Genomic DNA, 70102 nt, shown 5'->3' on the forward strand with positions numbered 1-70102 from the left:
TCATGGGAAGAAAGGAGGTGCCTTTTATATCAGTTTAACACATTCATTTAATATACATTCAGAAAATCATAGTTGTCGAGGCATTGATACAATATAATAATCACTTAGATGCATGAATATTTGAAGTAGCAAAGGACTGTATGTTACAATTCCTGCATTTTACAGATTTGCTTTTTTTACAAGAATGAATTCTTCGTCAGTTTCTTGACAGATCAACTCTGTGAATCCTTTGATTCTCAGATCTTCTCAGGAGACTCACAGATCTTCATGTCAAGATGATTCAGGAATGACGACTCCATACTCTAGAAGTATCCCTCAGAACATTGCATTATATTACCCAGTTTAACACTAAATCATGTGGCTAATATCCTCAGTGAAGAATAAAAGCTCATGGCAAAGACAGACTAGAGGTTTGCCAGTCTGGCACTTGATAATCAATGGCTAAAAGGTGATGAGTGTTCACTTAGGTTCACCTAAGTCAACGTACAGTTTTGGAAGGCTCTGAAGGTGACATTTCATGAAGCAATGTTTCCTCTGGAGCAGTAAATCTCTGTTGACCAGGCAGTTGTCAGTCATGCAGAGAAAAGTCCTTGCTGTCCTTGGAATGGGTTGATCATTGCTGAGCTGCCATCTTCCAACCACCTGTTTTTTCTCTCAGGGTTTTACACCATTTCATATCAGTGTTTTTCCTTTTGAATCCTTGAACTGCTAGCTAGCCACATCTCAACATTACCTGCTGCGATGTTGCCTTTCTTATCTGGCACAGCTCTGTGTACTTTCTCACAGTTCTTTCTCACAACTTAGCAATTTTTTTCAGACATTTCTCAGAGCTGGTGCTATCAGAACAAGGTCTTGGACTGCAGGCAGCTGAAACCCATAGAAGGGCTACCCCTGCTACATTGGACAGTCCTAATGAGGGGCTACAGCCCCTTTCAACAGGGCAAACCTGCAAAATTCTCTCTTTGGATATTTCCCAGATTTGAAGGTTTGGGATCCACTTTAAGGAACCTAGATAAAGTGTTCTCTGTTATTAATTTTCCTTACAGTTAAGGCAGCTAGGCAACACGGGATTGCACAGATATCTGAGGGTGTATTATGCCAGGGAGGAGCAGGTGGGAGCATACAGGGCACACAGGCAGATCTGTCACCACCCAGGCTCCTCTGGCATGTGTCAGAGATGAAGGGTGATGCGAAGAAAATGGAAATCTAAAAGTATCTCCTTAAAGAAATTTTGTCATCTATTAGTACTATTATGAAATATTTAATAAATTATGACCATTAGTTTCACTGTCAGTTAAATGCTGAACTTCCTCCAGAAATCATGTTAAGTATTCCAGATTAGAAGATGTCAGATGATATCAACACTTGTGCTTTTTTTTAAATCAGAGTTAAATGGGTCGATGGGGCCAAATTCTGCCCATTTTCATAAGCTGGGCCACTGAGACTGTTTGGGTAGGTAAAGGAGGCAGGACTGGGCTCCCTGAGTGTACGTGAAACTGTATATGATGAAACACCTCCAGTGTATAAAAATAACCATACTAGAATGGTTTGATTTCAGATATTGGCAGAATCATAAAATATGTTGGCATCTTCAAAAGAAAACTGTTACAGAATCTCGTGAAATCATACTAGTGAACAAATGTTCACGATCCTGCATGTGATAACTGACAGTTTGATGAAAGGGAAGTGATATTCCATTACATGTCATCTTGCAATGCAGTGTCTTGGAAATTCTGTAAGAGAGGACTCAGAGGTGCCTAACCCACTGGTGAGAGCAGCAACACCAGTTATCAAAGAGTGGTTACAAGCATGGGCAGCGAATGTGGTGAGATTGACCTTGGAAACTGCAAACTAGCATATCTTAGAGAAAACTAGTATGTAGTGGCAGGAAGAAACCTGCCAAACACTGAGTCTGAAGGATATGTGGGTGATAGCTGAGATCTAATTAGGCAGTGCTTCGCAATACTACTTGGCACAGAAAAGCAGTCTGCTTAAAGCAGAGATTTTCCTTTTTATTGCAAGATTAGGTGCTTAGGACTTTTATCATAACAGTATAAGAAGAGGGAGTAACTTCAAAAACAGAAAGGGGGGGAAAAAAGCACTATCAGCTTACAGTTAATCACAAAATACTTCTTTTGATGTTTGAGAATTCTCATTTGAAAATCAGAATTGTTGTGGAAAATGTGTTCCCTTTTTATAGGACTCTCTCAAGTTCATAAATCATGAAAAGCTCTGAAGACATCCTGCTTGAACTGAACTGCAGATTTACATATTTCAAGACAACTGTATTTTCTCTGCAAAAATAATACTCTTGTTTATCCCAGCACTTCTCTAATCATGTTCTATGTAGTTTTCTTCTTGATCCCCCACCTTAGGAGAGAGAATCAGAATTCTTCTAAAGATGAAAGTATAAATTTCCTTTGAGTGCTGAAGATTGCTCGTAGGAAAATTAGATTTGAAATTACATGGGTGGCTGCTACTTTGAGCTTAATAAAGGGATGAAAGTATCAATTCCTGATCTTAGATTCTGAAAACTCCTCTCCCTGTTGCAGTCTGGGTTTGGATGGTGTTTCATTTTCCCAGCTGTGTGATTTTCTGTATGAGTTCTTTGTGGTTGCAGTAACAACCTGTATCCAGCTCTCCCCTCTGTCAGCGGGCCCACAAAACCAGCTCTTTTTCCTCCTGCCATGCTCAGCAGGTCTGCTTCTCTAGGTCTTCTCAAGGGCACGCTGGTTTAGCAACTAATGCAAAGCAGAGGGGGAAGGAAGTGTGTCCTTTCCCCACCCTTTGTTGTCTTGCAGGAATTTAATGTTGTGAGCACCTACCTGGAAAAGGGAGCCTTGAGCTCAAGTTCTTTTGCTACTGGAAGGAAGTGAAATAACGCTTTCTGAGGGAAATAACCACACAGTGTGATGTTCTGGTTGCTGTTTGCTTAGTCTGTCTAGCTGAAGCTGTTCTTTGGACCTGAGAAGCTGTAATCCAGGTTGTTCCAGTTCTGATTTCCCAAATGCTAGCTTCTTATGTTAAGCAATTTGTAGGGGAGGAGACTTGCTTTGTTAAAGGGGAGATCAGGTGCCAGAAGGGCCTTGCGGCAGCTCTGATGATGATACCCCTGAGATATTCAACCTCTTTCCAGTACTTGTAGATTCTCAGAAGAAAGGCAGTGTTCACAGCTCTGCTTTCCTTAGATAACTGAATGAGATTTTCACGTCACCACTCAAAGAGAGGTACTTTAGCTGCCAAAGTAGCTGCATTTTGGGGAAAACTAAACTCCTGTGATGCCATCGTAGTGTCCTGCTGATGTTATACCAGCATGCTGTTGATGCTGCATTATGGGTATTTTCTTGTCCTGTGGCATGCTTAAAAGCTCTTTAAATACAGGACAAAAAGACTTTTTTGTTGTTAAAACTGATTTTGTGATGTTGGGTAATGTCTTACACCATAAACTCCATTGAATTCAATAGGAAAAGTACCTTATTCAGTGTGAGGACAGTTATCAGAGTCAAGCTGAAATGTTTTGTAAGTAAAACCAAACGATATCTTTATTCTAAATCGAACCAAGTTGGACAGAAGTCATAGTTTTGCACTTTCCCAGTGAGTGTTGTGCAGCATGGATCTGGTGCAAGCCCAGGCTGGATGGGGAAAGAAGATGAACCAGGACGAAGAGAGAATTTTCCCTCGATCTTCCCATTAACACTGGGAAGGGAATGTGTTAACTTTCCATAACACAACTCTTCTCCAACTGTGAGTCCTTAGAAGGTTATGAAACACCACATACACCTGGCACCTTCACAAACCCTTGATCCAAGAGGAAATATTGGATCAACTGCTTCTGTTTTGTCAGTGGGACTATGTGATACGCAGCCTGAGCAGACCGGAATCAGCACGGTGTAATTCCAACTAGCTGGCATAACTGAACAAGAAATGTCTTAGCCCGCAGCAAGTGTGATCCTGAGGCAGAAGCCAGCCTGCTGTTTCTTGTAGTGTACTGTACAAAAAAAAAAAAAAACAGTCATAGCAGGAGTGGTATGTTCTTTTGCAGTGAGCTTATTTTAGAAACTAAGGTATACAATCTCTATTACAGATCAGCTACTTTGCTATTAATAGCAAGGATCAGAGGTCCCTTGAACTAATGATTAACATCTAATGTGTTTTTTAACCTTAAAATAGAACACAAGATTTAATTTTAGCTGTAGCTTCACAGGAGTTCCAAAGAATAACATGACCCATGCCTTGAGCAAATCTCTCAAGGAAAATTCAATGCACTTTCCACTTAGCCCACAGAAAACCATGTTTATGTGCTGAAAATCGGATATGCTTCAACACTAGTGTATCCAAATAGCGTGCAGGATAGATGGGTGGAAAAGACTGACAAAGTACCATGTCAGAGGAATGAAAAAAAAAGCAGGTCTTTGGTCTTCTCATTTTAGGGAGCAATAGGAAGCCAAAGCAATTTTAAACATTGCCAAATTTTATGCCTGATCTTAAAAACCTAATTACTGATTCTCAATTTCCCCTTGTTGCGTTAGGTGCTGAGGTCATGAAGTGTTTCATGTACTGGGATTTATGTAATGTGTATGTTGAAAGCAGTTAGGTGTACTTGGCAGGTCATCATTCATATAATATTTACCTACACTTACATATGTACTTTCCTATATATGGATTTTTTTTATGGATTATATAGGTAATACTTACCTATATATGGATTTTCATGTAAGGGAGATTTCCAAGATCTTTAGCAGCAAAAATCTATTCCACTTTTCACTTGATTGGTCTAATTTTGTACCACCTTTGCTGGCTTTGAAAATGAACGACCTCGCTTCATTAAAACCTCTTTTCCCATCTTATCTTAAACAATCATCATTATACTAATTATGGACTAGCAAACACAAACCAAAATAAATTAGGGTAAATGAGGAAGTCATGTAGCATACACAACCACCTCCATGTCTGCTTTTAGCACAACTTTCTCTCTGCAAGGTTTCCAGACTCTGACAGATAATGCCATCTCAGGAGAGGGCAAGGTGACCACACACTCTGTTCAGAGGTTGAAGAACGCCATGGGGCACAGACTGTTATCTTGGGGCCACTGAAACCTGTGTCCTTGCTGAGGTGAACAGTGATGGAATTTCTATAATGCAGCAACATTAGAGAACCAGAGGATTTTCCAAGCCTTGGGGTCCAGATCCATGGATTTTTACAGCTTCCTTGTATTGCTCACGTGGAGCATGCTGTCCTCAAGCAAACATCACTCTTGCCTGTTGTAAAGGTCATGGAAAGCCTTGTTTAAAGGAAACAGTCTGCATGCAAACAACACATCACATGGCGATCATTGCCTTTAACAGGGCATAATTTGTCAGCCTGCCTGCGACCTCTGATACTCTCAGAAAAGAAGAATCTTGTTCAGCTCTCCTATGGTGGTAAAATCTTAAACATTGTTGCTATGATTTTCCTTCAAAAATGTGTGTTGCACTATTCATGCAATGATATATCTTACCCATATGCATAAAGCATTTATCGGCATAATAAAAAACATGAGGATTACAGGAAGTTTTCTTGGAGTTTCCTATAGGAAGGACTGCTGAGTACTTTACGCTTTTCAAGACAATTTTCGCCCTTTTTTTTTTTTTTAAAGGTCATTGGTCTTTAACTACCCTGGGTTAAAATTTTCCATTGCAGATTGAAAATTTCTAAGTCTGAGGTATGTATACATATATACATTATATATATACACATATATACAATGTATATAATAATATATATAATATATATAATATATATAATATATATATAATATATAATATATATAATATATAATATATATAATATATAAACATACATACATATATACTATATATATGTATGTTTGTGTATATATATAATATACATTATATTATAGGATATTATATATAATATTATATATATATATATATATATATATATATATATATATATATATATATATATATATATAAGCTTCCAGCAACAATGGTTGTACACAAACTCTTTTAAAATGGTTTAGGGTTAAAGCACTATTTTTCTTCCTTAAAAACAGTATTTCAGTATCTCCTTATAGCAATTCCAGGTTTTGGACTAGAGACCTGAAAGCTGGGAAAGGATAAGAAGGATATTTGCTCTAATTTTCACATAGAACTGGTTAAATTTGGCCAACTATAAACCTCTTCTACTTTACTTCACAGTCTTCAATCAACGTGCTACATTTTCTTTGAAACTGTTGAAGATATCCCCTGTATTGAGCACAGTTCAAGGTTTGCCCTGAAATCTGTGCTCTTTGCTACTCTCATCCCCTTTGGCCATGTACTGGAACTGTATTTTTCCTGTGCTCTCTATGTTCCTGCTGACAGTACCCAAGCAGGAGGAAAAAACTATTGCAAATGCAATGACAAAAGTTTGTCCAAAGGACAAAGTTCATCTTGGTAAAAGGGGTGACATGGTAGTACAGTGGGAGAAGGACCTGGAAAATGGAAATATATGCTATTTGAATATACTAGTAGAAGTAAATTATGTTGGAGAGGACTTGGATTTGGAAATCAAAAGACAAATGAGGTGGAGATAGTCGCAGCCTTCCCATTCAGACTGTCCTTTCTGGTCAAGAAGACAGCAGTAGAAGCTGATTTTTGAACGTTTGTTTTTTATTTACAGTCTAAATTTTGAATACTCTGACCAAAAACAAAAATAAATTTAAATCAAAAAACAAACCTTAAATGTCTGAGATGGGTTACCTGAAATTAGAGCACAGTTCCTTGTTTTGAAATTTCATGTCATCTCCTTTGACAGGGTATAATGCAGATAAATTAATCCAGGTTGGTAAAACAACCTGTAACTAATAAAAGGAAAGAGAAAATTAGAATATCTAACACTGGGAAAAAAAAAAAAAAAAAAAAAAAAGTTATTTTACATAACTAATTACATTTTTGTTGTGAAACTTAACCATGCACAATTATTTCTTCACACTTGATGAGGAATGAGGAATGTTGCAGTCAACTCAGGGATGGCTAATTGCTGTCTAAAATAAAAACACAATTACCCATCTTTAATCTTAAAGATTCAAAAGGCCCTTTTATCTCAGAGCTAAAGGAAGATTTATGTTACAGAACTATATTTGAATTCTTCCTAAGGAAGTAGATACAGCAGAATGTACCCCTAGGCATATACCACTTGATTCGTCCCTGTGTGAAATAGTCACTCATTCAAAGTGAGACCAAATCTGTGTGCAGTAAGTAGTGGGATAAAGCAAAGACAGAGTAAGCACAGGAATCAAGACTTATAAACTGTGACAGAAACGTTAACTTACCTTTCATCATCCTTCAAATCACCTAGATGCTATAGTCACCTACCACATCTCTAATTTGCTGTCTTTAACTGTTCTCTGACTGCTTTGTTAACAAGTTGTCTCATTAAAAGACAACCTGGGAATCCAACATCCTCATCTTCTTGAAATCATAGAATCATAGAATATACTGAGTTGGGAGAGACTCACGAGGACCACTGAATTCAACTCCTGGCTCCACACAGGACCACCCAAAAATCAGACCCTATGTCTGAGAGCACTGTCCAAATGCTTCTTGAGCTCCATCAGACTCAGTGCCATGCCCACTGCCCTGAAGAGCCTGTCCCAGTTCCCGACCACCTTGTGGGTGCAGAACCTTTCCCTAACCCCCAGCCTGACCCTCCCCTGTCCCAGCTCCATGCCGTTCCCTCGGGTCCTGTCGCTGTCCCCAGAGAGCAGAGCTCAGCGCCTGCCCCTCCGCTCCCCTCGTGAGGGAGCTGCAGGCCGCCATGAGGCCTCCCCTCAGCCTGCTCTGCTCTGGGCTGAGAAAACCCAGGGGCCTCAGCTGCTCCTCATACGTCTTGCCCTCTAGGCCCTTCACCACCTTTGTAGTGCTGCTTTGGATGCTCAGTTACTCAAAGTACTTAGGAAAAAATTCAGATTTAGCTAGTAGATCACTGCTCTCTGTAATGCAGTTCTGGTCATTATTACCATCCCTAGGGTGTTTGCTTGTGAAGAACTTCATTTTTTATATGGAATTTCCACTTCTGTGAAAATAATTTCCTAATTTAAATCGGGTTTAGTGAAATTTGCAATTATTTGTAAATATTGTATCACAAACTTTGCGTTGTAATGGCAGCTTTGAGATGTATCAACAGGACATTCCTCATGCCAAGTAAAGCTCTTGACACTGGCATTTACTATCTGTGGGTCTGCAAAGTTCTCTTCCTTACTGTGTCTGGTGTACTTCTTTCACAGCTGAGTAGTAGTAGTATTTCACAGTCTTATGCTTATTGTTATTAGTTCCTAGATTCTCATCGGCAATGAACGGACAGATTACAAAGGTGCTCCTAGGCCACTGCCACACCAGGCAGGATGGGTTTCCATAAGCCCTCACAAGTTCAGCAGGGGCAGTAACCTTGAAGTGAAGGGTGATAACCTTTTAAACCACTGTACCAGTAACCTTCTTGGAGATACTCAAAAACTATCTGGACTTGGTCCTGGGTAACCTGCTGCAGATGGCCCTGCTGGAGCTGGGAGGGTTGCACCAGAGGGTTCTTCCAAACTCAACTGTTCTGTGATCCTCTGCACCACAAGCCCTAAAGAAGGGTAGAAGGGAAGAAGGGAAGCTGTCCATTGTGGTCACGTGGTAACTTTCACCTCATTGTTTCCCTAACGGAGCCCTTTTCAAACTTATTTCCTTTGTACATTCTCTGCCTCCTCAGAAGACATTTGGCTTAAAGTGAAATTGTCGTGTCAAGATCATAAGCACGGTCAAGGTCCGCCTACTCCACACCTTCAGCTTATGCTCAACAAAACAAGAAGCATATCTCTTCCTTGATAATGTCTCCTTCCTTCTCTTCATTCTTATCTTAGGTGTAAGTCCCAGGATTTTCTGTACAAAATTTGAACAAGTTTAATTTCACAGGCACAGGAACAGACATTTTGACTCCAATCCATGGCAAATAACTAGATATCCTGATAGATGTAACTTTGTATTTTAGGTTCTGATTCTGCATTATCCAACTATTCCTGCTATTGAAACATATACACAAACACAATGTAACATCAAGGCAGGCTAATGATTTTAGTAGCAACTTTTTTTATAGGAGAAAGGGACTAATGGCACTATGAAGGGGACTTTCAGAAGTTAACCACTTTCCCCATCTAGTCTATGAAGGGAAAAGCAGATGGGATTTGTGAATCAGATAATCATGTGTCAAGCTTGATTATTTTTTGCAATCAAATGACACTGTTTAGGAAAATAAAAAGTTAACAGTATTGATGCTCTCCAGTCTTAAATCACTTGCAGTCTCAGAGTTGATGAGCAGACAAGTTGATAACAGCCCTTTGACTCTCTGATGTTAATCCCCTGTAGGAATATTGTGCGTGGGGAAGCCACTGCACCACCTACTCCAAGCTAACTTACTGTTTACTTTGAACATTCCCTTGGGGTGAGCGGAAAGCAGGCAGCACCTGCCCTTTCACTCCCCAGCTCAATTTGCTGCAGGACAAGCTGTCAGTCTTCAAACACATTGCAAAGTTGGTAGTGCACTGATGAGGAAGAAATAATTTAATTGAAAAGTCCCATTGCTACATCGGTCTTTTCACTGCAGCTTTAAATTAAGGTTCTGGACCCATCCTTTTAATCCTTGTCTACACATCTCATATTGACACCAGCAGTGATTTTCAGTGGTTCACAGCTCTGCTTTTATCTTTAACCTGTTTATTTATTGAGAGTGATTACACCAAAATGTTCTCATAAGGTCATGTGGCTTTCAAATGTAAGTCAGAATAGTGTGCACTAAGGATTGTAAATTGGCTTTAACCCAAACTTTTCTGCTTTGTGACTCCAATCCAGACTGTTATAATTTGAAAACAACCTTGGGTTGTTGTTTTGTTGTTGAAAACAACACTGGATTTAATTGTTTCTGTGTAGGAACAAGACCATCTACAACAGCTTGTTGTTTTAGTATATAACATTGTCTCTCCTTGTCTTCTAAAGCCTGCTGGCATTATGTTCTGATAGGGGACTTCTGGATACCTTCAGTGAACTGAAATATTAACTGGTGTGATCCTAGCCTCCTCACAGGGGCACATCTCTAGCTTGCCTGCTTTCCTAGCCTTTCCTGTGAAGAAGCAGAAGATCTGATTTGCCTCCTGGGCAATCATTCTCCCAGTTTGCAGTGTCAGTCCCTGGACAAGGGAAGCCCAGAGCATCTCTCACGTCTGCCTGGCTGTCACAGCAACATGGTGTTGCTCATTTCTCCTGCCTCACAGCCTCCCCCACAAATGATCCTGGAAATGGCCCTGTGCTGACAGAGCTAACAGCTTCTTTTACCCAAACCGTGTTACTTACAGCTACTTGGAGCGTCAATACACTGTGTTGTGTAGGTCTGCTGTGAATGTAATGGGGATGGGGAGAGGAATAGGAAGATTCAGAGGAGGACCAAGGGGGCTGCAGCCCTTCCTCCCCCTCTGCCATCAGTAATGCTCAATTTCACATGGACCCAGCAGGCTGCATGGCTGCCTGCATCAGGCTTAAGCAACAAAGCCTCACAGCAATCAGCTTCCCCCAGTCTCACTTCACAGCAGCAACTTGTGAAGGACCAGCCCCAAGTTGTCAAGTCTGGAGAAGGCCAAGCCAACCCAGCGTGCGGCGTGGCTCTTTCGATTTCCCAAACCAATTTTCCTGGAGCCAGTTCCAGCTACGTTCAAGGAGCAACATAAATCTACACCGTGCTACTGTGCTTAGGGGACGAAGTATACTAGAGCTGGCCTGCGGATGCCTTTTCTGAACGCTAACACAGCGGGGACATCCCCCAGTTATAGAGCCCAGGGACCCGTGGCTGCTGACTCCCGCGGGCCGCCAGAGGCCGCCACAGCCCCGCGGCTCCGCGGCGGGCCCGGGGCTGAGGCGAGGCGGGCTGAGGCCGGGGCAGCACCGCTGCTACCGCCCCCCTCGCCACCATCCCCGCAGGACGGGACCCTGCCGGTCCTCCCCGGGCCTCCTCGGCTCCTTGCACCGCCGGGCTCGCCTTTCCAGCGCGGTGCACGCCCGCCCTGCTCCCGGAGCCTTCTCCTCAGCGCGGAGGCGGCGCGGTGCCCCCGCCTGGTGGCCCGCCATGGGTGTCCCAGCCCCCAGTTATACTTAAAAATGTCACAGCGTGGTGGTTGTTGTAGGGGAAGGGGTGAAACCGGGGCAGCAGCAAGTGATGGAAACGTAGGGACTAGAAGGCAGAGGAAAGGAAACTTGGAGGCATTTGGAGTACTGGCAACAAGCGTGGTGGTGTGGGAAGGATGGAAGAGGGGACGCGACATAGACACGGACGGACATACACGACGCAAAGTCATGACACACACACAAAAAAAAGTGAAGGCGAGAGTTATATTCTCTTCAGAAACCTCTGCTTTGTCAGTCACAGGCTAGCAAAACTGCCAGACAAACTCTCTAGCCATCACAGATGACAGGAGAATCAGTGAGAAAAACAATAACTTTTCTTATCAAACAATTATTTATAAGATCTTGTCTTTTAAAATTCACAGAGTAACCCCTGAAATGAGGCAGACAACTGAAAAGCAAATATGGCACATAGATCCTGAAGCCAGCTCCAAGCGTGGTTAACAGGTAGCAGGCAGCACCCCAAACCACGGTGTGTAGCACCAGCCCCAGCCCAGTGCTCGCCTCTGCTGTCTAGAGGCCACAATTCAAGGAGAATGTTAAGACTCACTGGCCTAGAGAAGCCAAATTAAGACATGAAGACACTTAAATAGGTGAAGACTGTTATAAAGACCTGGGGAATGTGTTGTCCTCACCTGCAGCAAGGACAGCAAGAGCTAGTGGGCTGGCATCCAAGCCAACACCAGTACTGGACACTTGAACAACCTTCCTAGTGCTAGGGATTTTTACTGGTAGGACTGTTTGGGGCGAATCCTTTGGTACTGCAAATTCTTACAAATCTGTTGTGAACAGGACAGGCAAACACTCACTCCCAAGCTGTGAAGTGATACCCTGCAACCTGCTCAGGGGCTGATTCAAATGTCTCAGAAGGGTTTTCTGTGAAGCAGAGGTCACTGAAGACAACAGAGCAACTTCAGCTAATGTCATAGTCGTTGCTGTCATTTCCTAAACAGAAAGAGGGAGAGAGAAATAAGAGAGGAAGGGGTGGAAGTAGAAGGGAGGTAGCAAAGCAGAGAATGAAAGAGGGAGAGAAGGGAGAAGTGCACTCAGCTCCCCATCTTGCTCCCACCCCATTTCAGAAACACCTACACCTAACAGCAGTGTCATATGCATAAGGAACCTTTCTGACTCTCCACACATTTATAAAATTACCTTGAATGTACCATGATACATTGTACCTGATAACTATTCAGTGAGGCTCACTTTCATTATAAAAAAAAAAAAAAGTGTTTTAGGTAGAATTGAAGCACTGGAGAAATCCAAGCTGTCAAGCCCTTTCTTCACTATTGGCATCCAGCCTTGGCCTCAAAATAATCCCATGATGACATTTAAAGAAGAAGATAGAAGATATAAAGTGTATCTTTGTATACTTATGTTCACAAACTTTGAAGAAACAGATTGATGTGTTGTACTAGGCCACTTAGTAGACAGTGATGCCAGCAAGTTCTGGCAAGAGGGCACCTCAAACCATCCTAGCGTGTCTGCTGGTGGCAGAGCCATGGAGCCCTGTGCCCCTGGGATCACTGGCCACAGCAGTACCAAGGCCTTTTCTGTTTGATAAACTTCCTCTCATCTCTGTGCTCCCTCTCAGCTTTTCTGTGTGCCACAGACTGGGCTGAAACAGTGCAGGCAGAGTTTCCAGTGGCGTTGCTTCATGGTAGAGATCTGCATCTTACTGTGGTCGCTGTAAGGGCACGTTCAACCAACCCAGCTCTTGCTGAGCCAGCAGGCAAAGCAGTGCCTGAAGTAATTATTAGTGAAAGCACTGATACTGTTGACATAATCAGGGTGCAGCATCATGAACTAACTAACTAAATAAATAAATAAAATAAAAGCAGGCTAACAGAGTTCATGGTATTCCCACAAGCAAAGGAATTGCCAAATCAGATCAGATCAGGTGAGATGTTTTCTGCAGGCTAAGGCAGTGCTCCCCGGCCCTAACCAAATGTAATCATTTGATCTTTGCAGGTGAAGTGTGGGAAGCCTGGGAACATGTCTGTAGTCTATTAAAGGGCTCACAAAGTTTGCACAAGACACTAGTGGTGATACAGAGGGAAGCACAGCTAAAAAAATGCTAAGCTATAATTTAAGACGCATAGCTTGAATTCAACACACTGCACTGCTGATAACTGAGGCTTGAGGGTATGCCTGGCACACTGTCTAGCTGAGCAAATCAGAATGAGGATAAAATGTGTGACTGGCTGTATAAGGGACTTATTACGGGTGTGTGACGAGATTCAGGTCGCTGAGCTTTGTCACATGCCGCTTAGTCAACGCTACACAGGGATGTAACTGCTACCTGGCACATTGCAGCCGAGTGGGGGATCCCGTGTCATGGGCAGCTTATGGCTGAGCAAAGCTGATCCCTGGAAGAGGCCGGATTATGAACTGCCTCAGAAGCAATCAGCTGAGGGTAGCGGGGAGCAGGTGCACCTGCAACTGGCAGTGCTGGGATGGGGTGCACTTGGATGCCCAGAAAATCTTAAAAATGTTATGGCACCGTCCCTGAAAGCAGTGACCAGCCTGCTCTTGTCCAGGAAAATGCCCCCGACTTTCTAGTGGCCTTCACACACCAGCTCAGAAATAAATAAATACATACATACATACATACATAAACAAATAAATAAATGAATAAATAAATAAGGTATTAGAAATTTGTGAACAGATGAAAATGCCCAAAGTGAAATTCTCTTCCCAATCTGCTTGGCACTGGATGGCTTTTTTTGTTTGTTTGTTTTCCAGAAGTTCAGGGTCGCCTATCTTATGCCTTTATTTGACTACGTGTATTTTGAAAGTCAGTGCCACCTTTCATCCAGCTTGATGTGCGCTTCTACGGCACGCTGAAACTCTTTATTACACAAAACGGAAAGTGAAATTCCCAACTGCCTCAACATGTCTGTGCTTGATCGCTCCGTGCCACGTGCTCGCGGACCTCAGCCCGCTCCTACAATCACCCTGACCGGGATGTACACGTGGAGCGAGTCTCTCCCAACCTAGAATTTCTGTGATTCTGTGATTTTGTGGCACGCACCGCGGCTCTGCTCTGGTGACCCTGTGCCAGGTGCGGTGCTCGGGCTGCCGGGGCGGTTCAGCCACACTCCCACCGCCCGTCACCCGTCAGGAGCAGGGCAGGGCAGGGCAGGAGGCAGGGCAGTGCCCGCATCAGCCTCTACCCGGGAGTCCCTTCGGGCCCATCTTTCCCGAAACCCTTCCCGGGGGCAGCCGCTCGCTGCCTGCCGCCACCGCCCACCCCCCGCCGCCTCAGGGCGCAGCCCTCAGGCAGCGCCATGGCCTGGAGCTGGGCGGGCGGCTGCCTGATGGCGGCCGGGCTGCGGGCGAGCCGCCCCTGGGAGTTGTAGTCCGCCGCCCCCACCCCTTAGCGCACAGCGGGCGCTGGCGGACTACATCTCCCAGAGTACCCCGCGGCCGCCGGCCCGCCCCCTCTGTGACTGACTGATGCCGCACGTTGAGCCCCGCGCTGCCACCGCCCCCCCCGCACCCGGCAGCGCCTCCGCCAGCGGCGGCCCCGGGCGGGCGCCACAGGTGAGGGGGGCACGGGGAACGGAGGGGGGGGGCGCTTTCTGTCGGTGTGGTGCTCCCGGGGGGTGGCGGAGGGGGCGAGCCCTGCTCGGGGCGGCCCCGCAGGGGGGAGACCCGGCTGGGTTGGGCTGGGGCTGGCGCAACTCTGCGCGAAGTTGGGAGGCGAGGGGCGGCTCTGGGAGGGCGCTGCCGCGGGGCCCCCAAATCCCTTAGGGGCCCGGGGTGGCCTCGCTGCTCCGTGTCCTGGGGGTGCCCGGCGGGATGATCCTGCTTGGGAAGCTGGCAGAGAAATGGGGAAGGAAAAAAAATAATCAGGGTTTCACGGTTTTAATTGCATAAGGGGGGTAGGCCGTAAGCGGTCAGGGGGGAATGACCACACGTTGAGGGGTCTCAAGCTGCCTGAGTGTCAGTGGAAGCACCGGGTTATGGTTGCGGCCTTTGTTCGTGCCCTGCCATTAGTGGCTGACGGCAGACTTTCGAGTTTCGAGTTGCTGGCTGGATTTGTCAGGCAGTCTCAGCAGCGTCTGGCACTCGGTCTGAGCTGTGGGCTCAGAGGCTGCTGAACTGGGTGGCAGGAGAGCTGTAGGTATGCTTCAGTGCGGTCTGGCTTCCACAAGGCAAATACAGTGAGATATTGCTGCTGCCACCACAGCTGTGTATAAAACACAGTGGTATTGGCATCTTAGTTGTGAGAGACTCATCTGAATGTGTTGTGTGTGGTTTTTTTTTAATAGTATTTTCTTCAGAAGGCATTCCTAATTTGCTACTTGGCAAAAGTGAAGAAAGAGATTTGGGGCAGTCCTAGAGAACGAAAACAAAAGAAAAAGAAAGATAGAAGGCCAGAGATAAGAGTGCTCCGGATTTAATGGGAGTGGTATGTAGCTACAGCTGTCTGGTGTGATATCCAGCACGTACTTCACCAACCAGTGCTGGTAGGAACAAGGGGCTCTGCAGTTTTCCCTGTCCTGCCAGGATAAGCCCATGCTGGCTGGAAGCACCAGTGGTCCTTCACAGAAGATTTGGTACCAGATCACACCGGTGCTCAGGTCAGGCCTTCAGTTACTGCAGGTTTGTGTGAAGGGCTGCTCAAATCTCAGGTGCTGGGAACAAGTTAGTACTGTAGTTACACGTTTGGACTTAACTCTAGAAGGAGAAGTGATTTTCCCCCCCATCTATAAAATGAGTTTGGGACGGACATCTGACTTGTTAATATTAACTGGAATCTGGATTTGTGTGAAAATGTGTGTCTTCAGTGACAAATTCTTCCTTTTCTCTTAAAATTAAATTAAAAGTCAGTGTCTGTGTTCTCTCGCCTCCATCCTTGTTCTTTTTCTCCACCTTTAGCTGATGTGCTATGCATTTTGATTGAAGTCACTGAGGGTTGCGGGCACAGCACCTCCATAAGAGCCCGAGTGTCTTGGTGACACCACACAGCAAGCTGCGGGGGCGATGGCCCTGGAGCTCCAGCAGCTCCCGCCTTCCACTCGCTGCGCCCCGCAGGCCGTGTGTGCAATAACCTTGTCTGTGCGGATAGCACGGCACTGATCTGTGCTGAGAGGCGTGTGTCTGTGCAGGAAGGGTGTACGCGCTGGAGAGAGGCCTGCGCTGGAGCTGAACAGCAGCACAAACGCTGACAAAGTTGAAAAATGGTCTCCAGTCACCTGTGTGGTATGTACGGAGACTGCATCTTAGGTAGGATTCGTAGCTGGTGTGTTGCACAACCGGGAGCCGTCCTTCGGTACATCCAGACAGTACCAGTGGGACCAAAAAAGGGCTGTGTGTCGGGAAACGGGACCGGGAATTGCTGAGGGAGGGGTTTTGTCTCTTCTGAGGGCAGCAGATAGGAGTAGAAATCACCTTTTGAGGGAAGATTTATTATTCTAATTACTGTGTGTCTGTAGGACTGAAGGGTTAGTGTCGGTGCGGGGTCCTGGCTGAAGGTGTCTTGCCTTCCTGGTGCTTTGTCTGGGGTAGGTCTGCCTTGAAACCTGACCCTGGTCCTCCAGCCCCCTGCTGTGGTCAGAGCTGAGTCTCCTGGCTTGCTGCAGGCACGTGAGCCTGCGTCGTGTAGCAATGTTTGTAGCTTTTGTGATCACCTAATCCCTTTGGAAAAGAGTTGATCACGTTGATCGCCTTGATCCCAGCTATTGTTTGGTGACCGGGATGGAAGGGGCAGGCAGAAGAGCACTGATAAATAATGTATTTGGCAGCTGGTCAAAAATTTGTCCTACAAAATCCCAATTTTACACTCATAAAGATTGGATTTAAGTGCTTGTAATAAAAGTAATGACCATGAATGTCTGCCAGTACTCTTAGGACCCAGCTCCTGAGCATGTCACCAGGTGGCCACTAACACGTAGGTGCGCTGGAATAAAAGTGTGCAGAGTTCAACAAGGCTTCTGCAGCTGTTTTGTTTTGGAGCCACCAGCTCCTTGTCTGTAGCAGAACGTCTCTACCTTCCTCCTTTCCTGGCTGCTTGTGGATAGTGAATAGAGGGGATTAACAAATTTGCTTTTCCCAGGGCTCCAGAGAAACTGAGCGTGCAGCAGCTCTGCAGTTTTCCCATTGCCCTGCTTGGGAGACCTCTGCAGAGAGTTTCCCAGAATCAAGGGTGCTGTTTGGTTGATGGGTTGTTTCGGGTGGCCTGGAGGGAGGAGATAAGCTGGCTGGGTATCTTATCCCAGTCTGCTGATCTAGGAGAGTCTAATAACATAGTTTTGGCTTCAACTCTTCCCTGAATCCAGGTGGAGTAAAACTATAGGTTAAGACAGTGGGAGTTTTGGAGTGGCTGACCAGATTTGGGCTGCATCGCTTGGGTCTTTTTGCCTCGCGTTTCTAAATGTAGCAACTCCTTTACAGCCCCTTCAGTCAGTACAGACTTGACCTGTTGTTTATGTTCTGTCCTGCATTAGTGTACTGATTTGTGTTAGATTCATTCAGTTCATCAGGTAGCCTCAGCCAGCGGCATCTGTAAGCACAGACATGGGAATGCCTTCTTGCCTTTCAGTGACACAGAATGGTAGGCAGTGTTTTCAGTGCATCAGATAAAGTATTTTCAGTGCATCACTGTCCTGGGCCAGATATTCTCATGTTCCGACACCTCCTTTGGAAAGAAGCTCTCTGACTTTTATATTTCTGCTTCCAAAGTATGCAGACGGATGTTGGCCCCGGCATGCAGGTACCTGAGTTCAGGCGGCATGCATCAGCAGGGTTCACTTTGCAGGAACGTCTCATTCATGCTCAAAGGGTAAAATCTGTATTTGGAGGTGTCTGAGCTTCTGAGTCACGAGAAATCGGGCCCACAATTGCCGACCATCTGTGATCACAGAACCAGTTGCTCAGTTAAGTTCCAAAGGCGTGGGTTGTGTCAAAGAAATATGTGCAATATGTGGAGTAGGTCACCTTGGTGATGGTTTTGGAATAAGCTCCAATTCCTGGATTCGTGGCCGTTGCGTTATTTGGCAGCCTCCTTTCAGCTGATGCATCCTTCTGAGTACAAGCAGTCTATCAACAGAGAAGAGACACCATTTGGAGCCAGCGTTAGTTTGTTTGTAAACACTACTAAGATTTCTGAGCCTAAGCATGGGAGAAGTCTCATCAATCTCAAACACTTCGTCTGCTGCAGATGGTGCTGAAACAAAGGCGTGGATCTATGGGCTGGCTTAGCCTTCCTGGTAGGTTAAATGGGAGCTGTGGAGGATACTTTGTAGGCATTCCAGACAGTGAGTAATGAGCCTGGTGGTTTGTCACTGGGAGAAAGGTTGTATCTTCTGGTCTGAGGTGTTGATACGCCTCTTGTGTTTACATAAAATGAGTTGTCCTGTTAATGGGTAGCAGCATTCAAACAAGGTGTTTATGCAGCATATGATATGAACCTGGCGCACGCAGGCTGTTCCAGCTGAGCCAGATAGCCATCGCTAGAGAAACTGCAGCTTTAGAATATGAAAGGAATGCAGCACGCTGAATGCATGTAGACGTAAGTATGGTTTTATTGCTGTGTCTGAGGAGTAGACAGCCATCTTCTGGCCGGGAGAGCTGGTGGTGGAGGTCTGGGTCAGGAGGCTGTTCATGAAACAGTTATGTGTGTGTGTCTGCTGCTTTTTGGAGTCTAGCATGGGTCAGGTCTGGTTTGGTACACACTAAGCGAGGTGTACCAGGTACTCAGCTCACTGAGAACACCTCCTGTCAGTGCTCATCAGCCTGCCCTTGAAGCAAGTTCAGTCCTTGGCGTAACTCTTGTGTTTCCCTCAGTGACTCCAGATGAACAAAAATGAGTTACGTTGGCAGGCTGTTGTGAGGAAGCCCTGTCCCAGGGATGGGATAGGGGAGCAATCCTCCTGTGAAGGATTTAAAAACAACGGAAAATTCACATTGCAAAACTGAAATGCTTAGAGAGCTCCAAGAATCTCCTATCTACTTGCTTAGATCCCAAAGGCCGGATCTGTAGATGTATTGAAGTATGCGTGTGCATCAGTTCCGTGTTTGTAAAACAGAGAAGTACATCTAATCCCATCTCGGAGTTTGCAGGATTAATATTCCACGTACTGAGAGCTGCGGGTACCCTCTGCAATGCTGCTGAACATTGTAAGTACTTAAAGAAACGGTACAGACAGATTTGTTCAAGGGAGGGAAATTTAACTAAGAACTGTTGGATTTCCCTTTGAATACTAGGTGAAACAAGTTGTAGAAATTTTGCAGCCCATAATTTTGTACTAGTTATTCTGATGGTGTCTGTGCGTCACAGAAAACACGGAACAACTGTATAGGACTGCAAAGAACCTTATTTCCCTTTTGCAGCGTCAACATGAGGGAAACAAATGCTGTGCCTGGTTTTCTGCCTCGCTCAGAAGGAAGAAAATATTCAATAAAAATCTTTTTAAAAAGGAGCTGACTAGCTTGTTGTATAGGTAGGAACATGAGGGATTTTTATAAAAGCTTTTTTTATTGATTCACTTGGATCATTGTGTGAAGGAAGCAAACTCAGAGAAGACAAAGGATCAGATTCGGCCCTGCTGTGGGAGGTTACCTCGATGGACTGCCTTTCCACACCTGGTGATGTATCTGAATTTTCTCACTGAAGCAAAAAGGAATTAAATTGAAATAATATAAGAACACTTATTCTTTACTGGCAGTTGGTGTTCTAGAGCCTAGAACGATCAATGACAGAGCCCCTGGTTTGTGAGCGTACCCCTTGTCTCTTTGAGACGGGGAGCTATGAGTTTCACATGCCTAAATGTGCAGCTAGAACTGAAACGCTTTGGTCAGCTCAGGCTGCCCAGTATGAAAAATGAGCCAGTAGTTCATGAGCAGGTTCCACGCAGAGGAAGCTCTGCTGAAGCTGTTCAACCTGAGGGGAGCTGGAGGACCGACGTGAAGTAGCATGGCAGGGAGGCCTTTCTCACTCTGCCTTTTGTCAGCTGCTGCAGGAGAAAGAAAATAAACCCCAAAGTGTAGGGGAAGGGTATAGCCCCTTTTCCCCAGTGCTGCTGGCAGTTTGAGTGGTTGCCCTGTGTGCACAGGTGGGACAAGGAGAAATGGAAATAGGTGCCTGCCAGTAAGGTGGTTTTAGTCTTGCTGGTCATTAGGTGTTCTCAAAAACTCCTGTTTCATTGCCTGGGCATCTTAAGACTTGAGGAAAGGGCTGTGTTTGCTCATAGGTAAATACATGAGCTATCTTTTAATCACCCAGTGAACAGAGAGCCCCTGGGGCTAGCAAAGGTGAAACAAGCACAAGAATACCACTTGCTGGAGGGGGCAGAAGGTGGCTGAATCGGGGTTCAATCATCAAATAGTCCTTTCAGGAAAACTGCAGAGGCAAAACCCGGACTTGCTGCTTCAGAAGGCTCCAGGTCAGGCTCTGTTTTCTTTCTTCTGGCTCCAGGAATTTTCTTGGTGGCACTGTCAACGGGAGTCATTCCGGGATAAGGCAGTCTCCTGGTAGATAAGAGAACAGAAATACTTTGTAATCTCTGATCTTTAGGAGTGCCTAGGAGCTACATCTGCCTCTCTGAAAGAAATGCACCATCACTAAGATTTTCAGTGTGTGACTTATCTGATGAAGGCGCTGTACAGGCCTTTGAAGTAGCTGGAGGAGAAGGTTTTGATTAGTTTTGCATGTCCCTGCCAAATCCTACGGTAAGCAGAGGAACTTGAGGTTGAGATCTTGTGGTATATATATTAGGGAACACAATAAAGAATTGTCCAAAGAGCTTATTTTGCCTATGGCTTTACAACCTGCGGTTGAGTTTGCTTCTGTTGCCTGGCAGGTTCTGCCCACTTCCTCTTTTACACCCCTTCCACCCCTTACCCCTAAACTTTGGTAGTCTTTTTTTTTTTTTTTTTTTTTTTTCTCCCCTGGTGCTGTGCAGACATCCCTCATCACAACCGAGACTCGTACCTCCCTGCCACATTCGTTTAAAATCCTCCTCTGGGTTAGCAAGCACAGACAAACAGGCGCTGCCTGGTTAACTTCCTAAAGAAATAAGAATAGCTGAATTTTGAAATAAGTAAATAAGCTATGAGGTTGAAAAATCAAGCTCAAAATGACTTGGAAATGCTCAAATTTTGTTTTTCCAGATGTTTGCCAGGATTTGATGTGAATCAGCACCCTTTCTCTTGCTGTTGGACACGGTGGGAGGAAGTGCTTACAGATTCACATGCTTCAGTTCCTTCTGCCTGTAACAGCAGGGTACATTTAGTCCTTTCTCAGAGGTTTCGGTATTAATATCTCAAGTACTGTGGGATGCAGATATCTCTTCCAAATATGCAGAGGATGGTGGGTTTTCCACGTGGGTGAGCCAGGTCAGCCTGGAGCCCGAGGTACCGGAGTAGATTCCAGAATGTGCCTGTTTCCTCTGATATGTTGCTGAGGGTGGTGGCCAGCTCAGTACCTGGCCGTGTCTGTACCCTGGTGCTCAGGTGTTTTGTACCTTTCGTGGCTCACACCAAGCAAGAGCTTGAGCACACTGATTTTCATGGCAGTTGTTAGCTCAGTTTGCTGTCACCAGCCAGTTGTAGGAATTTTCTTCATGTTGACTGAGTAACCTGAATTCCTGAGCATGTCCTGAGGCGGGGAGATCAGGAACAGGTCTTCTGTGTGGAAAACTCCACCTCCAGTGGAAGGTGAAGCGGGTCTAAGCACCTAAGAACCTGCTAGAAGAAAGTGGTGAGAGGCTCGCCTGTCCGTGTGGCTGGACCAGTTGCCCTCTGCCCCTCATGGCCCTGTGCCGTGGGTTCCTTGCGGAGGCCAGAACCTCGTTATGGTGGAGCTGGGAACATGCTGACCGGCTTTGCTCTCTCCACAGGTTGTGTGTTTCAGGTAAAAAAAAAAAAAAAAAAAAAAAAAAAAAGTGTTAATTGTCATGAGTAAGTGCAGAGAAGCGCACTTTCCAGTACTATATGCATCACTTAACCTGTGGTGACAGCAGGGCGAGGCTTTCTAAAATGTCACTCACTGGGTGGAAAATCACTTGGTGCTTCTGTGTAGAAGTTTATTCTTCAACTGAAACTTGCACTTTACTATTTTTAACAGCACTGCTGTCAATAAGAGGCACGTTTTTGTACTGAGGTAGGCCTTCAACCAAGCCTGAACTTCAGTTTGTGCTTAGGGTCCTCTAATCCACTGACAGAAAAACACTTCAGTATTTTGTGTGTAAATCAACTAAGAGCCAAGTACAAGGCTGGGTTTCAAAGTGCACCCTGAAGTGATATGGTTGGACGTACATTTTTTGGTCAGAGGACAGCATTGGCTTCAGCAAACCTCTGCTATGTGTGGCTCCTTCAGTTCTGCTGCCACAGCTGTTTGCACAGGTATTTGGCCACCACAGCTTAAAATCCCCTGAGGATGGGAAAAGGAAAGTCGTGTCTGTCCAGTTTGGTTTGCTGCACAAGTCCAGGAATGGTTAAACTGGTCCAGCAGAGACTGGACAGGCTCTGGGTTCACCTCAGCCCATAGTGGCGGCAGTGGGCGGGCCTGTGCCTGTCCGGGCCACAGGCCCCATTGCTGTGCCTGTGCAGAGCTGTCTGCAGGGCACAAAGTGTGAAAATGCTCACAGAGGAAAGAGCAACTTGGCTTCACCCACCATTTCAGCTTGCTCTGACATCCAGCTTTCCTGCAATTGACCCTTTAGAAAGGGGGAAGGCAAGGTCACAGGGTTAAACTTACACAGTGCTTTGTAGCAAAAGCGATAGGGCAGTTGAAGAAAATGTCTTAATGCTGCCTGTGCAGGGTTCTTCCATGCTTTGAATAAATGGTGTGTTACCAAACCTTTTGGACTGTGCAGCTTTTGTTTTTACAAGGTACTTACTTCACAGCTCAAGAGCTATCTGCAGTTGTTGCTTGCTCAGGACATGGAGCTCTGCTGGATTTCTCAGAGATTTTGCTCCGAAGAGTGTGCAAAGCCAGGTTTTTGGTCACTCTGGGTTTCTCATCTCCTTTGCATCTGTGGTCTCCAGTTTGCTGGTGACCACTAGTATGGGCAATGTGAAGGTGTGAATTGTTGAAGCCTCTCTGTACCATGTAGAGATGTGCCAGCTGTCTGAATTACACGTGCACGCAGCTAGCTCTCCAGCCAAATGCTCTTTCTAGAGAAGCATTTTTTAAGCGAAGCTAGAAAGCAATGGAACTTGCTTCAAAATCAAGACTAGAAAGAAACCAGGGCGGAGAACGCTGATCAGACTCAGCAAACCTCTTGGATTTGGGGAAGGGGAGGCTTTTGCTACCATGTTTGTATGCTAGAAAATGCAGCTGCCTGGGTGCCAGGCAGCTTTCCTCCTACCTGTGCACAGGGCAGGAGTTGAACTTGTCCTTTTGCTCCTCAGAGCAGGGCTATAAATGTGTTGTCCCGATTTGCTGGCCAGAACTGCTCTCTGCTTGACCATCCCTGAGATGCACGTGCAGGAGGAAGGACCAGATGTCTTGGAGAGGTGCTGCTCATTCTCTTTACAGGCAGAGAGAGCAGGGAAGGCGGGAAATCCAATAAAACCTTGCAAGGTGTCACTGGTGTGCATGAGGCTGCCCAGCATGTGCAGCAAAATTGGTCTGTTGGGTAGCAAAACGCCGTTCGTGTGTACAGAACAGGTAAGAGGGAGGTAATCCAGAAAGCTGTGGTGTCATTTTTTTCCACAAATGCTTAGATTATTAGCAGATTAGCTGTGAGAATAAGCAGAATGAGCACTGAGCAGAAGTTCAGCATCTTGTGCAATTCCCTTAGGATACCATCAAAGTCAAACCGCAGTGCTTTGCCAGCTTCAGGGGTAACTTCTGAACTTGAAGAACGTGTGGAGGAATGAGTCTTGAAACAAAGAATGGAAACTATTCACTAAGGGTTTGAAAATGGGATTTCTGGTGTTTTTCACATAGCCATGCTCTCTCTGATGTTCTGGCTCTGATGTATTTGTAAACTCGTATGTGATAACGTGACACAGACCAGATAATAATGTGTGTGGCTTCCGAGCTGAGTATTAAGGCTGACTGCTTTCCTATTCCTTGCAGCAGTGAAATACAGATGATTCCTAAAATTCACCTAAGAGCTGTCTTAACACAGTTCATTTGGATGAGGCTGAACTACTGACCTGGCTGACCAAGGTTTTTGCTTTTGCTGAAACGTTTTGTTGACAGCCACGCCGTGTTTTTGATTGCTTAAGAATGAATTGGAGGAAAAGGGCATCTCTGCAGAATCTAGGACAGCAAAAAAAGCAAATTCTGAGTTCCCATGAAATTCATTCTTATTCCAAGTGTTCTCAGTGTGTGTGGAAAAACAGGGCGGTGTTCTGGTTTTAGGGCCAACTCAAAAATTGGATTAATAAGACAATTCAGCTTTACTGACTTTTTTTTTTTCCCAGCAGTGTTGAAAAGGTGACTTCTGACAGATTTTGAAACATCTTCAGTTTGTTGCTTTTCAGCTTCTGTCAGAGAGTTTATAGAAATGCCTTTGCTTCCCACCCCACTCTCTTCCCAATTCTTAAATGAATATTTTGGGTCTTGTAATCAATTTTTAATTCTCATCCGTTTTACTCTTTACAGTTCTTGTGAGGTTGGTGAAAATAAGTCTGCAGTCTAGGGATGCAAGAGGAGCAACAGCCTGAGGTAGGTATTGGAATTAAAGGGGTTTTCTTCTTGATATAATTGAAGGAAAGGTCGAGACTCTGAATCAGTCCTGTTCATGCTTTGGGAAGGCTTACAAAGTCAGGGATCCAGACAACTGATGTGACAGTATTTTAAGAACAGGGGTGAAGGGTTCAATGCTATTGTTTTGCCACATTTACATTCTTCTTTTTAGGGTCCTTTTCTCTACAGTTTCAAGAGTTAGAAAAGGCCTTCTGTGTTAATTTACTTGTAAGTGAAGCATGGCACAAAACAGGCTAGCCTATTTGTTTAAATCTTTTTGAGAAAAGACATCTTTTGTGATTAAATTACACAACTTGACTGTATATAAATAATCTTACTGTACAAGGTTTAAGTGCCTTGCCAAGTAAACTCAAGTGCTTCTTTCTACATGTTCTGTTCCTCTTCTTTCATATCTATGCCATCTCAAAACCTTTTTCTGGTGTAGTAGGTGAAGTTTAGGAATTTTTTTTTTGCTACAAAATATAAGAATGTAGTTTCATGTGTTAACTTTAAAAATAAATAAATTAATTAATTAAAAATTGGGTGGGTGAAAGGCAGACTCCTAATGGGGTCCTTAATGTTTTTTCCACTCCACTGTTGTTATGATGACAAAGCCAGCACAAGTGGCAGAGTTAATTCCATATGTTATATTGATATATATTTTTTACAATATTTTTGTGACTAAAGTTAGGTATGCAAGCATTAGAGTCGAGCCATATGTTGTGATCAGAATCTGAGCTGGTGTTAAATTAGATCTGTGAGTGTAACTGCAATTTGCAGTTGTCCATGAACAGACATTGCTTTGTAGTGAAAGGGTAGACCTGTGCGGTGTCAAGAGTTGGACTTGATGATCCTTAAGGGTCCCTTCCAACTCAGGATATTCTATGTTTCTATGATTCTATGATAATGTGTTGCTGTGAATGTTTTAAACTTTGTACTGTAGAGATGTACTTTTTGGTTACTCCATGAAATGCAATAACAAATTCTGCCTTACCTTCAGTGGGGCCATGGTAAGACAAGTAGAATTCATTATCTGAAAACTGCTGTCTAACACAATAGAATATAAGAAGAAAGTGCCCTTGCTGAAAGCCTTCAGCAATTGGATGTGCTTTGTAGACTCCTGTTTTAAAACTGACCAGGTTAAGTACAAAGTTAATGAAAACAGTCATTCCCACTAAAAAGTTGACATCCTTTGGGAGAGTCTGGCCACCTGCTTGCTGGCTTGCAAACACTGCCTTTCATTTGGAAAGTACTTCATTCATTATGGATTCACCTGCTGTCACTAACTTCTTGACTTAATGTTGTTAAGGAACTCCAAATTCTCCTGGTAATCATCTTGATTCAGCTTAGAATTAATGCAGTTGCCTAATGATAGCTTATAGTTGAGCTTTCTTTGATTCTGAAGTCTTTTCCTGCGCTATCTGCTTCTCCAGCTTGGGTGACATAGGCTGAATTGTTGGAATTCTGTGCAAGGGGTTTAAAAATTGCACGTTAGTTACAGATAAGACTGGCTTTGCTAGTTAAAGACCTGGCATGTACTTCTAGAGATAGCATTTTAAAGTTGGTCTTTGGAAGTGTTTTCAACTACTGTCTTGTCCTGTAGGGAGGAAAAATATGCAGATGCTTAATTTCTAATCTTTCTCATTTCTGATGTGCGTGAAAGTCAGTATAGGGCCAGAAGCTCTAAGGTTGGGCCCACATGTTAAAATACTTGGGCAGACTTCTCTTGAATGCAAGTGTGTATTGAGAGCTGATTAATCTGTCAAGACTAACAAAAGGAATGCTGACTGGTTGGTAGTTAAGTCAAATATGCCTTTTGATAAGTAGAAATGGTGTTGTCAGGGCACATTCTGATTTCCAAAGCACAAAACTATAGTACATTTAGAGATAAATTTGTTCCTTTTATTGTAGAGTCAGTTTTTTTAATTCCGTGTCAGGTATAAATACTCTCTCATATTTACGTAGCTAGGAGAAAAACAGTTGTAAAACCACAAATGTTTTGCACTGTTGAGACTGCTTAAATTATTTAGCTGCTTGAATATTGTATGTAGGTTCAAATCAAGCAAACCCACAAGGGAAAAAATGTATTAAAACATTTCATTATAATTCCCAGCTTCCTTTTGACTTTGTCTCATACAGGCTGCTGCAGATCCAATGTCCTCCTCTGACGCACCAGAAGATGGACCAAAGGAAACGTCAAGTGTATCGCAGAATATCTGTATGTTTCTGGTTTGACTGGGGAGGGTGTGCCACACGGGGAGTGTGTTCAGCTAAATTTCCCTGCCTTTTCCTTACCTAGTGGCTCTTAGCGCAAAAGGGTGACATGAAAGAGGTCATATATGACTTAATCTGTTTGACTGGGCCTTTCTACAAATCATGCATAAAAAAACAAATTTGAAAAGAGCAATGACCTACTATATTGATGGTCAGTTCGCTGTTCCCATGCTTTCAAAAAAAAAAAAAGTCAAATCATTTTTTTATTTAAGGGAGATGTTAATTTATTGTTTTAAGCTTGGTCTTTGCTCTGTGAACCAAAGATAGATAAGTCCGTGTTTGATTCGATGTTCTGTCATCCAGTGTTACAAGGTGGAATCAGCTGTTACAGATGGAACCCTTTGCCCGTTCCAACACGGTAATTTTTTGATATGAAGGCCAAGCCTGCAGGACGTGTGAATAGAAGTATTCCAGCCTAAACTGTCTTGTGAAGCCCAGGAGGGGTATCAGCCTTTTACCTTTTAGTGATTAGGATCAGATAATAACAGACATTCCTCTCTCAGGAGGAAAAAATAAAGGCTGCTTAGGATTTGCTTTGTCTTTATTGATATAATGTTGTGACATTAATATATACAGTCTTCATTTCTGAACAATAGGAACATTCAGATTGTGCTTTCTGGCAAATAACAGGCGAAGAACCACCTTAGGGCAAATTAGCGTGCAGCATTATTATAATGCTGAAGTTGCTGAATAATCCCTTGGGACTACAGATTGGAGAAGAAAATCATGGGAGCGAACAGAGCCTTGAGTAAAGCTATGGGAAAGGCACTCAGACCTAAAGAAGCAAATTAATTTATGTTGCTTTTTTTCCTCTATATATAGAGTTTGGTTTCATAAAAAACTGTAGCTGCTCCTGAGAATGTTTTCCTTGAATATATCCTCACTGATAACATCCGTTACTTCACTGTTGTAATGGTTTTTCTTCACATGAAACGTAATTCAGTCTGGTTCTGAATATATGTATGAGGCTGGAAAACTTAACAGGAAAGGAAGTCCTTTAAGGGTTACTGAATATGTAGAAACCCCTTCCAGCTCAGGGAATCTGAACCATAAGTGGCTGGAGGCTAGGTATTTGGAGAAAGTATCATGCATGCTTCCCTGGTTCTTACTCTTCCACAGATACCCTCTTCTGACTGCTGTGGGAGACAGGCAATTTGATTAGGGAGATTTTGGTTGCTCTAAACAGCTGCTTTTATGACTGTGTGACTGGGAGTGCTACAAATGCAATGGCCTTACCCCTTCTCCTTCCTTTTACAGTAATGTCTTCCCCACCGCCTCCTTAGCATCACCATCTGCTTTGGCAGCAACATGGTCTTCGATCAGACCATACTGACTGCAACACACCATGTTCTTGGGTATTGACCAGGAAGTAGTAGGCTGCTAAAATGCTAACTGAAAGGACATTGGAGGGTTGCTTTTGTTCTGGTTTGGTTTGGTTTTCACATAAAGTCCTGTGAGATAAGTATTTGGTGTGCTCATGTTGCCCCAGATCTGTCCTGCAGAGTCATGAAAAGAAAGAATATGTCGTGGGAGGCTGTAATTTTCTCTGTCTTTCTCATCCCACCTGTAAACTGCTTGCTGACCTTTTTCTGCTGGGACTGTGATCCTATTCCTAGATTCTGCCCTTTCAAACCTCAGCTAACTTCTGCAGCAGCTTGCTGCAGAGTTGGTTGGAAACAAAACTCTATTTTCCTATTTGATACTTTTTTTTATTTACGTTTCATTGAAACTTAAAGAAAACTCACACAAAGTTAACTGTATTTTCCACTGATGTAAAATTGAAGCTTCTCCGTCTCAGCTGATTGGGCTTTCTGGCATTTCACGAGCGACTGTGATGGAATCGATAGATCTTCCAGTTTTCTGCTGCAAGCTTTTTACAGATGGCCTGAATTTGTGTTGTACCATTTTGGTCTTAATCAGTTTATCGTTGACACCAGAGAAGAACCACTGATTTCCTGACCCAAATGCCTGTTAAGGTTTAATTTCCAATTGTATGCTGATCCCTGACTAAAGGCTAAGGCTAAGACTGGTACTGAAGGTATCCTACATGCTCCATCCAGTACGTACAGGTGACTTTACCAACATATTTGTACCAGTATAAATATATTACTGTTGTTTATGCAGATAAAATTATGAAAGGGAACGTTTTTGTTCTAGAATTTAAGAAATGCTTTTTTTTCCCGATCTGGTGTATACCTTTTCTAAGTATTCTTTGCTTCTCTATCCACCTCACCTGCCACACAGCTTCTCTCTTTCCCTTACTGAACTGCGTGGACAACCTGTCCCAGTGTCCACAGGGTAGGAAACCTGGACTGAGACCCATGCTTGGAGGCAGCCTCTCCAGTGGTGGCACTCTCAATGATGTAGCCTCAGAATTGAATGTAAGATTACAGTGGTAAATCATGGCCTTTTAGCTCTGCTCTGCTGTTTAGTGGTGACATTTTTATTTTCAGTCTTTTTTACTTGCATTTCATAGTCATGTGCATGTTTCTTTTTTTTTCTTGCCCTTTCTAGCTGATGCAGAGGCATTTAAAATCCTTCTGGAGATGAAGATGAAGAAGAGGCAGAAAAAACCTTCTTTACCGAGCACTGTGACTGAGCTCGACACCGAGGACGGTTCTAAAGTGTATGTGGTTGGAACAGCCCACTTCAGTGACAGCAGCAAAAAGGACGTAGTGAAGGTAGGTAGGAAGTGGGAGACTTTTAGCAGCATGGTGATAATGCTGTTAACTTTGTCATGAAGTATGTCACAAAGCAGAGCGAAGTCCAGCTCTCTGACTTGTTTTTTTGCAAGCTTCAGGTTTTGTTTCTCAAAGTAGGTGTTGGAGGGCTGACAGCATGGTGGGATGAACTAAAAGATACCTGTATCATCTCAATTTTTTTATGCAATACATTGCTCTCCAATCCCTTTATTTTTGTCCTCTAAAGAATATGGAATAACACCAGCAGTGTGTCTGCATGTTTACTGTGATGGGAGTGTGCCAAGAGGATGCAAAGCCTAGAACAGAAAGGAGTTCTCAGCTTCTTTGTGCATGGGATGTATAATGAGTTGTGAAACCGTGCTGCCCAAAATGTGAGAATGGAGTCCAATGTACAAGTAGCTCTGAAGCACTAGTAAAAGTAGGAGCTATTTCATACTGCACCTCATGCAACGTCTGCAGTTTAGACTGGCTTTATTCTCTGGGTGCCAGAAGGATAGGAATCCTGTGCCAGAACCATCAACTCTGGCTCTTACAAAGCTTGTTCTAAATCAGATTGCAATTGGTCACAAACAAAAGTGACTTTTCTAATGTGAAAGAAAAAAGCTGGACATCTTGATCTATTTTTTCCCCAGAATATTTTTTTTCTCCCTATTCTTGTCCCAAAACATCCAGTAGCTAAATCAATTCACTTATTTTCTTCCTTTGTTTGTCTTAATAAATAGCTATTTGGTGGAGTCTTACCCTTTAATTGCTATTTAATTGAAAATAATTGTTGGAATGTGCTTTTAGGTCCTTTTTCCTCGTGAAAATATCTATATTGGCTGCACTTCTCTTTAATCTTTCCTAAATTGGTGTAAATGAAATCATCTTTTTCAGACAATACAAGAAGTGCAGCCTGATGTGGTTGTGGTGGAGCTGTGCCAGTACAGAGTTTCCATGTTGAAGATGGATGAAAGGACATTGCTAAAAGAAGCCAAAGAAATAAATCTGGAAAAACTGCAACAAGCTATAAAGCAGGTATGGGTCCCGCAGTGAGAATTAAAGGTTTGTGCTAAGAGTGATTTGTCAAGGCATAACTAAAAACACTTCCCACCAGTTGGGAGCCTAATGGTGCTCACCAGGGTGAACCCAGAAGTTCGCTTACCACCTAGAGGGTACCATGACTGTGGCAAAGATAAGTGTGGTGCTTTGTCTTTAGCTCAAATGTTGAAGGCTTAGGTTGCACCACAGGATCGTATGGCCAAGTGCTGACCTCAGGAGGACTCTTCTGTGTTTAACAGTTGTTCTGCTCCCAGGACACAAATTTAAGTATTTAATTGTAGAGTTCCACTGGTTCATTTAAATAGGGCTGCTACCCCTGCGATCTGCAACTGTATCACAATGAGCACTTAATGTTGATACTGTCTGCAGGGGTCTAGTTAGTTTCATTCCTCCACCTTAGTGTATTTCTCTTTGTGTCTTTTTATTAATTCCATTCCACTCATTTTCTGAGCAGTTCCTCATTGCCTGTAGGTCTTGACAAAGACTTTTGGAAAAGCTGGGCAGCAAAGAGTAGATTATTATCCTTCAAACTGCAGCTGCTCTGGCAGTTTGGCGCTGTTTTGGATGTGGGAGTGCAAAACAAGTTTTGTCCTGTAGCTCTCAGTTTCACATCATTAGCTTGTATTTAAGTAATTTTAACACAAAGTTGATTTTAAAATGGTGATGGGATGTTTGGGTGCAATGGTAGTATCTGCGCAAGTCAAGTTTTTTTCCAGTGCCCATTTGAATGAACAAGTTCATAGATTATTTTTATTGATGTCATTGGGAAACTTTCAGGATTGCAGCTCTTGTGGGAGTATAATTCCTCCATGTAGGAAGTGTATGGAGTGGCTAGGGACAAGTGTGCTGTGTTTTTGTGTACATGCACGTAGTGTTTCAGTGTCTCTCTGACTCACACAGTTAGGCAATAATGTGCATTTCCTGTTTTCTTTCCTTATGTTCCATCAAAGGCTAGAAGATTGCAAAACACTTGCATGTTGCAGGAATTATTGCATCCATCTGTTTATTTGGGGGAAAGTGGAGGGTTTTGATGCGTGTAACCAAAATAATGTGTCTTCACAACAATCAGAGCAGCGTAGTCGAGGATATTTTGACCCGGTAAACAAGCATGGAAGCTTTTGTTATTTTTAGTCAAAGCTAAATGCAGTTTGTGCTGTACTAAGTTGTTTTTTCCTCTGTTAAAAGGAAAAGGGCAACAGAAATAGAATAGCAGACTTTTTTCTCTGTTGTAAATTCATGATGGCAGCTTTGTAAGTAGGAGCTCCTACCAGGACTGGAAGTGATCCTCTGTGCCGCCAGTAGGAACCGCAGGCTGTGGTGGCTCCAAAACCAGGGAATAACACAAGGATCTTTTCTGTTGTCACAGCTCAATCTTAATCATAGAATCATAGAATATCCTGAGTTGGAAGGGACCCTTAAAGATCATCAAGTCCAACTCTTGACACCGCACAGGTCTACCCAAGTTCAGACCATGTGTAATGTCTTTCCTCACAAGGGATAGTGCAAATAGTAACAGGTTAACAAATAAAAACTTATCATCCAGGCCCAGAAGTTACACCAGCAGTCAAAACTGCTCATTACGCTCATCCTGGAGTACCAAATCAGTAAAAGAATACAGTGTCTTTTTATAACTGTATAAACTTTAAGCAGTAAAATTACATTTTATTAGTCATAATTGAAGTTTGAAAATGGGCAGAGTGTTAAGATGCAACTTGCAGGCTTGCCATGGATCTCTGGTATTCACAGCTTATCCAACAAGTGCTGTGGGTTAAAAAGAGCCTCCCTCCAGCCCCACCTCCGATTTCAAAACCCTTCCTGGGGTTTGCAGAGAGCCACCTGTTTGCTTTCCATTAAAGCAACCTAGTGCAGACTGGGCTCTGGCTCAGATGTGGATCACCTGAACTGCAGAGTAACAGGTGGCTTAAATCGAACTGGTAGGGCTGGTTTTGTCATCCCTACCCCCCAGCTTCATGTTTCTGCTTTCCTGTGTCCATAGCAGAGCTCCCAGGAGCATATGGCAGCCTGAATAAGGCTTGCTGTTTAGCTCTATGTCCCTACGTGGCTGTCTGCTGGTCCTGGCACAAAGGAGGAGGTGGGAAACCTTATTCTCTGCTGCCACCAGCCCTCTTTCTCCTTTGCCAAACTCTTAGATCAACCTGACTTGTTTTTTTTAAACTTACTCCTTTAGGACAAGTTACCTCTGCAGGAATGTATCATAGTGATTTTTATTGTGCTTCTGGCCAGTGAAAAAACTCTTGCACAGCATAATGCATCCCTCTGTGCTTAGGTAACCTACAGGATTAGCTGTTAAATAAAATATACTGGGAGTTGGTAGGTGAAGAGTATATTCATACAGACCCACGTGGGCTGCAGTAGCTTGTGCCTGAAGTCTAACCTCCAGTGGATTTGCAGCAGCAGGGAAACCAGTTTGTTTCCACATAGCCAGGCTGTTTGTATAGGGCTGCATCCGTGCCATTTAGTGTTGGTTTTCTTTGTTTTTTTCATAAAGAAGAAATCCTGAGGTCTAAAATACACGCTGCTTGTTCCTGCCTGCAGTTCTGCAGTCAGTGTTGGATCTGCAACTTGTCACAGAGTCAGGGTAGCTGCAAGCCCTGCTCCTCAGGCTGTGCTCTCCATAACAGCAGGAGCGTGGCTGTGCTGCGCCCGAGGGAAGGTTTGTGTCCTCCAGGAGGCCTCTGACAGTTGCCAATAGCAGATGCCTGGAGAAAAGCATCAGAACCTGCAGTCACACTTTGCCAGGGTATTCCAGTTCTCCCATTGTGCTAACTGTCCCCGATCTAGTCATGGTGTCAGCTCTGCTCTTACCTTGCTTGCTCATCTGTCCCCAAAGCTCAGGAGTGTGCAGTGTTTGACCTCTTCCCCTATGCTTGGTATTTCTTTTGCACTTTACTAGTTCACATATTTTGTCCTCAAGGCACAAGTCCAGCTACGATGGTACAGTAGCACGTTTCTGTTTTTTTCCTTTCCTGATAATCCCTCTCATTTTTCTTGCTTTCTGACTGTGGAATGTCAGGCTGATAAAATTGGTATTTCGTTCTCTGCCCTGTGTGCTAACAGCTCGGCATTCCTCTGCCTGAGCAGCTGTTTCCTTCCATGTGTGCACTGCTTTGTGTTTATGGCTGTCGCAGCTAACCTGTGAGCTGTGGGTGCCAGCCACGCAGGATTTATTGCTCTCCTGCAGTCATCTTCCCTTTATCAGGCGTGGAATAATCTGGTATTGGTAATAACCTCTTGGTGTTTTGCTCCCGGTGTTGTTCCTGCATTTTGCTCTTTATCCCCAGCACTTCCTGGCCGGTTGGTGCTGGTTGTTGCTCCGTGCTGCTGCCTGTCACCTCTTATCTCGGTGATGCTGAACAAATGTGGCAGGCACTGGGTCTTGTGCAGGTTAAGAGCAGGAACACACTTCAGGCTCAGACACACTTCAGAGGCACAGCCCTTTGTTAGCCATCGCTGGGTAAAATGCAGACTTCAAAAATCTGATCCTGAAGGGTGTGAGAGCCCGCAAATGATCTCAGGCTGCATTTTCTTCGTTTTCTTTGAGGTGTTTTTTCTGAACTTCTGGAAATCTGTCTCCCAGATTCTTCTCAGTCTCGAGGATGCTGAAGACCTTTATTTTCCCTGCCCTCTTTCTTCTTGTCCCTCCCCAGGAGCCCAGTGCCCTGCTTTTCTGCTTATATTATTCGTTTGGTGGGGAAGCAGCTGCACAACTGGCTTTGAAAACAGCTGCGCTCTCCTGCCAGTTCTGGTCCTTGGTGACTCCCAAATCTGCTTATCTGCAGGAGCTGCCTACGACTCGGGGAGAGGTTGCACAAGCATCAAAGCTCACGCTGGGTGGGTTGTTAGAGCATGTCCGTGGCAGCAGGGAGGGGAGACCAGGACCTTCCCCTGGTAACTTCAGGCAGTCTTGTTCACTCAAACTGCCCTATGTAACCTCAGCTTTAGTCACATGAAGCTGCTGATAGAGCATAAAATTAAACTATAGCAAGGTAGGGGGACGTGCACCTTTTGGTAGTGGTACGGGCTGATGCCAAATTGCAGGAGGTGTGTAACAGGGGATGGGGTGCTCTTGGAGACAGGCAAAACTCAGCCACTCGATCTTTGTCATAAGAACAACTGGTGCAGGACAGCTCTGGGTGGATTTCCAGGGGTGTTTTTGTCCCTGTTTTAAGGGCTAGGAAAGGGAAATTTTGTTTAAATGTACGTAGGAAATTCGTCCTCATCTTCAATAAAGAACTCTGATTTTAGTCTGGATTTTAAGTCTCTATAATGGACTCTTTGTGCAAGGAGGAGCCTCCAGTGTGCTCGTGGGAGTGCATCAGACCCAGCACTGAGGTTTTCCTTCTAAGGTTTCGTGTGCATCAGATTCTTGCACAACCCTGAATTTTCTTTGTTCCTACAGCTGTTAACCTAACTAGTGTTCAGCCCAGTGCTTCACTGGGATTGTGGAAGTGTTTATGATTAGACCACTATTTCCCTCTCAGTATCTCTCTAAGGCAACTGCATTTGTTGTGTGTTCAATGGAATGTGCTTTGATTTTTTTTTCTTGTAACCAGATCAAGAAAAAATAAATGCAGTGTATGAGCTGTTCTGCCATTCAGACACTTTCTTCTATCAGGTAGAATGAATGTAAACTGAAGAATCTGGCTGCTATCCTGTCCTTTCCCATCCTTTTTTTAGTTATTGAAAGGGTGGATAGTCTGGCTGCACACTCCAGTGAAAAGCCACTTTACAACTGATAGAAGCTGAAACAAAAGAGTGATATTGATCAGTGAATTTGTTCCAAAAAGTAGCTTCAGTGTCTATTCTTCACTAAGATATTTAATGTTTTCATGACTGAACAGTGTGTTATTCTAAGAAATCCACGCAGTATGTTGGTATTTCTTTTTAACGTTTTTCTCTTTTTTTTTTTTTTTTTTTTTTTTCCAGAATGGAGTCATGTCTGGATTGATGCAAATGCTGCTTCTGAAAGTGTCTGCTCACATCACAGAACAGCTGGGAATGGCCCCAGGAGGAGAATTCAGGGAGGCTTTCAAAGAGGTGTGAAATTGAAATGGGTTTTCCGAGGTCAAATTCCTGGCCTTTTGCTCTCAGAGTCAGTAAATAAAGGCATTTTCAATGACTAGAAAGGAGCACTCTGGCTGTACTTTTGCTGAAGTCTGTGAAGTGGTAAAAACCATCTTCAGCTTCAAAGTATACTCAAAGGTACAGAGGTTCACAGCCCTAACTGACATGAAAACGACTCCAAAAAGACTAAATGATAAGTGATGTTTCTGATGGTATTTGTTTCAGTTTTTGTTTCTCTTGGATAACTATTTTTGAATTTGGGATATGGATGCTGGTCATACCGTTTTGTGGTTTCATTTTAGTAAATGAAAACTTACTCTAATTCATCCAGAAAGATTTATTGCTCTATCCTCTTCAGAAGTGTGTATGAGATTTTTAAACAGGTATGCTTAGTAAAGATCTTCCAAGAAGTTCTCTGCTGTGCTAAAATTTGTCAGCCTCAGCTACAGCAAAGTCTCACCTGGCATTGCCATCTGGTACCTAGCACCAGTTCTTGTTTCATAAGCTCCTTCTTGAATGTATCGTATCGTGACAAAGTGATAGGATTTGATGGGATCACAAACCCCATCATATGAAGAGGGCAATTACAGCTTAACTTTTTTTTTTTTACTGTAACACCTACTGCATCTTTTAGCTGATGTATTCCTTTATGAAGGAGCATATTGAAAAGTTTATTTACTGAAAAGCCAAAATATTTCTTGATGCTGAAGTATGACACTACTTGTTCTTTTTTAAGGTAACTTAGATCACATAATAACATGAACATTATCTCAGTACCAATGTACCATGCCTTCAGTACAGCTTGACTACTAATTTATATCTTCTCTTCCAGGCTAGTAAAGTCCCTTTCTGTAAATTTCATCTTGGAGACAGACCCATCCCTGTTACGTTTAAGAGAGCAATTGCTGCACTCTCTTTCTGGCAGAAAGTCAAGCTTGCTTGGGGCCTTTGCTTCTTATCTGACCCAATCAGGTATGAATAAACATCCCATGTGTTTGTCAGAGAATTGGTCAGCTCTGCAGTGTGACTTGGTAGGAGCTCAAAGGTCTTGGTACGCAACCTGATGTGGGAAAACCTTGAATTAGTGAGGTAGATAAATACATGAACTACATGTCAGAAATCCAGGTTATTTAAAAGAAAGATGGCTTTCTGATCCTGTTACCTCTTTGTGTAGTGGTATTTGGATACATTACGTCCAGGTTGTGGATCATACTGAAGTAAAGATCCAGTGCTGTGTATAATTGAATAATAACTAAAAATATTTTTCAAATATATTTTTTAATGCTGAAATTAAAGCTTTTCCCAGTACTACTGTGTGGATATTGTAAGAGAAAGGAGGGCCTCAGGATGTTCACTTCAACTGCCTTAGGTTTTCCAGAGGACTTGGGCCTGTTGTGCTAAGTCACATCTGGATCAGGGCAGCTCGAGAACTGAGTCAACATCATCTGCTGTCTGAGCAGAGCCGGGGAACAAGAGAAAACCCTTTAAGTTTGTGGGCGATGTGTCTGACTCTAAATGAACATGACCTTTATAAAGGGACACTGTTAGGAACTCTTGCCTTAGGGTAATGCTTCTCAGATGGCTCTTCTCTTGCTTTGTTTGGTTTCCTCTGCCCTTTCGAGAAACCACTGTGCCAAGTTTGCTTCCTCTTTGCTTCTGGACGCAAGTAGGTGTGAGATAACTTGCTTGAGCTGGGTGAGAACACGCACAGCTGTCCTCCTAAATTCCATCTGCTCCTACCAGACTTGCAGTGGTGGGAGGCTTGCCAGAAATGGGTTCCCAGCGCACGTGGTCCCTAGATCTCCGTGCCTGTGACTGGAGCTCCACGCAGCTCATAAAGTAATCTGTCAGTTTTTTTCAGCCACTTGAAATTGGGCCAGGGCTCAAACTGTAGTAAGGACAATCGAGTCTTCTGTTTCCCAGCCTTAGCGTTTACTTAATTGTTGTTTCCTATAAATACTTGTTACGCTCATCTGTAAAATATTTGGCCAGCTTTCAATCCATTAACTACAGTTAGTTTTGTTAATTAATAGACTAATACCAACATGCAGCTATTTGCATGCTTCTGGGGGGCGTTGGAGGATGTATTTCTCAGCAAATTCTCACATTTTTCATTCATCCCAAGGTAATTTCAGTTTTCAGCTGAAAAAATAAGATAATTGTGCTTAACTATACCTTTAACATAACACCCCAATTGTTACCGTACAACTGGTGGATTTGCAGCATCGATGATTTTAAAAGTAGCGTGGGTAGGAGTTGAGAAGGGGAGGTGGTTATAATTAGGAAGCTGCTGGGGGTGGTTGCGTAGATAGCTCACTCAGCCATCAACATGAGATTCTGCTGAAAATGGAGTACTTGAAAATCCGATTTGTGTCAGTCAGTTTCTGTGGTCTGTTGAAAGTTAGCAAGGCTTTCTTCAGTTGTCTCTGCCATTTGTGGGACCTTCTGATGCCAAGTGTATTAAAAAGAAGTTTGGGCATCGTTCTTGAGTAGAGAGTGATGCAAAACCAGATGATCCTGGTGCCACAAACCATGACTGGACCTCAGCTGTGGCTGCAAACAGAAGGTTAACAGCACCTATGTAAAATAATAACAATAATAATACAAAAGCTCATTAAATTCACTCCCGCAGTTCTTATTTCCTGCCCATTTCTATTCTTCCGTTCAGGGAATTGATTAATAGCTTTTACTTCCCTGCTGAAGGCTGTGACTGACAGAAGGGCTGCAGAACTCCTTCCATCCCCGCAGACTGTGCCTGACAGCGTGTGGTTTTGTTCCTTAAATAGAGCCTCTGTGCGTTCAGCGATCAGATCTGCTTCCTCAGGAGTGCTGCGTTGCCTTTTTTTAAGCTTATGAATATACAGTGGAAGTGGGGCACCGGGATAACTCTGTGCTTTGAAGCCCTGGTGCTTTTGCTCAGTTGAGCAGTCAGTTTTTTAAACTGGGAAGGGTGAATATTCGGTTGAAGTGCCTGAAGGCAGGTGACCTCCCTTCTTTCCTGTGCCCTCGCTGCAGAGGCATTGATCAGTCTCCAGCTTTGCAGGCCTGTGCAGACTGCTTTGCTCTGGGAAAGGACAACTGTCCAGCGTGGGCTTATGTGAATGTGTGCAACACTTCATTTATTGGTGTGTGTTGGGCTTTGGAAGTGTGACATCGATACTGAGAAAAATTACCTCTCTTTCAGTAAAGATGATGTGGAGAAATGCAAGCAGAAGGATTTGCTGGAGCAGATGATGGCAGAAATGATTGGAGAATTCCCTGATCTTCATCGAACGATTGTCTCTGAACGAGATATTTACTTGACCTACATGCTGAAGCAAGCAGCAAAGCAGATAGAACTACCTCGAGCTTCAGAAAGTAATTGTTTTAAAGCAGATAACATAACCAGCAATGTGGTTTTTGTGTGCTATGACAAATTTCAGTTGTTCTTGGGAAATCTGTGATGTTCTGTGGTTTTATCCGAGACAGATGCATGTCACAGAAGCTGAGACTGCTCGAAAAGTTAAAAGGCGTATTACTCCTGTTGCAACCTCCTATAGAAGCAAAGAAATTCCACAGAGCAATAGGCTCCAAATGATGGTTCTTTTCTCATTATGCTATTGAAAAGTGGAAAACACTGATTAGCCTGACAATTTCTTCAAAAGGCAGGCATCTGGTATTGCAGCACAGCATGGGACAGACGAAGCATGTGTTCCCCGTCTTGCTGTCTCACCAAATTCACTGTCACCAATAGCTGCTCAGGCACAGATTTCCTGCTAAACTAATTATCTCTAATTTCAGCATTCATCATACTTTGCTTATGATAAATTGGGCTCCTAGGAGCTCCTGAGTCTATGACAAATACAGACTCTGCATGTTTCAGCGAGTTGTAAGCATAAGAAATAATTCTATTTCTCTAGCCTTTGGAAGTAATTTGCTGCCATGTGTGATCTGCATCTCCTTTATTCAGATATACATGCCTGTCTTTATATATTTGTGTGTGTGTGTGTGTGTATATACATACTCAAGTAGTTACTGATTTTAATCACTTCAGTGCAGACCTCTGGCACTGTCTTGTGATTGCAAAAGTAGTGAGGGGATTGAATTTGTGTTCTTGCACCTCCCTTGTCTAGCATTACTTCAGTGCTGCCTTCCTGAGATTTCCCCAAACGCTGTAATATTCACCGGTAGTGCAGGTGGCGTGGCTGAAGTAGGCATGAAAGCCTTCAGTCACTCGATCTAAGGAGCAGACTGAAAAATTTGTTTAGTTCTTGGTCCTTGGTGGGTCATGAGCCACAAAAATTGTATAGCAATTTACTTGCCTTTTTAATTTCTTTACGTTTGCCTTAAGATCAAAGTCTCTGGATCACTTGTTCAGTGAATGTCTGTGAAACCGAAGGGGTTTTATATGCAGTAAAAGGATTTGAAATAAAAGATGGGGCCACAAAAGACAATAGTGTAAGTGTATAATCTGATAAGTCCTCTGTCTCAGTCTCTTAGTAAATGAGGCAGTGCCAGAGGTGGTTTTATTAAGAAGCTGTGCGTTATTTAGAAGCTTTTCTGTTAATTATTTTCACTGTAACATGGTGCCATTTTTTCCACTGGGAGAGGAACCAACCTCAAAACTTTCAGAAAGAACACTTCAACTTCAGTGGCTGTTGTGAAATCTTGTTGGTAGCAGAGGTGAGAGCGAGCGCTGGCCTGTGTTGAAGTGGTCTGATGGTGGCTGGCTGCTAAGATGTAGGACGAGGAGCCCCTGCTGCTTAGAAAACGCTGTTCTGTAATCTTGCTTTTTACCTGTTTGTTTATAGCTAGAAACCAATCCTTTTACTGATGCATTCCATTGTCTGTGTTTCTTTCCTAGCTGAACCTAGAAGATACATCCCTGCTGTTGTAGTTGGTGTGGTTGGGATGGGTCACGTACCTGGAATTGAAAAGAACTGGAACTCTGACTTGAACATCCAGGAAATAATGAGGTATGTCGTCCTTTCCTGTGTCCTGACATGACAGCGTCTCTTGCTGAAAGTCTGCAGTGAGTGGTTTGAGGTTTTCTTGGTTGTTGTGGCTTAAAAAAATGTCTCTACTATACTCCCTGCCCTGTCAGCTCACTGACTTGCTGTGCAGATTGTGCGTGCAGCAAAGGAAAAGGAACTGTCAAAGAAAAAAAGAATGTAATTGGTTGGCTATTGAGGGAAATAAGATGAGAAAATGCCCTTGTTTAGGAAGAAAACCTATTGATCCACGTGTAAGGCTTTTCAAATGAGGCTTCAAATGAGATCTGTAGAAGGTGACAAAACGAGGCTTCCAGTCTAGCTTAGATAAATACAAACTGTGAGATTCAAAGCTTTTGTTGCACCAGGCACTGTGGGTTCTGGCAAGATTATTGCTGTTGCTTATCACCTGCTTTTTGACTGGATATAAGGGAGTAGTAAGTTTTAATGAATATGCTCAACACAAGCTGATCTAAGCACGTACCTGCAGAACTCACTCCAATGTAGCTGTTAAAATAGATGTGCTCTATAAAAGAAAGAGCTAAAGAACCAAAATGTTCAGACTGTATCCTGTAAAGCCACAAAGGTCAGCACGTCAGAAATGTAGGAGGGGTTATAGTATGATCTGGTAATACCGGTCTGCAGTGGTTTGGGATAGCAGAGCCTTTCAAATATTAGTGCTTTATCTTATCACAGCCATTTGCTGTGTTTATGTAAGCACCTCAGTGTTCCTGTTTCATCAGAGGCTCTGAAATACAATAGCATGCCCTGGCTAAATGGAGTACCCAGGCATCTAAAATAAGCTTTAGAGAGTAAAAATCCAGGTACTCGGGGTATCTGGATCCACAAATGGAAAGAGTGCAGGAGCCTTGCCAAAGTCTTTCTCGAGGCTAAACCGAGCCCGGGCCCACAAACTAGACATCCATATCCTTCTGCACCTTCTCAAATAACCTGTAAAATGAGCTTGCAAGAATACATGTAACTATGTGGTTAACGTTGGTTGTATTGCTGACTCTTCAGAACTGAACAGCCCCAAATCTGACCACGTCTAAATGTTTACCTACAGGATCTTTTTCATCAAGTTCATGCTCTTTGACTTGACTGACTTTACCATGCTAAGGCATAACTAAGTGGAAGAACTACTGGTATCTTCCCCAAGACTTGAATATTGCTTTAACTTGACTTTCTAAAATAATATAAAGCAAATTATGCAGAGAAGATTACTATATTAGGATTTGTTTCTCATTAAACACTTTTTCCTTTTATGCTGTTATAGTGCAGCAGCAGAGCAGTTATGTTTTTTGTGAGTGATTTTCATCTGCCTAAGGAGAGAAGTTTTAAAGACTTATTTTTTTACAGTCTGTGTTATGTGTTACAAAATGGTCTTGGGAATCATCTGAATTAAAACATACACATTTCCCAGACATTCAGTTTTTGGATTCTGTCACTGAACCTGACTCTGAGCAGATCTTGCTATTCGCTTCAGGCTCTGAATTGATCTTTAGATTGCGCTGAGGGACTGGAAATGGCAAAGAGTAGATGGAAAAGCATGTACAAAGGCACAAAGGGATGCCTTTACTCTGTTCTTTGTTCAATGCGTATGTTTTTGAAGCTCTTCCTGTATATTCCCTCAACATGCAAAATCTTACCACTAATAACTTTGCCCTAATTTAAGCAAATGGATCTAAACTCGGTTCCATTGCAACCTAATGTCAGCACATCAGACAGGATTGGACTGTACCCATGTTTTTGTACTACTATAACTGACTGCTTCTAAATAAGTTAGGAATGTTTTCTTAACATAAATAGATGAGAACTCCCTTGAAATGTCATGCAGAGAACTGTCACTGAAGGGATTATGCGGGTTGCAGTGTTTGCCTGCTATGGGTGTGGGGTGAGCTGAGGTACTGTGGAGTCTGTTAGTGTAGGTACAGGGCCCTGTGCAAATGGCTGCATTTTCAAGCCAGCTCTTTTGGAGGTAATATTAGCTTATATTAACATAACTGGGGAATAGCTTTGTTTATTATTATTATTATTATTATTAATTATTATTTAATCTGGATGAAGCCCTTGAACAAGAAAGGGCATATTGCTCATTCATGACACGTCTGTTCCCCCAGTCTCCTGCACTAAGAGGGAGGGGAGAAACAATTCTTGGTTTGGTTGGGAAATGCCCGTTCTTCCCAGCTGTGCAGGCGTTAACATTGTTTTTTATCTTGTGCTGCAGCGTGCCTCCTCCGTCAGCTTCGAGTAAGATTTTCAAACTTGTCGTAAAAGCAACAGTTTTTGGACTGATGGGATATGGCTGCTACCGGATAGGTCAAAGGACAGTTCAGTTTATTCTCTCGATGCCAGCAGCACAGAGCTATCTCCAGAAGCTGACAGAAATACGGTCTCAGCATTGAACGCCCCGCGGAGGCACAATGTGAAGAAGGTGGCTGACAAGAGCGATGGAGGCAACAGATGGGAATCAGACTGGACGAAGAGGGAAGTAAAGATTCTAGCCCAGAGGTGCTTGCTGAGCAAAGCTGAATTGCTGTATAGTAAAAGATTTGATACTGATGTTACACCAGCTATGATCTAATGAGTAAGTTTGATTCCTGGTGTGTTGCATGAAACCACGTGATTCCAGATTGAGGCAAATGAAATAGGTACATGAGTGTATATATATTATATATATATATATAGTTACTATATATATAATATATATTAACAGTGATGTAGTACAGACAGCTTAAAGAGCGTATGTTCATGACTTTTTTTTTCCCCAGAGGAACAGAACAACACAAAGTAACCAAATTGGCTGTGTCTGCTCTGAAATTCAGGGACACTTGAATGATTCTTCGGTTTTTCTTTTTTTTTTTTTTTTTTCTTCCCTTGGGTATAATAATACTCAGTGGTCATTTCTGGTGCCAGACACTTTTAAACATAACTTAGGATGACGTCTTCTCAATGTGTTTTATACTTAAAAACATTTAGGCTTTTTTTAAACTTAAGAGCTTTCCAAAAATGTCAGAATTTTACAGGCTGTCATACGTACACTGCTCCAATTTTTACAAGCCTTACTGAAGAACAGAAATGTTGCCTTTCGATTGCGTCCCTCATTCCCGCCACCAGTTGAATCGTCTCTCTCCTGCGTAGAGAAGGTACAGCCACACCATCAGAATGCAATGTGGTTTGTCAGATGTTTACAGGACACTCTGTTCCTTTAGATTAGGTTATTTAAATTGTATTATTTAGCCAAATCCTGCTGGATTCAGTGTTGTAAATTTAAGAGGCTAGAACTACTGTACAAGTTACTTTTGTTTCTCGGACCTTCCATTACCGGGACAAGAAGTCTGGAATTGACAGTACCTGCCCCTCACTTTTGATACATGAAAATATTTTATTTATCGATGTGATTTCTCAGTGGATGAATATTTTAACCTATTTAATAGAAAAGCAATGTTCAACTTAGCTTTTTCAAACTAGCTGTAGCATTTTATTTGGGTTACTTGCTATTTATACATAGAATCATGGGTACTTCAGACTGCTGTGATGTTTATAAATTTTCCAGAACAGCCATCTGTCATCCATCTATTTCTTTGTCTTTTTTGAATCCTAGGCTCATACTTAATAGGAGGTTTTGGTACCCTTTATAGAGGATTGTCGATGATTGTAAAGTGCCCTCTGCAATCAGCTAGTCCCAGTTCAGCAGTGCGAATAGTTTTAATCGTCATATCAAAGTTTTAACCTGGTGTATTTGAACGGAAGAAGCCCATTTGCTCCTCAGGCTCACATACAGTTGCTCGTTGATTGAAGTGGGGTTTTTAATCTATATTCATTTCTTTTGGGATTGGAAAATGAGAACCGGTGTTTGAGGCAAGAGGACGAAAAGGTGATCGTGTGCTTTGTGTTTCTTTGCTGGTTTGATGAAACCAATGAACGGTTTTTAGTAGGGTAAATTTCCAGAGCCTTGTGTCAGAAATCATCCTAAATAGTCTGTTGTTTGCTGGAAGGATGTACATGTATCTTCCATGCTGTGTTGTCGTTTTCAGGCTTTTTAAATGAAATTAAGGGTCTGATGCCCCTCTCCATGATGGCTGGGAGCTGGTCTGTCCACGCAACCTGATGCTTTTCTGCCTTGCACTTGGCAAATTTTATGAGTCCCTGTGCAGCAAATCATTTAAGCGCATGTTTGTGTTTAAACCTGTTAAATCTAACCCAATCCTGCAGAGCTCTTAAGACAATGCAAGGTGCTTTTCTGGATCTGGGCCCTTAGTGGTGTGCAGGGAACACGCCTCAGCAAACGAGGACAGCAGCAATTCACACTGCTTCAGCACAGGAGTGTAAATGGTAACACGCTCTTGGAGTGGAGTCAGGTCCTTCTTGTTTTCCATCTGTCAGTACTTAAGAAACCACCAGCTTTCTCTAGCAAGATGCAAAGTAGCGTTTATAAACAATTTCTAGAAGACGAGAGTGACTGCCTGACTTTTGATTCCTGATTTTTGTAAAGGTTTAATGTATTGTTTACAATTAAGCGGTCCTATTTGAAGAACTCTATTACGCTTTATGTACGTTTTTAAGAGATGAAAGCAAAAGCTTAAGCTCATTCTTCTCCTGGCTTTACTGAAATACCAAAAGGTGGTTGATGTTTTGTGGTTGTTTTTTTCTTTTTCTTTTTTTTTTTTTTTTTTTGAGATCTCTTAAACTGGTGTAGAGATCAAGATATTGATATCTCGCTTTAAGATACCTACAGATTTTTAAGGTATCTGCAGATATTTTAAAAGCTCTGTAGATCTTTGATATCTGTGCTCAGGTAATTTTACACAAAAGAAAACAAATCTACGGTAAACTTTAGATATGAGCCTTAAACTTGGGTGGGACTAATGCTAAATGATTGTCATGGAGCATTCTTGCAGGCTTAATGCGTTACGTTTTTTAGCCAGAAGTGTAAGTTGTCTGTTTGTTATTCAGTCCTTTTCTGCAGTTAATATCTCAAGTCCGTTTCTTTCTTTTTTTTTTTTTTTTTTTTTTTCCTCAAAGCATATCAGCATATTCTTAAAGGAGGCTGTTTTGTGGACAGAATTTGCGATTTCTTCCCACTATCGCGATCTGGCAGACCATATGCCTGCCCTGTTTACTCAGTGGCACTTGAAAGCCTGATGAATTTGCAGAACCACCAGTCCTGCGAATCCATACCCGAATGCTTGGCGTTGTATATTCAATGTGTTATGCTGTCTATGTAACAATCAGTGTTTTAGGTCCATTCTTTTCTGTTCTAGTCAGTCCTTTCAGTGTTAAGAGCATCCTGTAAAACTTAAATACATGTTGAACTGTCCCAGCCCCACCTCAACCTTACGAAGCCATATTGTATTTTTTTGGTGACATGTACACCTGCTCACGCATTTGTACATGCAATGTAAATCTGAAGTATTTTTAACAATGTGTGCCTTTACTCTAAAGTGATTTAAAGTAAACAGCAGTATGTTCTATGATATAAAAAAATAAAATATTTTAACCACCGTTTCTCTTGAAGGATTTGTTTTCCATATTTCCACTCCTGGTCCTCGCGGTGCTGCCCTCTGCGTGGCGATCAAAGAGTCTTCAAGCAGAAAAGCTGTGGGGTTGGGAGCAGAGCTTCCAAACGGAGCCAGGGAGCTCAACGTGAGCGTTGCTTTGAAGGGGTGGGGAGCTGCTGATGAGAAGACCCCGTGCTCATACTGGAAGCATGCATCTAGTAGGCAGCACTCTGTGCATACAAGGCACTGGCTCGTTAGTCACTGCTTGCACGCTTTTTGGTCAGTGGCCAGACTTGTTGCCAGCACCCAAGTGTGAAGCAAGGTTTGCGGGTGCAGTTCTGTGGCCCTTGACCCGGCAAAAGCCTCCAGCACTTGCACTTTGAGCTGCGGCTGCGAAAAAAGAACTGAGTAAACACTTTCTTTTTTAGTTACTGTCAAATACTGCCCCCGAGACTGGTGGCTGACGTGTCACCACACAGCAGGCTGGCTCCTGGGGAATTCCCAGCCGGCAGCAGGGATGGGGCAGCAGCCCCCTTCCCACACCTTGCATGGCCACCAGCGCTGCCCCCGTACAGCTGCCCAAGGCCGTGCTTATGATGTGTTCTTTTCTATGCTCAAGTGTGTTAAAAACTTTATTTTGAAGTGAATTAACAGTGCCCAGATTTCCCCCAGAGGCTGTTTGTGTGTTTTGTGAAGCATCTGGAAAGCACTGACAAATCTCTCAAATTAATTCTCTCAAAGTGCCAGGCAGGAGGGGGAACTACAGCTGGAAAAGAAGCACCGTCACCTGCCTAACTCAAAGATCTCATGTACACATTTTCCTGTTCCTAAGCCTGAAATAAACTTTAATTTTAGACTTGAGCGTTCTGGGAGTGGCTTTATTGCGAGATGCATATAGTGAAGTATTTGCAGGGAAAGGGTCGCTTCCCCAGCTCTGACTGATGGACTGAACTCAGGCTGTTGAAATGCGCACTGAAAAGTTCAAACACGGAACACAAGGAGCTCAAAAAACCTGAAATGGGTCCAGTGCCTGTACATGTGCCCCTTGTCCTCTGTGTGCTGTGCTCTTACCAACGTGGGGCAAATGAAGCTTCCCTTCTCTGGGGAGAGGACAGCAGCAAAGACAGGGCTGGCCTTATCCTCGCTCCCAGGAAGGAGAAGGGTGGCAACTGGTGGTGTGTGCGCTCTTTTCCTTGGCAGCACCTCCCCTTGGGCCCTGCTCTGTGCCAGGAGCGTCCCCAATCAGTGCTCGCTTTTGCTCTTATGGGGTTTTGCCTGTCCCTGGAAGTGCTGCAAGGGAAGCTCTAGTGGTGTTAGGCTGAGAAAGGGAAAAAACACTACCACTTTCACACTTCTCTCATCCTAAATCCTCAGGACTGATGCATCGAGATTTTTTTTTTTTTTTTTGGGGGGGGGTGGGTGGGTGAAAACAGACTTCTAGGAAAAAAGGCTATGTTTAGACCATGAATTCAGTGTAAGTGGCATCTCCTCCCAGCCAAGCACTATCCTTTCTCTGGTAAAACATCCCTGCTTTTGGCTACAAAGCTGGTTTCACAAACTGGGCACCGTAACTCGTGGGGATGTTTTGATCAGTGTGTGTGCCATTAGCACGCAGTGTCTCTGCAGGGAGTGATGCACACACCTGCCAGCCCCAGGGAATTTTTGTGAAGTCCCTGGAGCCCTCTGGGGCCGAGAACGGGTTGCCCAGGGAGGTGGTGGCGTCACCGTCCCTGGGGGTGTGCAGGGAAAGGTTGGACGTGGTGCTTGGGGACGGGGTTTGGTGGTGACACTGGTGGTAGGGGGATGGTTGGACCAGGTGATCTCAGAGAGCTTTTCAGACCCTCACGATCCTGTGATTTACCAGGGGATGAGTGCTGACGGCTTGTAGGCGTGCACTACCAGCGAGCATCCTTCCTCTCTCCGTCTCCCTGCACGTCCCTCCCCGCCTTTTTTTTTGTCTCTCACCTCCTAGCGCTGCGGGTTTATTCGCGTTCTGCTGGAGCTGAAAAACACAACAGCGATGGCTTAGTGCCCTCTGCCGCCCGCAGCCGCTGTGCGCAGGGGGCTGGGGGGCCTCGAGGATAACCCACAGGAGGGAGCGTGCCTGTTTACACGAGGATCGCACTGCTAGAGAATTGCCTCGTTACACTTGAATTCTACTTATTATTTTTTTAAATCATTGTTTTACACGTTTGGAATTACTGTGGATCGCTTCGTTTGTCATGTGTCGATAGGCTTAGTTTGCCCCTCGTGTAAGACCTAACCTCGGGAGACGCCCTAGCTCGTTTCTTGCGATGGTTTTGAGCCCGGATGGTTCCTCTCCATCACCAGGAATTTCAGCCTGGCTATGACAGAGAGATTTTGGTGTGCAGGCCCACTAACAGCAGCGTTCTTGGGCACATGTCATCCAGACCCTGCCCTACACGTGCCTCCTGGGATGTCCGGGCCTCCTGCTGCCCAGGTGCATTGGAGGAAGGCTTGTGGCACACCACACTTCGTGGCACGGGCTGCACTCTGTGAGTGTGCCGAGGTTTGTATATCCCTTTCCAGAGCAGCTACTCACACCATACCCGAGGCAAACTGTTTATTGATGAACACACTACAAGGAAAGTGGCGAAACAGAAGAGTAATGGGTAATCCAAGTGACGTACCACTGCTCAGTTACACAGGTACGCAGACCGCTATGCACAGCTACGAGCCGTAGATCTCAGAGCCGAGGAGCCAGCACAGGGTGCAGCTCTGTACGTCCTGAGGTGCAGGTCTGCTCCTCCACACCATGTCCGAGACCTGATGGAGAGCCCAGGCGGTGATCCCAGGAGATGTCCTCCAGTGCGTGGGTCTGGTACCAGCTGTAGGTGACTCCGCTGCTGTCGGCATGTGCCCTCTGGTCGTCTTTGGTGGGTTTTACACCTCCTCCTTCATTCTGTTCCACCTTTTTGTCACCCTCACATTGCCTCTCCCCCACCCGAACCCCTCCTAAATAAACAGCCTGCCCCCAACTTTCTCCCCACTGGTCCCGGTTTTGCTACAGCCACACCCAAACGTATTTTTCCTGACACCCTCACTGAGGCAAGCACAGCCTTACACAGTGCTCCAGCTGGGCATTCCTGCTGCAGGCAGCCTGGCTCCCCATGGCTCCACCTCTTTGTTTTCCCACTGGGTTCATCCTCATTCAATTATTAGACACAACTATTCCACTTGATCCTTCTGCGAGCTCAGACCAAGCACAAGCAAGACCTTGTCTGACAGCTCACACGCCAGAGAGCTGCAGCAGAGGTGCCTGGTTTCCACACTTTGGCCATGCACTGCCCTAGGCCACTCACTGCACGGGGCCACATGCTCCAGCGGGACCTCTCACTCACAAGTCACCCCCTGGCCTGACCGACCTTCTCCAAGGACGTGCAGACCACTCTGGATGCTCGTAAGCTCAGTCCCTTCCGGCTGGAAACCACCACGGCTGTCAGGACAGCAGCATATGTGAGATGTTCACCTGGGCACGTCGGTGTGCTCCTGCCTTTAGAAAGAAGCAGAGCATGTGCAGAAGGATAAAGGACAATGCTGTTGTAACTAATAGCAAGTACAGGATTCTATGATGACGAGCTGCATAGCATTAGCTTTTGGTGACTTGTCCATGCAAATGCCATACCAATAATGTACAGGTAACAATTTGCTATCAGTCTCTGGTTCTAACAGTTCCTTATTCTCTAAGGTAATCCTTCAACTTGCAGTTTGTTGTCCGCTCTCCGGTTTCCCGGCGTCCTTCTGCATGCTGTCCTGCTGTCCGAGTACCTCATCCCAGCAAGGACCGTCAGTTCACAGACGTCATTAGTCCTCTGGTCTGGAACAGAACCCAGCTTTTGAGAACAGAATGTCAGTACACACCACCAGGCACGGAGACAAGTGCGACACCTCACCCCTGCTCTACTGCAGCCACAGGTGTTGCGTTATCCTCCCTCTGTCCCACTAGAGGTGAGGCAACACATCCACAACCTGCCCTCTTACCAATTACCACGGGAGTTCCCATGCTGACTTGCTCCACCGACACACAAAAATACTCTCCCGTGGTCCCCAGCAGATTGCACAAAAGTAGTGCATACATTTCATAGAAAGGAGCTAAACCATTACAGAGGCATCTGACCACCTATTTGTTCTTTCAGTAGCTAACAGCTGAGCTGGAGTGCAATAGATGGATGGAGATGCTATTCAATCCCTCAGTTTGTTGCTGTTTTATTTTAAACTTGGTAGCTGCTTTTACCACGTGCCAAATTTGGCCATCGCAGGCAATTACCACTGTTGGTGCATCAGACAGTGGCCTGAAGTTTGTCACCAGTTCAGAATCATAGAATGGTTTGGGTCGGAAGGGACCTTCAGCCACCACCCAGCCCAACCCTGCTGCCACGGGCAGGGACACCTCCCACTAGACCAGGCTGCCCAAAGCCCCATCCAACCTGACTTTGAACACATCCAGGGCACCCACAGCTTCTCTGGGCGACCTGTTCCAGTGCCTCATTGCACTCATAGTAAAGAATCTCTTCCTTTTATCTCAATCTACCCTCTTTCAGTTTAAAGCCATTGCCCCTTGTCCTGTCACTGCTCAGCAAGACGTCCCTCAATCCTTCCCTTTAGCTATCGGAAGGCTGTAGTAAGGTCTCCCCAGCACCTTCCCTTCTCCAGGCAGAACAACCTTGTATACAATTTACCTTGCACATGATTCAAAACTCCCACTAGTTCTATACAATGAATCACAGAAGGGCTGAGGTTGGAAAGGTCCTCTAGAGGTCATCCTGCTCAACGCCCCTGCTCAAGCAGGGCCAGTTGTCCAGGACCATCTCCAGATGGCTTTTGAGCATCTCCAAGCATGGAGACTCCACCACCACGAGAGGCACAACCTACATTTATATGGGTAACACCCTGGATGTACTCTAGAACTGTGCATGCCTCACATGTCAATTCCCTAATTCTTTCCCCAAGTTACAGGATTAATATTAATTTTGGCCCATTTCACTTTATCTTCTCAAACTAAAATTTGTGGTTACCTATGGACAGTGTGGTTTTAGCTTTGGATATGCTCAGTGGCCAAAAGTAAGTGGCCTGCTAACAAATGATTACTGAGAAACCAAGCATTCCCATTGTCTCAGGGTCTCAAGGTCTATTAAGATTCCTTTGACATCTTTCATGAAAGGAATTAAAGTTATTAACAGCAGTGATGTTCCATGTCCAAACTATTGCTCTTACACCTAGAAGATGGTTTTAATGGTTTTTGTGATGCTCCTTAAACCGATGATGGGCACCTTGAAGAAGATGGTCCTTGCAGAGGCTGTCCGTGCTCCACACCTGTGATCAATCCCGCAGCAACATCTGTGTCTCTGAAAAAAATTCAATCTCCCTTGTTAGTTAGTTAAAAACATTCTCTTTGATTCCTTGGCAGCAAGTCCCATCCACCCAGGAAACTTCTTGCTTTGTTTCCAGTTAGTACTGTGTTTCCCCAGAACAGAGCCACAATTACCCCTGAATTTTCTCTAGGCCTTCCCCTTGGTACACGGGGTGTGCCTTGGACCACATTTCCCAGTGGGGTTTGATTGTTGTGGGTTTTTATATGGGCATACGAGCTGTGTAACTCCAGGGAGCTGCCTGAGTCCATGCTCTGCTGAGCTGACTGCTCCAGGATCGAGTTGGTGTTTGAGGCACACGACTGTTCAGCCCATTTCCTGTCCCATTTTTTCCATTTCTGGGCCACAGCCATATACCAGCTCACAAGGGCCATCACCGGTACCTGGCACATTCTTTGCTCACACGGCCCAGCACACACATAGCACTTCATCCCACCTCAGCCCTCCTCCTTTGTCCATTAGCTGCAGTCTCACCTGGGTGGAGCTGTCAGCTCTTCCCACCATCCCAAAGGACTGCAGGTAGCAGGAAATATTTAACCAATACAGCCGCATCCCTACAAGGAAACTCTGTACTGGTGCATCCATCAAGTGGCTTCCAAATTAAGAACGGAGGACCAAGCATGTTCAGTATTTCACACAGACACCAAACCGGTATTAGCAGCAGCTGCACAGACTGCCACGGCCTCTACCCCTCTTGCTGCATCAGTGGCAGCAAACACAAACAGACACAACCCCCTCCTTCACCTCTCTAAGGGGCCCACACAATCAGTTTGTCACTGTTCAAACATTCCCCTTTTCCGGGGTAAAAGACAGAACCCAACACAAACTTACAACTCAGTGCAAGGGGGTTCCACCGTCCACATACCCCACGTCCCTGGATTTCTACAGGGATCATGAAAATCGGGATTTTATAATCCCACTCTCTTCCACCTTCGTTCTGCCTCCTGAGCCTCCTTGCGACCCTTCTGAGCTTCTGCACTGTACTGGGAGTGGAAGCGGGGGTCTCCAGCTGGAACAACTTCACCTATCACCTCTAATTTTGTTTTGACTTCCATGCCAGTACTTCACGACCCACGTCACCTTTTCATCTTCTGAAGCAGCAGTACAGTAAGTTTTCCCTTGGACAGATGTCCATGAACTAAGACAGGAAATTCCTTCCTAAAGTGTTTCCCCCCCCACTTTTACCAGGATTATCTGTCCATCCAGTTTATCCTCCCTTATTCACTTCTACTTCTTGTCCCCCCCACATTTTCCCCCCTCCTACTGCCAACATCCAGCTTGATTTACCCAGGAGCGGGGGACCCCATCAATCTACTAATGCTGATCCCGTATCAACTAAGAAAGTGTTTGTAACCTCCCATTCCCCTTCAACAGACACCGCACCTCCACACAGCCTCTTCCCCCTGAATACCAAGTCAGCGAGGTGGAGGTTAATCCCACTGACACCAGGGGCTGGGACCCCTAGTCTTTAAGGTCCCTCACCAACGGGTATAGTTTTCTCTTTGGGACAGGAGGAGGAGGTGACAGCTTCGTTTGCTTCAGTTTTTCCCAGATCTCCTCTTGTTTCATCCCCTTTTCCTGAAGGATTTTTTTCATTTTGGCAAGCAAAACCCCTGTGGGCTGACTATCCAGCTCTCTTTCGTTCACTCCCTGATTTATTAAATACTTCCAAATTATCCCTCTAGGGATGTACGTCCTTGTCTTTACCCCCACCGCGTTCTTCTTTGCCTTCTCTTTGCCCTCCGCTCCCATCAGGGTCCCCAAGTTCTCCAACGTGTCCATGCACTCGTGGAGGGGACGGCCGATCAAAGTAGACCCCAAGCTGATGAAAAACCCCTTATGCAGCTCCGGAGCGCGGCAGGCCAGCACCCCTATGTCTGCCTGCTCCACATTCACCCCGTGGATGTCGAAGTCGGCGGTCACCGGCTTCTCCTGCTGCTTTAGCACCCGGAGCACCACATTCCCACACACGTAGGCTGACACCTCCTGGACGTCTGCCCAGGGCGCCCCTTCCATGTTATCCTTGAGAGGCTCATATTCTCCCAGATTTCTAATCACCAGCCTTAGGATCTCTCCCCCCAGGGCCTCTTCGGGGGGCAAGGCTCTGATGATCGCCCCCACCTTGGGCCAGGGCAGCCCTATGGCTGTCACCACCCGCTTCGCCGCCTCGTACGTGAAAGGTGTGTGCTGTTCTAAAGCCCAAATTCGGTTAACCCACACAGGCCACCCCTCCCTCTGTTTCTTCCAAACTTTCTCTTTTCTGGACACATCCCCCGCTCCCTGGTTTCCATCTCCCTCCTCCGGCTTTATTTTTCTGGCTCCCACCCCTTGCCCCGCAGAGTTTTCCTGGTTCTCCACATTCTCCCCATCCAACATCTCCAGGTTGCCATTTGTCTCGCTCAGAGCCGCTACCTTCCTCTGGTCCAAGCCTTTCCCGAGGGATAGCAGCTTACCCAAACACTGCACTTTCTTTCTTAACCGGGCGTTATCGGCACTCTCTGCCCGGAGTTCTTCTTTTATTTTTCTGACTTGCTCGGCCTGCTCGCTTAGCAGGGCTTTATCACAGCGCAGCGCCAGGATTTCGTTCTGGGCCAGCTGCAGGTTGTTCTGCAGGCTCTTTATGCATTGCTCCTTCTCTTCCACCGTGGCTTGCAAGACACTGGCCAGATCGAACAGCAGCCACTGCAGGGCCGAGCACTTCTTCTCTCCTTTAGGATGATTCACGGCAATGTAGCTTAGCCAGTGCCTTTCGGCAGCTTGGAGGGTGGGATCCTGGCTTACCATTTTGGGATCCCAAGGATCCCGCCCGTGCTCCAGCATTGCCTGCTCCAGCAGCCCCCTCTCCTCCAGAGCCTGAGAGCTCTCCGACTCCGGCTTCTCCTTCGACTTCGTCACCCTCGTTAGCCACGACATCTCGGGGTCACCGGCCTGCTGCAGCCCTCACTTGGGACAGGACAGGACAGGATGGGATGGGACAGGACAGAACAGGATGGGATGGGATGGGATGGGACAGGGCAGGGCGCTGCCTGCCTGCAGCACTGCGAGGAAACCCCCGGACACAACCAACACCGCCCCTCGCTCACTCACCACACAGCGGTCCCCAGCACCCCCTCGTCCTCCTCCTCTCCTCCTCCTCTTCCTCCACCAGCAGATGGCGGCTCCGGGCCCCGCACCTCGGCTCTTTGTACCCCCGGGGAGTGGCGGTGCCGGTGCCGGGGCACAGCCGCCTCAGCACCACCCCCAGCGCCTCCCCCGGGGCCGGCCGCCCGCCCTCGCTGCGCCCCCCCAGACTGAGGGGTGGGTTTCGCCGTGGTAGAATAACGGAGCCAAACCTGGGATGTTTTATGAACAGAGAGGCCAAACCTTTACAGTGTTTAGTTAAAAAGAAGTTTAGAAGCTCTCTGGGTGTAAATGATGTCCCGAGGCTGGAGGATGTGTCTGAAAAGATAGGTGAGGAACTCGTGGTATGCAAGTCCTTCGATGTGTGTATGACCTAGCTTAGCACGCATGCATAAATTGACTATGAGAGACTCATTAATGTTGGAAAAGACCTTCAAGTTCATCTGGTCCAACCGTCCCCCTACCACCAGTGTCACCCACTGAACCATGTCCCTTAGCACCACGTCCAACCTCTCCTTAAACACCCCCATGGGAAAAACCTGTAGAAACTAACACGCATGCTTACTTAAACGAGTTCTGGGAAATAGCGTGGATATGCTATTTTTTATTTTTGGAAAACGAACGCACACGTATGTTTTGACTGTATAATTGACCCCTGGAGACTGGGCAATTCGGCACACGCACTAGGTGCAGTGACCCCCTATGCGTCCAACGCCGCAATTAAAGAACGCCTGCTTTCTAAAGAATGTCTGCTCCCTAAAAACTGAGTCTTCTGAAAAAGCCTTTGTCTTTCCAAGAACTGGTATTTTGTTTGACCGACTTTTACAGCAATACGAACCGCGCGCCACTCAGGCGCAGCGGGCGGTGCTCCCCGCAGGGGGGAGGTGCAAAATGGCGGCGGCCCCGCCCCGTTGGGGAGGCGCAAAATGGCGGCGGCCCCGCCCCGTGGGCGGGGGGCGCCGAATGGCGGCGTCGCTGCGCGCCGGGGGGAATCGCTCGTTGCCGTCGCTCGTCCCGGCGTCTCTTCGGCGTTTCGGCGCCGCCATGCAGCACCCCGCGGCGTCCTCGGCACGGCCGGGCAGCCCCGAGCACGGCGCTGGAGCAGCAGCGGAGTCGGGGGCTAGCGGCGGTGGTGGTGCTGGGGGCTGGCTGGGAGCGCTGCGCTTCGATAACCTGGCGCTGCGCTCGCTGCCCGTGGAGCCCTCCGAGGACACTGCCCCGCGGGCCGTGCCCGGCGCCTGCTTCTGCCGGGTGCGCCCCACGCCGCTGCGCAACCCGCGGCTGGTGGCCATGTCGCTGCCGGCGCTGGCGCTGCTGGGGCTGGAAGCCGCCGAGGTGGAGGAGCGGGAGGAGGCCGAGGCGGCGCTGTACTTCAGCGGCAACCGCCTGCTGCCGGGCTCGGAGCCGGCCGCACACTGCTACTGCGGCCACCAGTTCGGCAGCTTCGCCGGGCAGCTGGGCGACGGCGCCGCCATGTACCTGGGCGAGGTGCTGGGCCCGCGGGGCGGCCGCTGGGAGATGCAGCTGAAGGGCGCCGGCCTCACCCCCTTCTCCCGGTAAGAGGAGCCCCGGCTGCTTCTGGGGGTGCGCAGACCTGGGTAGAAAGGGGCTGGGGCTGCTCCCGGCCCTTCTGCGTCTCGAAATGATGCGGGAGGAGGGTTTCCTAAGCAAAACTCAGCGAAAACTCACGGTGCGGTGCGAGCATAAAGTGTCCGCTCTCACGCTGCGCCTCCTGAGGTGGCCCGAGTGGGCTGTATCCTTTCCTAGACGTTTCATCCAAAAAGCCCAAAGAACAGTGTTTAAAAGGCCCAGTGGTAGCCGCTTTATTAATAGGAAACTATGATGTGAACTTTGTAAGTCACTTGTTTCACTGGTTGCTTTCTGCTTTGCTCTTCTTGCACCGTGATCAATAAAAAACAGGGTTTTGTTAGTGGACAGCTGCAGTGCTTGTTTAATTTCTGCAGCGTACCAGTTAAGGACTGCCAAAGTATTGGGTAAATACTACAAAAAATGATTTTTTTTAAAGCTTACTAGCGTTGAAAGGCAGTTTTGGTCTGAATTTACTTTAGTGATGTGTTATATAATATATCCATAACTTTATATACTGTAGGACACAATATATTCGTCCAGAATTTATTAAGTTTTGGGAAGTCTCTACTGCATGTATAAAAACAAAGTTAACAATTAGAAGGGATATCTGTAATGAGAAAATTCTTCTTCTGGTATATGTGGTCCTCATAGCTAGTGTATTTATCAAATCTGAACTCTTAGAGATCCTCAGAGATCTCTAAGGATCTGAGGATCTGTTTTTCATCACATATCTGCCACTACTTTGCTACAGGCAGAGCACTTAACATCTTAGTTCTTGTTTCTCCATGGCTAAGGGGGAAGCAGGAGCCCTCCTTCCTTTGTAGCCAGAAGACTTGAGTCCTGTCACTATCTCTTTGCTGCAGGCAAGCCGATGGTCGTAAAGTCCTGAGGTCAAGCATACGAGAGTTCCTGTGTAGTGAGGCCATGTTTCACCTAGGAATACCGACAACGAGGGCTGGAACCTGCGTGACATCTGACTCGGAAGTTGTTCGTGACATATTTTATGATGGAAATCCAAAAAAAGAAAAGTGTACAGTTGTTCTGAGAATAGCTTCTACGTTCCTAAGGTAGAAAGAAGCCTACTTTTTATTTTATTTTTTACTATTCTTCTAAAGTCAAGCACAAAAATATAATTTTAAGTGTATTTCTATAACAGCAGTACCTGCATGTTTCTTGTTGTTGAATCTTGTAACTTTTTTGTAAGTTTGTGGAAAGCTGCTGCTTTAGCCCAGTGGATGAGATGTGTGCACACTGGCAGGTAAACATTAACTAGGGACTGGGGGTGTGAGTGTCATATAAAGTTCTGCAGATCTCGAAAGAGATTTTTCATGTTTATACCTGTGAGGAATATGTAGATGTAAGGGATTTTTTTTTTAGATGTTGGTTGTGTTGGTGGGTTATAGTTCTACCCTTACTTTACAAGCTATTGTAATGATACAGTACTTCCCAGGTTTGGGGGTATCTTGTAAAAGCCTTAAGACAGTACTTCCTTTGCCTGAGATGTGTGCAGAGTTCCTGCTCCAATGCACAGCAGGACTTTGGGATGGTGTGTTGTTCCTTGGGAGGTAACATCATGCTAGGGAAAAGTGAGGCATAAGGAATACACATCAATGCATGTATGTCTGTGCACGTGTGTGTGGAAAAATGCATCATATGTACGTGATGTGAAGTTTAGTATTTTAAGTCATGTTTCTGTGTATTCACTCAGGATAAGGATTTTTCTATATAAACAGTTTTAAGAAACTTCTAACGATCTGGTCTTCAGTACTAGCTAGGGTCTTAATCTGTCTGTGTGTTTACATGTGGATGTATCTGCTTCCTTGCACCGAGTAACTTTGTTTCCTTAGTTTCAGTGAGAATGCTTCAGGTCTTTTCTCACAATCTGTTGAAGAATTAGTCTTAAACCCTGAAGATGATATTGCAATGACAGTAAATTTTTTACTATGTTTAATATCAGATGAAGCTAATAAGATCAAATAATACTAAGAAGTAACACTAAAAACATGTTTTTGTTATTTCAACAGATTTGGTTCTTTTGAAATTTTTAAACCTACTGATGAATATACAGGACGCAAGGGTCCTAGCGTCAACAGAAATGATATTCGAATACAAATGCTTGATTATGTGATCGGCACTTTCTATCCGGAAATCCAGGAGGCTTATCCAGACAACAATATTCAGAGGAATGCTGCTTTCTTCAAAGAGGTAAGAAAGATAAGTTGCTCTTCAAAAATTCCTCTTTGTTTAAAAACTCAGAAAATGATCTCAGGCACTGGGGTTTTCTTAGGAAAAAACACTCTTAATACAAGTATTTATTGATGAAAGCAGTGCTGATATTGACCAAACTGATAAAAACAGTTAATCATTTACCTTTTTAATAGTAAGGCATGATTTCTTGGCTCTCAGTGAGCTTCCCAAAACTTTTTCATTTTGCTAAGAGCATTTTAGGATGCCAGGGGGAATCCTAGCCCTGACTGTCAGGTGATGAATTAATGGTACTGAGGTTTTTGTCTTGTAAAACCCTGAGGATGTTGGGTCACTTCCTGTCTCTTATTTTCCAAATTATAGACAGAAATGCTGACTGCATGTCACTTTAACTTCATATTTCAAAATTTGAATGTTTAAAGGCAGTCAAGCAGTGAGACGGCTTTCCTGGTGAAGTTGCAAAACCTCCAGCTTGGGGAACAGCAAGGTCAAGTGAGATAAATGTATCTCAGAAGTGGTGTAGTGATGGGTGATTCTGTTGTGCCCAGAGGAGAGGCTGGATGGTTCCTCAGAAATGGTTTTGAAGCATTTTCAATTAATGCATACATTTAGATGTTAACGGTTACTGGAGAACCATTTATAAAACTTCACCTGAAGTCAAAAGCTCACCTGAAGTTCAAATATTACTATCCAAATAGGAAGGTGATACTTGTAATAATTCTGCTTATTGAGTACTTGTAGCAGTCTAACATACCTGACTAGTCTAAGTCAAAACAGTTGTGGTGCTTTGATATCTGAAATGCTCTGTTAGAGAGTGACAGCACCGTGATGCATGTTCATAACAGAGCAATGAGGAGATGAAAGGCAGGCTTAAAATCTGGCTTTCTCTAACTTGTGTGAGCTTTGAGTTTGTGCATAATTGCATTAGTTTTTAAAAAGCAAGCAGTTGCTTAGTTCACCTTTGGGTGCTGACGAGGTTAACTTTGCTGACAGACCTCTCACTTGTGAATTAATGAAGTCAATGATGACTGCAGATTGTCACCAACCATGTACTGCTCTGTAGCTGTTAGCACATTCATTTTCTGACAGCAGGAAAAAAACACATGGGACTTCAGGATCTTTGCAGGAGTGTGTGTGAACAAAGATCATTTTCCCTCCAGATCCCCTTGTATCTCACTGTCACAAGTCAGTCCCACCTCTTTCTGCCTCTAACTTCTTTCCCTGGCCCAGTTACTACTGATTTCTTGCCCTCATCTTGGCATGCTTTCCTTACTTTCCTCAGTCTCTTGTCTTTTTTGTTGTGCTCCCCCAGTCTGGGTCTGTCCCAGCATTGTATTGTCATGTTTTGTCTCCGTAAGTGGAGACTTTCCATAGCCATCTCCATCTGCACAGTGCCTCACCTGATTTTCCAAACACTGGTGTCTTTTTCAATAGCAGGGTAGTGCTGTCCCTTCCCTACCATGCTTTTATCTTTTTGTTTTATACTGTGGAAGAACAGGAGAAAAAAAGTACAAGTGATTGCATTTGGCAGTGCTGACCAGAAAATAACCACCATTATCTATACTTTTAAAATAACTTGTAGATGCTGTTTAAACTTGCATGAACGTGTTTTTTTTAAGAGTGCTCTTGTTTATATATACCATACTTGTTTTCTAGCATGGCTAGCAGTAGAAAAATGTGATTAAAAAAAGCTGAAGGTCAAAGTGAACACAAAGCTGTCTCTAATCAATATACCCATCTTTGAGTGGCATCCAAGCTTTAATTGCTTTCAGGTGCTCTCGTTAGCCGCATTTCTTTTGACCAGAATGTTGGCGGTGTGATGCTTTCATAGAAAGACATCCAGCAGTCACAAATTGCTTTACTGCTGGAATGCTTTTATCCCATCTGTGGCAGCCTGTTTTTTCTTTTTCCTAAATTTTATCTTTCTGGCAGAGCGCCATCACATAGGGTGTGTCTCCCTTACTGGTTTATAATCAGTTTTGTACACATGTTGTGACTTGGAGTGCCTTCTGGCACCTGACTTCCAACTCTCCAGTGAAGCAGAATTCAGGAGAAATGTGCAGAGTACCTCATATTGGAAAAAGTAGAAGCCTGAGATCTCAAAGTGAACCAAAAACTCCTGTTCTAACAATCGCTTCCAGTTTTTACTACCTGTTAGATTACCCCACACCAAGAATTTTCTGATTTTCCTTCTTCATCTGACTGCACTTTTTTTTTTTTAAAGTGGAAGAATTACGGGTTTGGACACAGATGCATAAAACTAACATTTCCTTTGTTAACAAGATCATTTTTAAACCTTAATAAAATGCACTCGCACCACAGTCTGGAGAGAATACTCACTTTAAATTTCTGTGTTGATAGCTATATTGAAAGATAAGTGATTTCAGCTATGACAACAGTTTGATTTAAAGACCCTAGCTTTACATAAAATTGTTTGTGGCAGTTCAGTAAGGTATATGGAAATACCCAGATTTACTTAAAAACCAGATTAGCTTCCTGAATTTTAGATTTCGTAGGGCATGTCTAGTTGCATTTGACAAATGGGCTAAATTAATTAACTTTAAAATATGACTCTTATTTTTTGACAATTGGAGCACATGTACTGATTACAGCTGAGGCTCCCACAGAAGATAACACTCAGTTAAGGAACTGGAAAGCTCTGGTAAAGCATGCATTCAGTGAAGAATTAGATTTCAATAAAATTGCCATTCTTGGAGTATGTATTTAGCTAAAAGGTGAGCTCTTAGTTTTTTCCTACTCCTGGCAGATTAAAGTAAGTGCTTATCAGGCCTGAAGTTTGTTAGCAAAGGATCATTTTTGTCTGAACAGCCTACCTTTTTGTAAATCACTCCTACGTATGAAGTAAAGCAGCAGGCTGACTTTACACTGAGTTTTGTCACACATAGTTCTTAATTTTATTTCTCTGATTTTTTCTGTGTTCTATCTGTAGTTAAAGGGTCTTTAAAATAAGTAGCAAGCACAAGAATGTCGTTGCATGATGACAAGAAAAGTGCACAAGTCTGATGTTGGTTTACCATATTTTTGTGTTCTGTCTCCAGTGTGTTTTGAAGCACTACAACTGACTTTCAAGTTAAGCGTGGAAGGTAAAAGAGGGAATAAACAGAAATGGGAGATTGAGGAACCAGGCAGTTGATAAATGGAGGAGAGAGGCAAGCTGTCTTCAAGATATTTGTGTATATGGCTTACTGCCAGAGTTTGCTCCCATCAGTTCCCACAGTAGAAAAATTCATTCGGACTAGCAAATGTGTGTAAATGTACGAATGTTTATACCTTGTGTTGAAAAATGCAAATGTTTTTTCTTTTAGATAACGAAACGGACAGCAAGACTGGTTGCTGAGTGGCAGTGTGTTGGCTTTTGCCATGGCGTGCTGAATACAGATAATATGAGCATAGTTGGACTAACTATTGACTATGGCCCTTTTGGGTTTATGGACAGGTCAGTGTGGCCTGTGGACAGTGTTCAAAATGTGTATATCAATTTGCTGTATAGAACAATCCTGCTGATGTTCGCTATTGCTTTAATACCTTAGCTGTCAAGTAGATTTATGGACCCACTTTACAGCAAAGTAGGTTAAGCTAGTCCTATTTGCCCTGTAATTCTTTTCAACCTTGAAATATAACCGTGTTGACAACACCTCTGTTAGAGTGGTCTTGTAGCATGTGGGGTTCCTCCTGTCCAAGGAGGACTGTTCCCTTTCAGGGCTTGTTAGCCTCCTAGAGGGCTTCACACGGTATTCGTGTCCAGATAACAAGAGGAATGCTAACTATTTCTTCGTTTGTAGATATGACCCCGACCACATTTGCAATGGTTCTGATAATACAGGGCGCTATGCTTACAACAAGCAGCCAGAGATTTGCAAGTGGAATCTAGGGAAGCTCGCTGAAGCCTTAGTTCCAGAGCTGCCCCTGGAAATCAGCGAACTCATCCTGGAAGAGGAATACGATGCGGAATTTGAAAAACATTATTTGCAGAAGATGAGGAAGAAACTAGGCCTCATTCGGTTGGAATTAGAAGAAGATAATAAGCTGGTGTCTGAACTTCTCGAAACCATGCATCTCACAGGTTGGTGAAGGTTGCATTAGGTTATTATTTCATAGACCATAAGTACCTTATAACTGCACCAAGTTGTAATTTTCACCCTGACCTTACAAGAAAGCAGCCTTGCATGACTACACTGTCATCTGAGAGATCAAAAGACCGAAGGATAATTGCATTCTTGTGACCTGTGTGGCAGTTGTTGCCTTTTTACAGGGCACCCCCTGTGTCGTATTTGCACCCTCGCTGAGGGACCAATATATTTGTCTCTCTACCCTGGCTACCCACACTGCTGCGGGGGGTTAGGAAGGAATTGTGGTACCTGTGTTCCTGCCCATTTGTCAGTTCCATTACCCACAGAATTCCCTCTTTCAGGCGGAGACTTCACAAATATTTTCTACTTGCTGAGTTCATTCTCAGTAGATTTTGATCCTTCAAGACTGGAACATTTCTTAGAAAAGCTTGCAAGTCAGTGTGCTTCTATGGAAGAACTGAAAGTTGCTTTCAAGCCTCAGATGGATCCAAGGTAATACTGTTGTTTACCTAAATACTTTGTCCAGTGCTTTAAGTTTCATCATTACTATAATAAACTGTAATATTCTTTTTTCTAGTAATATTAAATTTGGGAATTTCACTGTTAAACAGATACATCTACTGCAACGTAAATTCTTTTTCTCCCCTTTCCCTGCTGACTGAGCCAATGAGAGAGTGCCAGATAGTGAAGTAATACAGAAATATTTTATAGAAGAAATGGGTTTAAACAATAATGATTCCTGTGTGCTGCCAGAGTACTGTCCTGTGTATGGTTGGCCAATAATCACTTTCAGCCACCAGAACTCTGAGCCAAGTATAACTGAAACAAGCACTTTAGACTCTGCAACCTGTTTGGTACTGTCCATGTCCTGTTTCATGTTCTGCAGCTCAGCTGTTCTGAGTGTGTTAAAATAGGAGATGTTTTTCAACTGCTGCCCTATAAAAGCAGTTGCAGCAGTTTTCTGCTTTTTGGAGCAGTGGAAAATGGAGAATGTGTTTGACCCTGTAAGTTTGTCCTTTTTTTTTTCTTCCTCTATTTATTAGCCACAAATCATGTGATACAGAGGTAAAACTTTGGGGCGGGGGGCACAGTACTACATTAAACTGAATGCACAACAGACTTTTATCACAACACTTGGGAATCATGGACGTGCGTGTGTAAGATGCATGGATCACATTTGGATAATACTTTGTGTAACTGAAAAAAAATCAAAGCACTCAGCTTATCTCTGCTTAGTAAAAGTAGGAAAATACGATTTGGATATAATTAGTTGTGCTGTATGCCAGGGAGTAAGTAATCACAAAATATCCTGAGCTGGAAGGATCATGGAGTCCAAATCCTGGCTCTACACAAAGCCACCCAAAAATCAGACAATGAGTCTGAGAGCTTTGTCCAAATGCTTCTCACACTCCAGCAGGCTCGGTGCCATGACCACTGCCCCGGGCAGCCTGTCCCAGTGCATGACCACCCTCTGGGTGCAGAACCTTTCCCTAACACCCAGCCTGACCCTCCCTGAACCAATTTAGGTTAGTTAAATAAGTAAATAACGAGAAAAACTTGTCTTGTGATTTATATGGGGAAAGATACCTCATTTAATTTGTTTTTCTTAGTATTGGTGAGATTAGTGGGTGATGTATACATATTCTGAATGCTGTTACAGTATTAATGTTAGAAAAATACATTAAAGAAAAAGTATGCATTCTCTGGTATCGTGGTACCAAGGTGAAAGGTCAAATTCCTTATTCCAAATTCCTTTCAGATTAGGGTGTTTTGATGAGAATTGTGCATCTAAATCCAATTGGTAGAGTTTCAGATCTACTGACTGTGCTTTGCATATCCCAGGATTGTGAATTAAACACTGAGTAAGGGGGAGGGAACAGTAAAACAAGCATAATTTGTTATAGATTTGTGAATTATGAAGTGCTGGTATTTAACTTATCCATTGAAATCACAGGTTATTGTGAATGTTTATCTACTTTATGGTTGCAAAATGATGATTCTTGACAGGCAGCTCAACTTTAATGTGTTCTTTCCTCTTGTTCCCAGACAACTGTCAATGATGCTAATGTTGGCTCAGTCTAATCCTCAGCTGTTTGCACTAATTGGAACAAAAGCTAATATAAATAAAGAATTAGAGCGCATTGAACAATTCACTAAACTGGAGCAGTTAACAGCAGCTGATTTACTCAGCAGAAATAAAAAACACTGGACAGAATGGCTGGAAAAATACAAGTAAGGTTTACCAGTATTCTTAGCAGTATGTTTGCTGTGCATTTTGTTTGATAACAATGTATATGTCTCAAAAAACACGCTGTCTGAAAGTATATAAACTGAGGAGCAGTGGGGTGCAGGCAACTGAGAATGCCATTAACTACTCTAAATGAGTACGTGTAAAAGTTAAAGGACATCTGCATATTTTTGTGGTGTTTTTTTCTATATTTTGGGACAGGGGGGCAGTATAGAAAAGAATTAGCATTAAGTTGATATTAAAAGCACTTTGAGAATGTTGGTCTTGATTCTCACAGGAGCCTGATCTCAATTGTGAGCTATTAAGTGCTCAGTAACTAGAACTGGCTGACCCAAATGTCTTACTCTTTCACATTTTTTCTTTCTGAAAGGAAAAAAAGTATATATACTAATATAGAAAGCAAATAGAAGTATTCTCAATCAAAGAGTAACTGTAAAAGAAGTCAAAAGAAGTTCAGACTATTTTATCAAGTATAAATTAGAAGCTTAAGAGCTCAATGTTAGCTGGAGACTTTCTATTCAGAAAATGTCTTGAAGACCATCAGTTGTTTCTAACCTAATCTACACAGCAAAACTTCTTTCCTCACCTGGTTGGCTGTGATCTTATTTTCCTATGGGTCTGAGAATTTTAGCAAGTATACCTTCTGGCTGGCAGATCGGGTAGTCTTAGCTGCATCAAGTCCTTTTTATTTTATCAGAACATTAAACATTTTAACCAATAAACAAGCACAGAAATACTTAAAAGCCAAGTTTTCAATGTGAAGGCTTTTGCAGAGCAGTGCCAAACAGATCACCAGTGTGGGGCAAGGTGTCTCGATGTCTCTTTGGGGAATCTGCAGTGTGTGCGCCACTTGCTCAAGCATCATCATGACCTGCTGATAGACTGTAATGCTGCTTTCGAATGATACAGGAAGTGGCGTTTTTTATTTTGTTGTTGTGCTGAGTTTTATAAACTGAGAGGATTATAGGTGATGTAATACTTAAGAACTGCAAACTACAGATCTCAAGACAAGGAAACAGGGAGACTTCTACATGTGATTCTTGAACCAAACCAGTTGTTTCTACTTGTTTAATTTCAGAGTCCGTTTACAAAAAGAAATAGAAGGCATTAGTGATGCTGATGCCTGGAATACTGATCGTGTGAAGGTTATGAATTCCAACAATCCAAAATATATCTTGAGAAATTATATTGCCCAGAATGCCATAGAAGCAGCTGAAAATGGGGATTTCTCAGAGGTAAGATTACTCCGTAATATCTATTTAGGTTTGCTTGGATTTGTGGTGGTGGTGCTGCTGCTGAATGTTATGCTAGGTGAGATTCATTCTAGCATGTTTGTAAGGGGATTGGGAATTGGCCTTATTTGTGAGTGAGCTGTGGTTTTAATGGCTGCAGAGCAAAGAAAGGAACTGAAAATCTGAGTCTGAACCTGATCCTAAGACAGGTCACTTAGCCATTCTGAAGACAGTGAAGATGAAGGTTTTATCTCGGAAGATGGCTGGGGATTAACTTCCTTACTGCTGAATGGTATCTTTTAAAAGCCTTTGCTTTCATCTGTGGAGTTCAGTATGTGGATTGTTACATGCTGAGTAAGGGTGAATTAATGTATTCTGAGAAGTATGACAAAAGAGTTTGTACTTAAGATGTGCTTTTAAGTTATTTGAGCTTGAGTTCCATGCAGATACAAATTCAGCCAGGTACTACTTTCAGTTTATTTATATAGATATTGTTCATCCATTTCATATTTGGCATGTCTGGAATTTGTGTGTTAAATACAATATACTTGATCATTACTTGGCTTGAGGTTCTTTTCTACATCATTTTGCCTTCGTTTTCTAAATTCTCTTAACCATATTATGTTTCTTCTCTAGGTAAGAAATGTATTGAAACTCCTAGAGAATCCATTCCAAGAAACGGAAAGTTCCACAGAGGTGAAGGGAGACACAGAAGAGGAGGAAGCAACGGCTGCAGCAGCTGCTTGTGCTCAAGCAACCAGAAGCAGACTGCCATATTGCAGTAAACCTCCACTGTGGGCTTCCGAGCTCTGTGTTACATGATCTTCATAACCGCCTTGTTTTATTTTTTGCTGTAAACTGAAGACTGATTCTCCTTCAGCAGTGAAGAATTCAGCAAGGCGAACGTCAAAGTGCTGTTAGGTTATAGAAACAACCCCGTGTTTGGATGCACCTAAAAACAGTCTTCAGCTGTGCTTAATTTGGAGCAATTATGGATCATCAGAACAAACGAAAAACAATTAGCAGTCTGTATACGTCACTAATATTTATTTTTGAGACAAAGTCTTTGCTTTATTCATACCACACAGCAAGTAGAAAGCAATATTTTGTTTTGGAGCACACTGACTTTTGAACATCCAAATGGAGTTGTTATGTGAAGACAAAAATAGCAAGTCAGGAATCTGATATATTTTTGTCTGATGTCTTAACTAATAGTACTTCTAACATTTATTTGCTGCTTTTTTTTTTTCTATGCAGGGACTTTCAGTCCTCTTTAATGGAGGAATAGATTCAGTGTTGCTTGTTTTAAGCCATGATTCATTTAAGTAGTTCATTTTTTTGTGAACACTTAAATTGATATTTAATCTTTGATTTTAGAGTGTGTGCAAGCAGGAGATTGGGGGGGGAAATCAACTCTTTGTTTTGTTTTGGTTTTTTGTTCATTTGTTATTTAGTTATAATATATAAAGAGCAGAACTAAGGGAGACTGTATATTTGCACTTGAAAATCTTGATGGTGAAGTTCATTCAGGTTCTTTACATTTGCATACAATGTGTGTGTAAACATTTGCTAAAATCATGGGTGCAATTTGTAAGCCAGTTGATTCAGGCAAAGGCAGTTACCCTGTTAGCGTCAACGTCATATAAGTGACCCTAGGACTCAGATACAGATTGGTTGTCTGTGTATTCTTAATATAGTCTCCTCGTACAAAAAGCATGCAGGTGGGGTAGCTGTCTGTTCACATTGGTCAATGGGGTCACTTACTTTGCTTCCATGGTCTTTGGAAAATGTTTACACTGAAACATACCATTTGTGCTTGTGTAAAAGATTATAGTGGATAACGGGAGGAGGATGGGAGCTGACTTGCTTGAAAATGTTATTGATAGTCTTTTGTTGAGATTTCAGGGGGAATTCAGTTGTCATTATTGCAATGTCAGCAAAATATCCATAGTTTAAAGGCATTGGTTAGCTTTCTGAACTTATTTCTAAAGGGCTTTGTTCTTGGATACCTGAAATCTTGGGCAAGTTTGGCTTAGTGCAAAGGTTTCTCTTCTCCAAAGAGGCTACTCTTTTACACTGTGAATTTAAGTGCACTCTGGTAAATTCTTCCAACCCTGTGCAAGTTTGGTATTAGCTCAGGTTGAATTGTGCTCTTGTAAGTCTTCCTCAAAGCATGAGTTAAGGAAAAACAGGGAGAACAGTTGGCCTCTGCTTATCCATCTGTTATAATCAGTTTGTTCTTGTTGCTGCCACAGTAAATAGGCAATGTTTTGAATGTAAATGTTGATTCTATCTTGCCTTTGACCTAGAGAAGCTGATGATGAATGTCTGTGACAAATTAGAATCTCTCTAACAATGCTTCACTGCAACATTTCCTTACTGAAAAGGATAAACCTGAAGGTGTCTTCATCTAGTCCACGGAAGAACGGTGTAGTTGAAAGAGGAAATTGCTTTAAGAAGTGGGCAACAATAAATAATACTTGCTGGTGCAGTATGCTAGAAATAATCTAGTATGCCAGAAATAATCTATTTTTGTAGGAGTTTGATGAAATGACTGTCATCAGGGATTATCTTTCCTCCAAACTTGGGGGCTACTGAGGCCAAACCATATAATGGAAAATCTAACAAAGTCAGTGCTGGGTAAATAGGACTGAGGGCTGAAAAAGGTATATGCTGGCAATTTGAAAGACATTTCAATCATACTCCTGACAAATCTGGAGAACCAATGGTGTCTTGCATTCAAAAGGAATTAATTGGGACAAAATTAGGAAGGCCAAAGCTCATCTGGACCTCAATCTGGCTACTGCCGTCAAAGACAACAAAAAACGCTTTTATAAATACATCAACACAAAAAGGAGGACTAAGGAGAATCTCCATCCTTTACTGGATGCAGGGGGAATCTTAGTTACAAGAGATGAGGAAAAGGCGGAGGTGCTTGATGCCTTCTTTGCCTCAGTCTTTAGCGGCCATACCAGTTGTTCTCTGGATACCCAGTACCCTGAGCTGGTGGAAGGGGACGGGGAGCAGGATGTGGCCCTCACCATCCATGAAGAACTGGTTGGTGACCTGCTACGGCACTTGAATGTGCACAAGTCGATGGGGCCGGATGGGATCCACCCAAGGGTACTGAGAGAACTGGCAGAGGAGCTGGCCAAGCCCCTATCGATCATTTATCAGCAGTCCTGGCTATCGGGGGAGGTCCCAGCTGACTGGTGGCTAGCAAATGTGACGCCCATCTACAAGAAGGGCTGGAGGGCAGACCCGGGGAACTACAGGCCTGTCAGTTTGACCTCAGTACCAGGGAAGCTCATGGAGCAGATCCTCTTGGGAGTCATCATGCGGCACTTGAAGGGCAAGCAGGCGATCAGGCCCAGTCAGCATGAGTTTATGGAAGGCAGATCCTGCTTGACGAACCTGATCTCCTTCTATGACAAAGTGACGCGCTGGGTGGACGAGGGAAAGGCTGTGGATGTGGTCTACCTTGACTTCAGCAAGGCTTTTGACACCGTCTCCCACAGCATTCTCCTCAAGAAACTGGCTGCTCTTGCCTTGGACTGGTGCACGCTTCGTTGGGTTAGAAACTGGCTGGATAGCCGGGCCCAAAGAGTCGTGGTAAATGGAGCCAAGTCCAGTTGGAGGCCGGTTACTAGTGGCGTTCCCCAGGGCTCGGTGCTGGGGCCGGTCCTCTTTAACATCTTCATCAATGATCTGGACGAGGGCATTGAGTGCACCCTCAGTAAGTTCGCAGATGACACCAAGCTAGGTGCGTGTGTCGATCTGCTCGAGGGTAGGAAGGCTCTGCAGGAGGATCTG

At 44.1% G+C, this 70102-nt stretch overlaps 3 protein-coding genes across 8 annotated transcripts in view; 2 read left to right on the forward strand and 1 right to left on the reverse strand.

The window, feature by feature from the left end:
• The first annotated feature begins 14606 nt into the window (after window positions 1-14606).
• On the forward strand, window positions 14607-46420 carry TRABD (TraB domain containing). 4 transcript variants are annotated; one of them, XM_072033079.1, is made up of 11 exons: window positions 14719-14735; window positions 19260-19316; window positions 24757-24819; window positions 26980-27058; window positions 29629-29795; window positions 30693-30833; window positions 35805-35915; window positions 36775-36914; window positions 39127-39299; window positions 40786-40897; window positions 43140-46420. In XM_072033079.1, exons 3-11 carry the CDS (start codon window positions 24796-24798, stop codon window positions 43315-43317), a joined length of 1125 nt encoding a protein of 374 aa, XP_071889180.1. In that variant the 5' UTR covers window positions 14719-14735; window positions 19260-19316; window positions 24757-24795; the 3' UTR covers window positions 43318-46420. The 4 variants fall into 4 exon arrangements, with proteins under 4 accessions (XP_038020826.1, XP_071889180.1, XP_071889185.1 ...); XM_038164898.2 differs by lacking the exon at window positions 19260-19316 and having other exon boundaries at window positions 14607-14735; XM_072033084.1 differs by lacking the exons at window positions 14719-14735; window positions 19260-19316 and adding an exon at window positions 15915-16400.
• A 3057-nt stretch (window positions 46421-49477) lies between these two features.
• LOC106017522 (uncharacterized) lies at window positions 49478-55035 on the reverse strand. 3 transcript variants are annotated; one of them, XR_005262633.2, is made up of 2 exons: window positions 51705-55035; window positions 49478-50251 (listed from the first exon to the last, which is right to left on the reverse strand). XR_005262633.2 is itself a non-coding variant. In XM_038173008.2 (2 exons), exon 2 carries the CDS (start codon window positions 54714-54716, stop codon window positions 53265-53267), a length of 1452 nt encoding a protein of 483 aa, XP_038028936.1. In that variant the 5' UTR covers window positions 54717-54746; window positions 54891-55031; the 3' UTR covers window positions 49478-53264. The 3 variants fall into 3 exon arrangements, 1 of the variants encoding a protein (XP_038028936.1); XR_001191019.4 differs by having other exon boundaries at window positions 51649-55035; XM_038173008.2 differs by having other exon boundaries at window positions 49478-54746; window positions 54891-55031.
• A 663-nt stretch (window positions 55036-55698) lies between these two features.
• The window catches only part of SELENOO (selenoprotein O), a 24558-nt gene continuing 10154 nt past the window's right edge, over window positions 55699-70102 (forward strand). Inside the window, exons 1-9 of the mRNA XM_027458302.3 lie at window positions 55699-56479; window positions 57377-57580; window positions 58538-58718; window positions 62045-62175; window positions 62522-62802; window positions 63151-63301; window positions 64856-65041; window positions 66136-66292; window positions 66926-70102. The exon at window positions 66926-70102 is cut by the window's right edge and continues 10154 nt beyond it. Coding sequence (XP_027314103.3) covers window positions 55815-56479; window positions 57377-57580; window positions 58538-58718; window positions 62045-62175; window positions 62522-62802; window positions 63151-63301; window positions 64856-65041; window positions 66136-66292; window positions 66926-67120 — 2151 coding nt within the window. The 5' untranslated portion in view covers window positions 55699-55814 and the 3' untranslated portion in view covers window positions 67121-70102. The remainder of the gene's footprint in view (window positions 56480-57376; window positions 57581-58537; window positions 58719-62044; window positions 62176-62521; window positions 62803-63150; window positions 63302-64855; window positions 65042-66135; window positions 66293-66925) is intronic.

This window comes from Anas platyrhynchos, chromosome 1 (genome assembly GCF_047663525.1).
Source record: "Anas platyrhynchos isolate ZD024472 breed Pekin duck chromosome 1, IASCAAS_PekinDuck_T2T, whole genome shotgun sequence".
In the NCBI taxonomy this organism is placed as follows: domain Eukaryota; kingdom Metazoa; phylum Chordata; class Aves; order Anseriformes; family Anatidae; genus Anas; species Anas platyrhynchos.

Excerpts from the sequence above, each read along its gene's own strand:
- LOC106017522 (XM_038173008.2), bottom strand. The coding sequence starts at position 54,716 with ATGTCGTGGCTAACGAGGGTGACGAAGTCGAAGGAGAAGCCGGAGTCG.
- TRABD (XM_038164898.2), top strand. The coding sequence starts at position 24,796 with ATGCAAGAGGAGCAACAGCCTGAG. Across the intron at positions 27,059-29,628 it reads AAGTGTATCGCAGAATATCT|CTGATGCAGAGGCATTTAAA; the intron begins GTATGTTTCTGG and ends TGCCCTTTCTAG. Across the intron at positions 39,300-40,785 it reads ACTACCTCGAGCTTCAGAAA|CTGAACCTAGAAGATACATC; the intron begins GTAATTGTTTTA and ends TTTCTTTCCTAG.